The following is a 72,089-nucleotide window of genomic DNA, read 5'->3' on the forward strand; positions in this document are numbered from 1 at the left end:
TAAACCTTGTGGTCCTCAACATGATATTGGCTTCCCTTTGCAGAGTGTGTGAACTTATTGGATCAGAGTCTTGTGTATTTGATTCAAACACCTCTAATGAAATCTTCGACCACGCCGCTCAAATCACCTCCCATGGGTCCACCCAAAAACGATACATACAGGGACCTTCTTGAGGAAAACTGCTTTCATATGTTCTGTATGCTGTTGGGGGGTTGCTGGCACTAATTGTAATCTGAAAACTGCTCTGATGCCTCATATCAAAGTGTTGCCAGACCTATGGACCCTACTTGACCATGGCTCCTATCTCCTTCACATCCTGAAATCCAGACTCCCCAAACATCTGGGAGGTCAAAATTGTGAGAGACTTTTTTGATATAAAACTTGTTGAATTTAGTCAGGTTGCATGTGCTCTCACGAAGATACCAAATAACCTTAACGTTGGCTAATGAGAGGGATGGGAGTGTCCTAGGTTGAACCACAGAAAGAGGACATAAGTGTTGAATGGGGAAGAGTGACGACCGAACAGATAAACCACTGGTACCACGTAGCTCAAGGGCACAGGAAAATAGCCCTGCAGACAGCCCACAACCATGAACAGAATATAGGAGGGAGACACCCCCCGCAGAACACCACAATATGCAACACTAGCAGGGATGCATACCACAGGCAGCTGAAGCGGAGAAGGTACGGTGGAGCACCACCACTAACCAACCCACTAAAAATCTTATCCCACTGCTTACAACTCTCAAATTCTAAACCACACGCACTTCACTACACCACAACAACGAAACAAACCACACATAGTCTTGCACAACAGCACAGGACAACTACCGACCAAAAAATCACACCTACGCTCAGCGAATGGTGTAAGCGGAACTGAAGCTGCCAACAGCACATCACAGCTCTCTTATGCTTTCTCCCACTCAGTCCTACTAACTTACCCCACCCTCTTGCCTTTGAGATCCGCCAGAGCACCAGGGGACCACTCCTGTGATGATAGTTTGCGGTATGAATACCCTTTAACATAACATAACATAACATAACATAACATGCACAGTACAGCATAAACGTAGCTCATGGACCAAATAATTCTAATAAAAAATAAATGTTATCCTGTGTCTTGTTGAATGTTCTTGTTTCCTTTTTAACAACACCCTGCAGAGAGTTTTTCAGCACCACACGATATGATCTCCTCAGTTGCGCATATAATTGACCTGAGCAGCACACCTTCACAATCTGCATACAGCTGTAACTCACAGACTACCACCAGCTTAACAAGAACATTAGTTTGAAAGAAATCTGTGGAAACCCTTCCAGTGACATCTGTTGCTAGGGGGAAAGGCTAAGAATGCCATGTACAGCCTATACACATCTTTAAAGAAGCCTTTGTGGTAGATGTGCCTTCAACATGGGATGGACGTTTACAAGGTGGTGCAGAAGCTATGTGTTTTCTAAGGAATGGGGCCTACGCTGCCCTGGAGACCTGGTAAGTTCTAGCAACCCTTCTGAATGAGAGAAGCAACCAAGGACTAAAAAAAACCCCCAAAAAACAGAGGTCGGCAGACAAATGGAACAATTCAAACAATTGAAGCATGGAGTCAATCACTTTGAAACTGCAGAGGGTCCTTCAAAATAGAACTCCTTATTCTGATAAGATGGCAACTCTGAGAAATCCGAGAGGGCCATTCAGTGTGGCCAGTTGTAAGTAAATTGCATTTTCAAGAGACATTTAATGATCAGAACATTGCAGGATGACTGAACAGAGAATGCTGATTGGACGTCTTTTTAAATACTGTCACTTTAATGTTTTGAGGAACTTGATATGAAGACAAAGTTGTGATAATTAAAGAACAGAAGATCACAGTTTGTTGTAGAAACAGGTATCTGCTTGCAACATTAACATACGTAAGTCATTGTTTTATCTAGTTGCAGTTTGGATGTGTGATGCATGTTTAATTTCAATTATGTCTGATTTTGTGAACTAACAAATTAGTACTAGGTTATCTTTCAATAGAGTTGACTGATATCTATTTCAGCATCTAGAATTACGTCATGAGGTAGGAGAAAGTAGTCTGTGAAGTGTAAGATCTTTATTTTTTTGGCTGAAAAGATCCTTAAAGAAAATATATAAATGTAATGCAAAGCAATAATAAGGGGTTTAAACATAAGAACAAACCATTAGATTTAAAACCCCCACCGATCTATTGGTGGCCCACAAGTGAACTCCAGCAAAGAGAAATACAGGTGTGTGAATTCATAAAAACACAATTAGAACACTTTATAAAACATTTTCCAAAGTGAATAGTTCATTAAATAATTAATTGAGAAGTGTGCAATTGATATTTGCTTCCAGGATGCTGCAGTGTGATATGTTGAAATGTTTTTAAAATGATGTTCTTCTATTACAGCAGATATTGACAACACACATTTTAAAGATGTTCAGATTTGTTTTTCTCTTCTTCTTGCCTGTGAGCAGCATATGCTGCAAGTTTTATTATTGCCTGAAATTAGGTTCAAGAAATTAAGTGGGCATTCACAGCATGTGAAAAAGGTTGACAAATGCATACTAACATCCTCTTTTGCCCTAACCACCATAATGTAATTAATTCATTATAATATATTTTAGACCTATAAATAAACCTTTTTGAGAGGTTTTGGACAGTTTAAATAGACCAAAAGTGGCAAGAAAAATATTAAATAACTTTTAGAACTGCAATTAATATAATTGAGCGACAGAGAATGAATAAAACATGTATTGTTATTTTATTTGCATTTTCTTTGGTGGCATTTTTTTGAAAAAGTCCTAAAACATTTGCAGATCCCAAATGAGGGGATACACACACAATATCAATCTCCAAATGTAATTATTTTAATTATGAATCAGGGAATCAATGCACAATAATTACAATGATAAAAATAAATAATAATAATAATAAAATAGATTCCTGTTTTATCTGTCTATTACTTTTATTTTAATGTTTAAATAGGTCAAATGCATCGCATCTCAAAATATCCCAACTAAGGTAATAAAAGTGCCATATTAAACAATAAAACGAATAATAATAACAATAACAATGATTTAATTTCTCAATATACTAATGTTTCATTTTTACTGAAAAAGTGCTAAAACTGTTTCACATACTATAAATACAAGACTACAATTATTAAATTAATTCTGGATTTATAATTATTTTAATTAGATGCCAGCAAATAAATTAGAAGATAATTTTTACATTTTAACTGTGGTTTTATTTGTATTTTTCTATTTTTAAATCAGGAGGTGCCAATATATTTGTAAATGCCCCGAACAAGAATATACAATAATTACATTTCTTCTGGAAATTGCATACCAGTGAATTGATAAAACACACACAAATTAAATACATAATACAATAATAATCACTTTTTTATTTCTTATTTTTCCGTTTCCTACAATGTTAATTTCACTACAAAATGACAGAGACAGGAATTTCAGTATTAAGGAAATACTTGGAGAGAAAGTTTAAAAGGTTAAGTGAATTATACAGATATTGATGATGTTTGGGGCAGTGGTACAATACTGAAAGATTGCCTTGTGAATTTATTTATATCATCAGATCGCAAGACTCAGAAAATGTACCTAATTAAATTGCAGCAAAAATATATTTCATCCCAGACTGGTTTGTTTAGGACTGAGTGCAATTGCGAGATAAAGTCACTGGTTAAAAACAAACCAAGATAGTCACCTAAACATTTTGATAGACCAATGAATATAATGTCAGGGTGAAAGGATATCAGAATGTTCGCAGCTAGTTTACTTGCAAAAATAATTGGCACAGATTGTGGCAAAATTAAATGCCCTCAAACGAGAGCATGAAGAGTGAACTCCAGAGAACAGTGGATCAGCAGCGATCCAAAATAGAGTCTTATTTACATCATATTATGGAATTTTACATAACCCAAATCAATTGTACCTTAAGGAAAGTGATTTCCAAACAGAAAGTAATGATTGGTCAAAGAAATACCAAGGGCCTCATTACGACCCAGGCGGACTTCGCGGTGCTAAATGCACCGCGAAGCATGGCGGAAAGCCGCCGATAGCGCCATGGGGGTTGGCGGATTTACCGCCCCATTCCGACCTCGGCGGAGCGGTAAATCCCCAATCCCCATTCTGCCCTTCCCCATTCCCATTTTCGCCCCATAGGGTATAATGGGAGTGGGGAAGGAGTTAATTACGCCACCGTAAAATACGGTGGCGTAATTAACAACGAGGTCCCGTAGCGCCATGGTTTTCTCCGGCTGGTAAAACCAGGCGGAGAAAACCTCCATGGCGCTACGGGAACTCGTAGTATGGCGGAGAGGTACGCCATGCACTACGCTGGCGTAACACCCTCTCCGCCAGGGTCCTAATGAGGCCCCAAGAGTTGTTGAGTAATCGGCAACAAAATTATACTAGTTTTATTCAGCTATCATTAGAAGTGAACAGCACGAGACATAAATTGATCAATTGAAATCTCGCATTAGAAAGGTGAAAGATGACAATAATCACCTTGCTAAAAGGTTTCAGATATGCAAAACGGAATGCAACTAATTTCAAGCACATTATACAGAAATAATTTGAGCAAATGAACAACTCAACTTATAGACTTTACAGGACAAGATGGAGAGAATTCCTACTGTGCAACCACAATATTCAAATGACAAAATAGAGTCTTAAAGAAGTTTGAGAGTCACTATACCTAGTGAAATCTCCTCTTCAGAGGATGAGGGCATATATACTGAAGAACCGAGAGAAGGAATAGACGGGGTGTTTGGGAAAACATCACAGATTTAACATCAGGTACAGAATGGTGTGATAGAGCTCCCATTTGCAGACACACATAACCAACCTGTGGACAAAAGTGGAACCAAAATTGACATCTGGTGTCAAAGTGAAAAGATGGGTAGTCATTATTTATGTTGAAATAAAGGTGCTACTCATAGGACCACCCGCAGGATCCTCAGAGATACCAATGACTATATCAAAGCAAATAGGCCTGACTTTAAATTAGAAACAAATTACAAAAAGCCCCATAGTGTTAGAAATATTAGTACTAGCAGGGATGATGAGGACCACTACAATACTGACCAGAAATTAGTTAAAAGACATAAAGACAGAAATAGAGGCCTGTGCTATACAGTATCAGAGGAAGAAGATGATGAGAGGCATAAGGTAAAACACAACAATAAAAATCATAATCAAAACATGGATCCCACGAAAATCATTAAATCTGTAAGAAACTTGGTAAAGATGTTTTCAAAATCAGATAAGGATGCAAGCATTGAACAGCATGTAGAATCTGTAGAGTGTGCATATAGAACTCTAGATATTGATGGTTATGATAACTACATCAAGTATTTCAGTTAAGACTATTGAAGAGAGCAAAGCCACATTTGTCTTTATTCTATAAAAACAAAACATCAGAAATTGGAATGCTTTTAACAATGAATTGCACAGACATTTCAATCCATACTGGTCAGTTCAAGAGGCAAAACATATTGCTTACACTATGGTTTGTGAACCAAATTCATTCACTCATGATTCTTACAAAGACTTTGGCACATGTTTTTGCACATACATTCCAACCTTGACATTGAATTGTTTAATTTCTGTGATTCCTACCTCTACTCTCTCAGAGCTGAAGTCATAGCACAACCCACTAGAGATGACCATGATAACCTTCCAATAATATGGATAACTGGGCAGGTGACTCAAGTATTGAAGGTGATTGCAAAACCTCAAACTGCAAGTAACAATTCATATAAAAGCCAGGAAATGACACAGAATGTCTTGAGGTAGAAACCAGTAAAAACCTAGCTTTAGAAGCAGCCAAGAGCAAAAGCATTACTCAGGAAGGTCAACAGAACGAGATTCCTTGTGAGAAGGTGATTATTGAAAATATTGGGTCTTTCATAACTAAATTTCAGAGCATTGACTCAATGCAACCTAATTATATCAGTCCCGGATATATAGGCTCAAAACCCATTGTTGGATTTCATTATAGCCCATTGAAAAATTGAACTATCAAATGTAGGCTTCATTTAATGAAGCAAAATCATTAGGAGGAAGACCTAGATCGGAGGCAATTCCAATGGGCCTCATTATGAGATTTGTGGTAAAAACGAATCCTTACCGGTGTGGAGGCAATACCGCGTCTGAGTAGCCCTGATGCCGCTAACAGCGGCCGATTATGAGAATGCGTGCATGCGCGTACCGACATACTGGTAACATCGGTACTGGCATGCCGTTATTGACCCTCAAGCCCCCGTTAGCGGGATCATGTAATGTGCTGACACCTCCTCCGCCTATGTCCATCTCCAAATAAAGTGCACCAGCAATACCGGAACCGGAAGTAACGTCATCGTGCCGGAACAGGAAATGCAATGGCGGCCATCTTGAAAAACACAATCCATTGCAATCCTCCACATACAGGACCTGGACCCCCAAACCACCACATGCATCTCTACCAGAATACCAAAAGCTATCAAGAAAGTTGCCTCCGTCAGCGCAAGGTGCACTTTTCTGAAGACTAATTGAACATGTTGGCCGAAATATTGGTCGAGAATGCTGATGTGGTTTTTGCTGCAAACCTCAGGTGACCTGCACAAATCAGAAAAAAGGAGATATGGGAGGAAGTGGCCAGAAAGGTCAGTGCGGTCGGTACCACCGCCCGCATGGTTGAAGGCATTAAGAAGCAGTGGGATGACCTACGCCTCCGTGTGAGGAATATAATGTGAACCAATCGGAGCCAGGGTCTAGCAACAGGCGGCAGGGCCCACTCCCCTATCAAGCTCACCAGATGGGAGGACACATGCGCCAGTACCATCGTCATGGAGGGCTTCGAGGGAGTCAGAGAGTGGAGTGTGGAGTACCGTCATCGGCAGATGGAGGTGAGTGTCCACACAAACCATCGGAAACCAAAGCATGATGATGGCCTAAAAATGTGATAGTGACATAAGGCAATGCATGGGCCATCACACACACATGGACACATCCCTGTCCAGATGCTGTCCCCAGCACTGTCACATCAACATGCATGCTGCATGCCAATGCCATACCTGAAACACACCCCACAAACAGCAAAACAGCATGTGTCACACTGCACTCAGTCCACAACACAAAGGCATGTCACACAGCATACACCACCACAAACATGTGAAACCTGACATATGCCTGAATAACCCCCCCATTAGCAAGCAACCTGTATGCTACAACTCCAATATAGCGATGCATCACATGGGTACAACTGCACCAATACCAATGTATGCATAATGTACGTACAGCCATCACTGATGCTGTGCCTCTCTCGGTCCCCCACAGGCACAGATGCCGACAGCGATGGTGAGGATACTGCGGCACAGGCCAGGACACCAGCAAAAAAGGCCAGGGATGACGGCACCAGGCAATCGACATCAAAGGCCTCTACCAACCAACAACTGCCACCCAAACCATCACCAATAGAACATGCCAAGGCACAGGGGTGGCAAACAACTGGCGGAAAACCACAAGAAGGAACACAGGGCGTATCCACTGATCTGGAGGCAGTGGCAGAGGGGACCCAGTCAGCCGCAAACAGCTCCATAGGGAAGGCAGCTGCCTCAGCGCCACAGAGTGGAGACGAGGGAGAGGGCCAGGTTGAGGAATGCTTACGTGAGGACGGCAACCTGTCCAGGGATGGTGCACGCACACCAAGCCCACAGCAAACTCCCCAGCACACCCCACAGAGCACCCCAGATAGCACCCCTCTGCACCAGTCAGGAGGAATGTCGATCCAAGAGGCCTGGAGCCCCCCAGAGGACAGACCTGCATTGGGCCCCTCGGCAGTTGTCCCTTCCACCTCCAGAGCCATCCGGGATGTAGAGGGGTGCATGGCCCGAATGGAGGGGCAGCAGCAGGAGCTCACAGGGCTTGTCAAGCAATATGTTGCTGATGGTGCCTTGACAAGGCAGGAGGCACGTGACAACACTGCAGCCATGACAGGGGCCATGGAGACGAATACTAGGCTGATATGCGAGGGGCTATCAGCAGTGATCCAGGTCCTGGCCAGGATCGCACAGACCTTGGAGGTGCAGCGTCCTGCACCAACAGTGGAACATGCAAGCACAGCGTCATTTACCAGCTCAACTCAAAAGAGCTCTGTGTGTAGATCTACACGCACCATGCAGTGCTCTGATATGCAGCCCCCGGAGGCCGAGAGAGGCTGCCAGTAGCAGGGGTAGCCTGCATGTGCTGACTCATATCGCATAGAATGACTTGCATTGCACATCATGTGTGGGGTGTTGTGGGGGAGGGGGAAGGGGTGTGTGGGGTGTTGTGGGGGAGGGGGAGGAAGGAGGGGGTCTGTGGGGTGTTGTGTGGGGAGTGGGAGACGGTGTGTGGGGTGTTGTGGGGGAAGGTGGGTGTGGGAGAGTTGTGGGTGAGGGGGGGCGGTGGAGGGCCAATTCACTATCCTGAAATATACTGTTCAATACAACCGTTGTGTTTAAAAAAGATTTCACGAGTGGACATTGGTTATTTGGCGTGTGTTTATTCAATGCATTACAGTGTACAGTGTCCATCTACCACCACACCCTCAGGGGCCCTCATTACGATACCGGCGCTAAACCATGGCACTATTAGCACCATGGTTGGTGCCGGAATCGTAAAGTGTCCGCCATGGTGAAATGGGGAAATACCGCCCCATTCCAAGGTTGGCGGGGCGGTATTTCCCCATTTCCCCATAGCCCTTCCCCATTCCCATTTTTGCCCCATATGGCATAATGGGAATGGGAAGGCGCTAATTACGGTACCACAAATTGCGGTACCGTAATTAGCACCAAGGTCCCTTTGCGGGTCCCTACTTTAACGGCTGGTCTACACCAGCCGTTAAGGTCGGGTCCCGCAAAGGAACCTCGTAATTAGGAGCTAAGTGGTTAACGGCACCGCAGCCTTTTACGGCGCCGTTAACCACTTAGCGCCGGGGTCGTAATGACCCCCCGGTGTCCATATGCACATGATCCCAGTGCCCAGAGTACAGCCACTATTCCACCCTTTGCATCCCTGTCTCTCATGAGAAATTGTCAAGCACTGATTTGCGCACTGCATGTCCATCTGGTGCATGGTGCCGTGGCCATCGTGCAACATCTACTCCCTCCTCATCCTCATCCACACCCGGTGCTTGCTGGTCAATGTCAGGTGACAGAGGTACATTCCGCCGGATGCACATGTTGTGCAGAATGGCGCAGACCATGATGATCTCATCCAGCCTCTCAGGCCCACAGAGGAGTGCGCCAACAGGCCTGCTGAGGCAGCGGAGCCGTGCCTTCAACAGGTCAATGGTCTGCTCGATCACAACACGGGTACGGGAATGAGCCCGATTGTAGTTCTCTTTGTGCCTGTCCTGCGGATTCCTGACAGGGGTGAGGAGCCACGGATTAAGGGTATAGCCAGCATCACCTGCATGGCAGCACAATAATGTATGAGTGGGGGTATCTCCTCCATGACATATGTACTAAGGCTGTACATTGTTAATGTTGGTACTCAGGATATCACCGTTGTTAGTCACTGGCTACACATATGCGCAACTATCTGGCCTGTTCACTACTTGGCGACAACATGGTGTAGGGCAAGTGTGACATACAGGATTGAGGGGCCTTGATATCGGACTCACCACACAACCAGATGGAGTGAGAGGGACCATGATGTGGTCACATGTGGGGGTTGTGTGGCAGGTGATGTCACAATATTCTGGTCACACAATGTTTGTAGCTTTAGGATCATGTGTACCATGTCACATGTACTTTGAACTCTCATGCCTGCAGCCCTTTGATGACACTATGCACATGTCCCGTGACATATGCATACATTTTGTTGTGCCACTATGTGTTTGGTGTAATGCTCCACAGGTGTAGGTTGCATTCCCCTGATGATGTAGGGTGGCCACTTGCATGCTGGTACTCATGTACTGTGGATGGCTACCACTGCAATTGCACTCATTTGGGTGATGTTGACTACTATGTAGGTGTGTTTACGTGCAGTGGTGGCACAAGTTTGTATTTCATTTTGCATGCGCCGGTTCACTTTGCCATGTTGGCATGCAGTGCTACTGTGGAGGAGGGCCAAGGACAATCAGTAGATTCCCTGGTTAGAATGTATTCATGCACACTCATGGATGCATTACCGGTGTGGTGCTATGATGCGGTAATGGACATTATGCTTACTCAATGCATGTTGCTGCATTGTGTTGCAGGGGGTACGGTCTGATGATGTTCAGTGGACATGTTGAGGGGTGTGTGCTGCTTGCAAGCCTGACATATTGGCATTGTTGTGCTGCAAGGGTGAGTGGGTTGAAATTTTCAGTGTCATGTTTAGGCTGGGATGTTTAGGGGAGAGTGGTTTGCAGTATGGGCAGTGTCCAGTCACCATCCCATTCACAGCCAGGTGGAGTATGCATCTCACCCCCTCCAAAGCTGCGGTGGGCCTGCGTGCAGACTCACCCAGCAGCCAGGCACGTCATGCAGCCTGTTGCTCCATGTGGCGGGGTAGCGAGTAGTTCCACAGCACCTTGACATCATGTGTTCATCCCGGAAATCGTGCACAGCAATGTGTGATGAAATTGCTGGAGTCACATGCCATCTGCACTTTCATGGTGTGGTATGGCTTACGTATGCGGTACATAACCTTCATGGCATGAGGGGCCACCAATTCCACATGGGTGCAGTCGAGGGCACCGATACGATGTGACATGCCTGCCAGTGCATGGAAGCCCATTTTTTGTAATTCACCTCCTGGCTAGTGCGTGCTAAGGATATGTAGTCCCTTGCGTGCCTCAGGAGGGCATCCAGCACTTGGTTCAGCATGCATGTTATACAGGGTTGTGATATGCCATGCAGCTGCCCCACTGTGTGCTGGTAGGTGCCCATGGCCAGGAAATGGAGCACAGTTACTACCTTCAGTAGAGGGGGGATGGCGGTGCGGATTTCAATCAGGCTGACTATGTCGTTGTGTATCATGTCTACAATGGAGGTGATGGTGTCCCGGTCCTGGCGGGACTGGGTGTGGATCTGACAGGGGTTAGGTTGTAAGGACTAGCCCTGATGTGAGGAATTGGTGGATGCCTACATGGAACCAGTGGCTGCACTGGTGGAACTTGCTGGGCCTGTCTCACTCTCTTTCTCCTCCTGCGTCTCCTCTGATGTGCCGGTTGTAGTTGTTTGTCATGGAGTGGCAATGCAGGCATGTCCTCCAGCCACAAATTTGCACCAGCAAGTGTGATCATTTTGGTATAAGAAGGGGTGTGGTGTGTGGGTGTGCTCCTTTTGTGCTGGGCCAGGCTCAATTGCCTCCACCTGTGCTGAATGTGTGCACCTGTGGCAGTTGGGAACACAGAAATGTGCTTTTAATGTGTGCTCCACGATGCTGGCATCGTGGTATCCCTAATTACTGCCTTCTAGATGCCAGTATGTGCACGTCCGCGTGACTTGTAATGTCCCCCTGTTAGCGACATCCCGGTTTGCCGGCCCGAAGGGGCGCGTGCCCGTGCACATGCCGGTACGGAGGGGCACGGTCTCAGCAGTGGCGCTGATACCAGGATGTCTACTCGTAATAGGCCGGAGCAGTAATCGGTGCTGGTACTCCCTTACCGGCATTGTTTTTCCATTACTGCGAATCTCGTAATGAGGCCCAATGTCTACTGAGTGATTAGGTTACCCTCACATGAGATGCCTAAACAGTTTGCCAGATATAAATATACCACAACGAGGAGACAATTCAAGAAATGTCAATGCTGAGCACAATACAGGCTCTCAGACTTATGCTGGAGCAGTTGCACAGAATCAGATTGATATTGAGTTTTCAGTGATTATAAATGATCAACTCTTCCATGAGCAAAATCGGCGAGATCCAAATAGCAATTTCAGCCAATATAGAGCCATATTTCAGAGATATGAACTTAGGTAAGATCAGAGATGCCAAAATTTGGAAAACCAGGTGAGGGTGCTGACCGAACTAAATGGGAATCTCTTTGACAGCACACAATACAATGCACCAACTGCATAACCAAGTGAATATATGTTGAACGCTACTCAGAATTCAAGTACGTTACTTCTTAAATAAGCCCTTGATCTAGACCAAATGATTCTCATTGATGCATTTAGAGTTGACTTTGCTGAGAGTCATGACTAAAGGGTGGTGGCCCTGCGCAAAACAATAATAAAGTAAAAATAGAGCGACAAAAAAAAAAGGTAAAATTTGATCTAGAATGCCACCAAGTGAATTAATTCATATCAGAAATATAATCTTTTGAAAAACAGGAACCAGAAAGGGCCAAAACGGTGTCACTATCAGTATGTCTCAGTGAAGAACCAAACGAACCAAGAATAAGGCCTAATCCCAAATGGAGTAAGATTACCCATGACAGCACAGAACAATGCTGTGAGAGTGTTGTAGAACCTGAAAGAACAGCAGCAAATAGCATCAAAGTGAGAGAGGTACACAGTGTAGCCACATCAGTGGTTCAAATAATGAAGATACATTGTTATCTAGTGGTACATTTTAATTTAAAGAAATCAGGACTATCATCTTCAGCTCAGATATCTCAACACCAAATTGCAGATCAGGAGGTAAAAAATGTAAGTAAACCATCGCTGAATAATAAAAGGGAACAGGACAAGGAATGACAGGGGGTCGACATATCAGAAGAGAGAAATGAGATCCAAAGACAAAAGACCCCTACTGATAAGGGAAGGATAGTTACTTCATTCTCTGATGTATCTAAACATATGTCAGATCCAAATAGTCCCAGTAATAATAAAAACACTTTAACCATTGAATTAGCCTCAGAGCATTGTTTCAATCTGGAATGCTCCAATGATATAGAGGTAACAGGTATAGTAGCTGAATCTGATGCTATCTATTCTCCCAAAATATCTTATATGCTGGTTGAAGTAAATGTTCAGGGATGGGAAGGAATGGGAGAACACATTGATGTTCATGATCCAGAGGCCTGAGGTGAGTATGTATATAAGAACACTAAAGGGTCTGAAAATAAAGGAGCACCATCAGGGTCTAGAATACATGTAAGTACATACATTGTTCTTGCCAGTGCAGGAAATGAAGAGGAGAAAAAATGAAACCTATTCAAGAAAATTTGAAAGGCTTTGTTCCATATACCACTGTGTCTCGCAAGGAGCAGGGCAGGATTGAGGAAAGTTAGTCCTGAATTTAGCAATAACTCTTTTTTCCTGTGCACATTGGTAATTGTTGAAGACCGCTATAATGCACCGGTTCCTATTCAGGGACAAAGTGAGGCCTTTGCAATAGTTGATAGAGGAGCAAAAGCAACAATTATGACAAAGAAAATTCAAGAATCAATAAATGAAGAGAAGGAAAAGGAGCATCATCTGCAAATGCAGCAAGTACAAGATCCAGTGTACAAACTTTATGGAGAAGATATCCCGATATAGGGAATTGTTGAAGTTGATATCAAGATAGGAAAGCACAAACTCAAACATTCAGTCTTGGTAACACCTATCCAGGAGACAGTGGTATGGATGGGGAATTATGTAAGACTGTCACCATTAATTGACAGAGTAAATGTAGAGTTGTGTTCGCTAGCACATAGACATTGGAAGCTGCAGAAAGTGAAATACAAGTTCACGGGAGTGCCACACAGTGTCAAGATGAAATGATGCTGTTGAGATATATCCTCAGAATGGACAGGTCTCAGTCATCACAATTACATCAATATGCAAATCAGAAACAGGATAACAGATTATCCTTTTAAGGTCCATCTGGACCCAACACAATTAGATGAGAACAGTGCAAAGTTTTATCCTCAAAATGCGGGTTCAGATATCATTGAGGCGTGCACAACAGGATGGAAGGGATCTACATCCATTGTAGTGCAGATTGAAATGCAAGATGGACACCCTTGCACTCTTGTGAGAATGAATGACTCCAAAGAGGAAGTCAAGTCAGAATTGACACTAGAATAGGAACAAAGTTTCATCAATTAATCATTCTTTCAACAATTGAAGAATAAGGAAGAAATATCCCACTTCATAATGATTCATTTATTTATTGTGATATAGTTTTGGAAAAAACCTTACACATAACAAAATAAAATATATTTCTAGAAATACACATAAAATAATACATACTCATTTTGATTCAGAATTCATACTGAAATAAACAAAATAAAAATACAATGATTTAAAACGAGAGTGCATAGAACCATACTCTCCAATGCATTAAAGATATACTAACAAACCGATTCAAGTGATCAAAAAAACTATTAACAAACACTACAGACAGCAAAAAAGAACTTAAAAGGAAAAAAATAATAGATGAGAATCGTACATATTATTTCATTTAATTTGCGTTTCCATATCCATATTTCCATAATTTAAGATTCTCCTAATATTTATTTATGGGAGGACCCCTACCATTGATGTTATTCGCATAGAAGGACCACATTTAACAACAAACTCATACATCAGATATCAATACCGATAGTGTAAATATGCATATTTCAATAAGGAGAGAACCCTATAGCGACCTGATGATAAACAAAGAATGACAGGGGAGGTATAGATAAAAAAATATAATAGAATCTGAAACCATGAGATTCATTCCTATTATCCCTAAACCGGGTTATTTCAGTTGTGATGTCCCCAAGATGTCCTACAAGAGAATGATTAGAGTAAATGTCTGGAACAATCAGAAAAGCATGATTATAGGTTTATCACAACCCACATACTCACATGGTGCAGATTATATACTATTGCAATCAAATGCTTTTCTACTACCTTCCATATCCTATAAAATGACATAAGAAGACCTAGATTGTTTGTATTAATACATTTTTTCCAGAATGAATGATCTTTAATAGTTTCAAGCTGATGTACAAATCTACCTAGATGAACTATATAGACTTTCCCCATAGAGGGGCATTCGGTCAGGACATGTTTCGCCGTCTCAGGCTGATCTTGATTGAGGCATATTCAGCATAAGCGTTCCTGTTCCACAACTGAGCCGGCCTCACCAACCACGGCCAGGACTGGTAAATGATTCATTTGCATAAATCTTCTGAGACTGGGAGATGGGCCTAAATTGAAATAAGGTTGGGCTTTCTTGAATGTGTACAAAACATCTGATACAAATGTATAACTTTTCAATCAGCCCAAATGCAATATGTTTTCATTCCAGTCCCAGAAATCAATACATTTCCCCAAGGAAAACTTCATGCTGGTATAATCAGCTCCCCAATTGGGGGTCCAAGCTATGAAGAGGGATTTCTCCTGCTGTCTAAGTTATTCTTTGCCCATGCTTATCAGAAGCGGGTTTGAGGGTGCATTTAGCATCTTAACATATAGTTGTGCTATATTTTTTAAAACCAAAGATTTCAGCGACATAATGCCCAGTTCCAGCCTAATTATTGTGATGGGCACACAAGTGAGCAGCCCCAGTAACTTCCTCCAAAACCTTCCCTCAACTTGTTGTAACCATTTCAACTCAATCTCAATCAGGAATTCAAGCCTGTATATCACAGTAGGTAAAAGGCATTGCGTATAGAGTTGTCTGGTGCCAAACAGTGTATACCCACTTCTTCTTTTGGAGAATTGGCACAATAATGCAGTCAACTGCTCCACCCTCCTAATTACACATCTGAATACAGGTGCTATAGCCTCCACAAGAATCAAATTCAACACCTAGATATTCATAATGCAGGGTGTGTGAAATCCCAGCGGCCTGAATATAAAGACGAGGTCTAGCAATCTTATTACCAGCGAATAGCATCAATAGGGTTTTATCCTGATTGATAATCAGGCCATTGGTATCTACATAAGCCCACAGTGCCTCAGCCAATCTCTGTATGCTACTAAACGTGTGATCCAAGATCACTAAATCATCAGTATATGCCAGTACTGTTCCATGCATGGTGCTAATTTTTGGAGGACAATTCTGGACTGATGCTAAGGAAGCAGGGAGGTCTGATACTGTTAGGCAGAATTATATGCAGTACCCTTTGGGAACACCACACACAATTAAGACTACAAGTGACAGTATAAATTCACCTTCGGTACAAGCCTCTCCTGCACAGTAAAGTGGTAGCGATGGCTGAGCAGCCAGACTTATCTCAAGAGTAAGTGAGCAGTATCAAATAGTTACACAAAGGACAGCAATTACTATGATTCAAACAAACACTGACTCAAGGTTTTTAATTAAAAGAATATACATTTATTTTACTCTTCAGTTGTATAACATTCCACTATTATTAAAGCAGTTTACAAATCACGCTCTTAATACACCACACCACTCCCAATAAGTTCCAGACAAGTTAAGCTCACAAAATGAAGTGGGAGCAAAATGGCACTCCAGCAATTTAAAAGGGAGGGAAAGACAAAGTTAATAAAAATTGAACCACACCAACAGGTAAGTACTTAGGGCAATTGAGCAAGAGGAACTACAATGATAAAATCAGGTAGAAAAGACTTAGGGCCAAAGTCACTAGGTCAAAAGTCTTTTGCTCAAGATCACACGTTCAGGGTATTTTGTTGTAAAGTTTGTGCCACGGGTTCCGGACGAGGTTGGTTGGTAAAAAAGTTAGTTCAAAGAGAAGAGAAGGACAAGCTCTTGGTTTGGAGAAAGATTTTAAACACTTTCACCTCGGCTGAACGAAACGAACAACCGGATTTGCAGAGTACCTTAAAATGGAGAGGAAGCTGTAGCTGAGGGGGACGTTCCTGGTAGTTCTTGCAGGCTCACGGTTCCTGAAGCGACTGTCAGACTGACAAGAAGTACGAAGATTGGAGGGTCCTGCACTACCCAGGGAAGAAACCAGCAGAAGAGCAAAGCAACGAATAAAAGGTGCGCTCCTTAAAACCCAAGCAGGGTCCGACCTTCCTGGCTATCCGGCCCACAGTAGCTCTGTACAGCGAATTCGACCAGAGGAGGGGTCCTGGCTTGCAGTTTGGGTGAACTGGTTGGTCCCACCAGCTCAAGGGAAGAAGTTTTCTGGAGGATCTTCTCTGTCATCGGATTCTGAAGATTCAGACCTGCAGCAGGGCTTCACCTGGCGGTTCAGTCGTTGTAGGGGTCCTCTTCTGTCAGCTCTTCGTTGGTTATTTCGTTCCAGTGGCGACTCTGCCTTTCCAGTCCCAGAGACCTGTTTTTTTATGCAGTTTTCCCCCATTCATACAGCCTGGCTGTCAATCACACAGCAGGGTGGCTGCCCTGGCAAGGACAGTCCCCCAGCCAATCAAACAGGAGTGCGACTTGGGTTACTAAGGGAACCGATGGCAGGGGTCCTAAGACCCCTCCCTCACATCCTGACTACCCAGAATTTCAGGCACCTTAAGGAGGGCTTCTGTGTAGAAGCCTGTAAAAAGACGGCAAACAAAGGGACCAAACCTGGTTTGGCGCGCAGAGTAAAACACGAGAAAGACTTTAAGAAAAAGAAATGGCGAATAAACCCAGTCAGAGCCGAAATAAAATATATTTGGTCAAGTGGGTTTATGTTCGAAGATAATATAATAGCCTAAAACAATATCATGGTTATTTAAGAACTGCCACCAGCCAAGTCTCAAAAGGGAGTGAAACAGTGCTCCAAGAGAAACAGACAAAAAGGGATAAGAATTAACCCTTCCCAATACTCCATGTAAGATGGGGTGTACTGGGTCTCTGGTTTAAAGTTAATGGCAACTTTACATGTTTCTGGTAGACAGTAGTCAGTCCCAGAAAAATTGAGTCAGTGGGAAGTCTAAAAGACAACCCTGTGTCACTGCACTGAAGGTGCTGTGTAACACACACACAGGATGCACATGGAGAAGGTGAGGCTCCAGAGGCCAAGATCACACAAATTGAAAAAATACACACAGCAAAACACATGTAAGAGTGGGAAAAAGGTTCCCACTCTTACCAGGTGAAAAGAATAAACCCTTGAAATCCAGCAAAGCTGCTGAGGGACTCATTAGGTAAGGGAATTCAGTCATTTATGAGAATTCTCCCTAACAGATACAAATAGATTATACAGTAAAGGTACTGTTACTCATCCCTGTTTTACCCGACAATTCAGACTAATAGATTCCGTCATAGTTCCCTGTGCATCTAGTCTTAGGCGCACTGTGGTGTTCTTATGCAACAGCTTCAAGTAATACAGAATTCCTGGAGGACAGCCCATGAGATCTAATTTATTCCAGAAGCGCTGCCTACACACTGTATCAAAAGCTTCTTTAAAATCTATAAATAAAGCATAGAGTGGAGGACTATTGGAACATCGCGCTCTGGTTACCAAAACATATAGTGATAATAGATTATGGGCTGTAGCGTAGTCTGCCCGAAATCCACACTGGAACCTGTCAAGTATACCCTCCTTGTCCATCCATACCTGTAGTTCAAGTAGGACTAGTGAAGCAAAGAGTTTCCCAGAACAGTCCAGCATGGAGAGGAAACGATAATTCCCAGGCTCAACCTTGTTGCCCTTTTTTAACACCGGAACTAAGATTGCTGTTTTCCATGAACCTGGAATGTTCCCCTCAAGGAGCACTTTGTGAAAAAGAATTTTAAGTAAACAGAACCAAAAACGGGGATTGTTCCTAAGAACCGCATTGGCCAGCCCATTCGGCCCGGGAGCCCTAGAAGATTTAAGATTCTTAATTGCTAAATCTTCGCATTTTCTATGAAAGGAGAACAAGCATGCTTAGGTTCAATCAAGGCGGACCGGTGGGAATCCTCAGGGATGTTACATTTAATCAAGAATGGCGTCCATGTATACGCACTGATGGGATTAATGATGGACTGCTCCCTACTTCCCTTTGCCTCTCCTAGTAGAGACCAAATACTACCGGAATTGCCACTACAAAGTGTCATTATCATCTGCTGCCATAAGGCATCTTTACCAGAGCATCTCCACTGTTTAAGCCATTTATGATGCTGATTTTTTAACTCTCTTGCTTCCTGGGAGAAGGACGCTTAAAATGGAGTTGTTGATTTCGCTTTCCGGAGATCACCCCTTAATTTATGTTTGGCATCCCTAATTGTTTTATCATAGACTTTCCCTACCTTGTGTTCTCTCGATGCCATTCTGGCCTTCGATGTAGCATGCAAGCCCAAATAAGATGTTATTCACCTCTCAATATCATCTGAAGACATTTCCTCAAAGATCTTAAAGTTTAAGGCAATCAGATGATGAGTGGCTCTATTAGCATTAAGGATGTTTCTCTCGTACCAAATTATTGGGTTGGCTGAATGGCTGGTCGCTAAGTCACCTAATGGTTTAATAAAGGGACTTATTGTGGAGACGCTAAGGATAAGGGCCTCATGATTGCTCCAGAAATTTTGACTAATAGCCACGTCCTCCACGTTCGAAGCTACTTCCCAGCTTACAAATATATAATCTAAAGTGGTTAGAGTAATGCCCCTTCTGCAAGTGAAATTGTCCAGGGTATCACTTTTTGTGCGTCCATTTAAAATATCAAGTTCTCAGCTGTTAGAGAATGTAACCATTTGGATCCCTCCAAATCCATAGTACTTTGTTTCATGGTACTTTTAGAAAGCAGAACGGGGTTAGTAGTTATTACCCACCGCTTCCACCATATAACAGTTAAAATCCCCACCAATTGAAAGGTTTTTGTTAGTTACACCATCAGCCCAATTGACAAACATACTTCCCGAGTAGTAACAATCTTACTAGTCTTCAAGGAATGGATAGCCCCTGTAGAAAAGGGTCTACCCAAGGAGCCCTTTTTACCCAAAGATTGGTGAATAGCAAAACCATCTATTATAGTAGGCAGAGTTAACCATGTTTCCTGAAGGAAGAAGAACGTGTGGTTAGTGATATATTGCAATGATCCAGTAGATGAAAGGAAATGAGTAAAGCCCTTAGTATTCCAGGACAACAGCCTCCAATCTCATTGTTTATGTATACTGCTGGTAAAGATTCATCCAGCCACTTTAACATAGACTGTATGTCTGACATATGGACTGCGTCTTTAACCGGCAGAAGTGGCTTTCTTATTTTATTGTCACCCGAACCACTGATCTTGATTGGTAATGATAAATCCATCCGCTCAGGGTTCACATCTAGCTCCACCTCTACTGACAGCATTGAGTCACGATGTTTGCGGAGCAATTGTGCCATCGCCAAGTACATGTAATGAATTGCTCGGACATTAGGATTGTTACCTTTGAAAGGTTTGATGAACACAAAATCCTCAGTGAGCAGGACACGTAATTGGGGAATTGAATGCAGTTGGGCTAGAAAGAAATATATTGCTAACCATTTCTTTTGATATTTTTGGTTTAGGTTTTTTATTATACAAATCTTGCTTTCAGGGTTGCTATTAGGAAGAGAAACAGCTCCTAACAGAGTATTTATGTGTACATGAGTGCTAAGTGCTGTTCTCTTCAGTCTCCTCTTAGGAGTAGAATAATTAGCCATCCACTGCCCCAAATATTGTGACAAATTAGATTCATGATGGTCTGTGCAAACATTAGAAATTTCTCTGATTTTATCAGGGATTATCCAGCTTGTTAGACTGCCAATCCTTTTGCTTTAGCGTTTTTTTGGTGCGGACTGCTCTTTTCGTGCTTTTTTAGATTTCTTCCCAGGAGGGATGGTATTTGGGAGCGATGAAGCCACTTGGCAAGGAATATCCTGTAAGGTAGCATGTCTTGCCAAATTACACTGTTTCCTCGAAAAATATGTTGCTGATATCGGGATTGGCTTCATTAATTTCCATGAAGGGAGAAGCAACCGATGGATTCTGATTAAGTAGAATAGATACATTTCCGGCCGGTTCTTGTTCCTTCAGAGGAGAAGGATTAACTACATTAGAGGACAGTTGGATGTTCTCATGAATGGGCCCACATAATTTAAGTAGAATCCTCATTGCAAACGGGATTGATGCCCTAGATGATTGTAGTTCGGCAAATATCGCTTGAATTATTGAGGAAAGCTTTTATAGAAATTGATTCCTCAATTTGCACCGCTCTCTCTGAATCAATCACTAAATTAGAAGACGCAGATAATCATCCCGAGGACGTTATGGGTACAGAACTCTCTTCGGCGCGTAATACATATGCACACACAATATCTTGATCTCCTTTACACACTGGAAGACTTCCAACAGCAGGTACCATAGACTTTGAATAGATATGCATAGATCGTAGTAGCAAATTGTTATCAATATTGACAAAGTTAAGGGAGCCCTGTGATATGCCCACATCCTGATGAGAACATTCTGCCACCTTATGGGTGGGCCTTTTGCAGTAACTTTCTCAGAAATAAAAAATTCCGGTATCATACCCTTTTGCCCTGATGAAGCCTCTTTGTTGTTAATTTTAGGTTCATTAAAACCTTCAGATCTCACCTTAGGAGGGGTTCTTGTTCACCCCCCCCCTTCCTTAGGTTATAATGCAGCTTCTGTACTTTACTGTAGAACAGCATCAGGTAATTGAATAAATGTCTGGATTAAGAAATTGCGTACCAGCAGCCTAATCAGCAGGGCTATGGTGCAGGAAATCCAAGCGTCACACTACCTGGTGACTAAGTAAGGCTGCAAATGTCATCAGGCTATGGCCAATTAGCTGTCACACTCCTGACATTATGCAGACAAATAGCAGAGTATTTAGAACACAAGATAGAACTCAAACTGTTTACAGAAGCGTAACTGCAGCAATTCAAATGACGATACCTTATAAGCCGCTGTAGCAGGCGTAGGAGTTGGATGCAGATAGTCCTGAATTCATGGTCTACTCCAACGAGCCCAGCATCTTGTCACACCAGAGCATGGGAACATGAGAACACACTCTCGCTGCACTCGCTCCGCTACTCGCTCCAGGCAGAGTGATTTCAGTGCTTTGCACAGTTGAAGGACCGCCTCCTCAGTAAATGAATAGCAAGGACAGACTTCGGACAGTATCCTCACACGAGTATACACTATCGCTCCACTTCTTAATTAGCGATCAGATGCTATCTGGATTGGATTAGTCAAATTCTGAGCACAGAATAGTAGGAAGGTGCATGTTGATGATTAGGATCCAAGAAATCAATCATAATATATGGATTGTGAGAAATGCAAAAAAGCATTTTACTTAGGTAATGACATCCTACATTGAATGTGCACAGTGATTGACTTCTTACATCAGAAGATCTTGTCTAGATTTGGTGGGGATCCTAAAGATTTTGATAATAGAGAAAGCAAATGTATTCGCGCTCAAATAGTATCATATGCAACTGAGATACAGTTGAAGAAGGAGGCGTGTATTCCAGCATTTATAAAATAATTCACATTGACCTTAAAAAATGAAAGGGTCAGAAATGGAAAGACCTAGTCCATTTGTGAGCATTCATGACAAAATCTGATGACAAGGATTGGCTTGTGAGTACACACCATTAATAGAGATTCCAGAGGAACCCATCATATTGAAAAAGGGAGTTCCAATTGAATGGCCATCAGTGAGTACTAGTACACCGCAGAACTGAGCAATTCAATAATTGGGGCCATACCTAAAGTGTGCACTAATGAAGAAGGAGAAAGATCTACATTGGTAGACACAAGTCTAGAATGAATTTCTTCAGTTACTTCGGTATATCAACATGAAGTTGAGGAGGTAATATGTCATCCTCATGATGAGTATATACTTTTCCAGTTAAACAGTGATGACCAAGGACACGATAATAATGAAAATGCATGCTGAGTTTGGTTAAATAAAAATATATCTGTTGTACAAAAAGATACTGCTACTCAGTTAGAAGAGAACAGAGAAATCCCTTCATTAGACGATTTTCCAGAATTTGAGAAACCGGTGGAAGAACAAATTCAATTGCCAGATGCATGTTCTAATAATAAAGAAAGAGAGCAACTTACACTGATATTAATGTCTTTCAAAGATGTATTCTCTTGAAATGCAAATTACTGTGGATCTACACATCTGCATATGACTACATTACCCAAAGATAACAAGGTCAAGAATGTTTTTGTTCATCAATATCGACTTCCATTGGCATGCCTTGAGTCATTATCTGAAATTATATACACTTCAATTCAAAGGAATCGTATGTCCTTTACGTAGTACTTTCAACACTGAGATACTAGGAGTATTCAAACCTTAGATCAGTGGAGATTGTGTGCAGATGTGCGAGAATTGAACAAGAGAGTTCTAGTTTCAATGTGACTGTTACCATGTATTGACCAAGAATTGGCACAGGTCCAAGGTTCCAAGGTATTTACTACTCGGGACTTAACTGCTGGGTATTGGACATCAACCAATAATGCTAACTTGATATATATCTTCAAATTATTGAACAACGTGATGATTAAGATTTTGGACCATGATTAGTATGATTAGTCACTCCCAACCTAAAATAGATAAAATTTCCATTAGTATGGATAATAGGACTCATGCAGTAAGCAAGCTGTATAGCTTGCAGGGCTTCATAGCAAATAATGTCCATCCCTATACACCATCTAACAGTTTTTTTAGAAGGATTTGACGTTGACGACATTATGGCTGTGTTAAGTTCAATTAATAGCTCACAAGCTCCTGGTCCCGACATGATGCCTAACAAAATATTTAAGGACAGTCCTCATTTTTGTGCATCAATATTACAAAAACTATTTAAGAAAATATTAAGAGAAGGCACCATTCCTTCTAGTTGGCAGAAATCTATCATGGTCCCGGTCTTCAAAGGTGGGGACTATACTAAAACCGCCAATTATAGATTTCTGGCTATGGTTGATTGCAACCAAAAGTACTTGGTGCTTTGCTTCTTAAAAGGTAAATACATGGATTAAGGCTATATATATGCTTGATTGACTTTAGCAAAGCCTTTGACAAGGTATCTAGACCATGCCTATGGGAAATGGGGGATTGATCCCACTGTACTGCATTTTATTACTGATCTGTGCTCCGAGACCACAGTAAGGATCAAAGTCAATAGAGAAGGTGCTCTTACACCAGATATTGACACCAATATTTGTATTAAGCAGTGATGTTTACTAGCCCCTACATTATATAATATATATGTTTCGGATATGGACCAAGTATACAAGTTGTCCGTAATGTTCCTCCGATTATTGGGACTACAGCTGTACCATGGATCAGTTATGCTGATGATACTATCATCATGGATTGCAACTCAATAGGGCTACACAGATCACTTAATGCATTAGTTGAATATGCCCAATAAAATCATCTCCATATTAATGGCTCAAAAACCAAAATACTAATATTTGAGCATAAAAGGGACATTGCCATACCTGCTTGGTATATCAATGGCACTAAATTGGAGGTGGTAGACACGTACAATTATTTGGGTGTGCCCATTAAGAATGCCCCTTCCAAAGAATTGTATTGCACTCATTTACGATGAAAGGTTTTGAAAAAATGGCTACTCCTTAGGAGCATTATGTACAAGAGATGAGGTAATAATATTGAGAGACTTATAAAGGTCTATACTAGCAGTATTGTTCCAAGTATTATTTATGGTCTGTCGACTATCCCAGAAAGTAAGCTAGAGGACATTGATGACCTTGAGGCAAAAATCAGGCACACTATATTGAGAGTTTCACAGACCCTCCCTGTGGCGGCACTCCGAATGGAGCTCAGTATCACATTGATAAGATCTACACCATTGATACAAAAATGCGCTTTGTTTTTTACTATCATGTTGACCCCGAAAGATGATACATCAATTCATGGACTTTTGCTGGGACAATATAATAAAAACAGTAATTATTTATTTCTTGTGAACTAGAAAGAAACCGCCAACGAGTACCTGGAGCACCTCAATCTGGATCTGGATGAGATACTTCTCAATCCCAATAGAATGAAAAAGTTAAAGAGTATGATCGCTATATGAACATTGATTATCTGTCTAAATGGTTTTAGATTGGGGCTCCTTGTTCATATCTTACAAAAATCTGCTCTAATGAGATCAGAAGCTTTATTATCTATCTTTGATACAATATTTTACCGACATTTGAGCATACAGGGTGCTGGGAATGTATCCCGAGAGAAGAAATGCTTTGTCGCTTATGTGGGAGTAAAATAGAAACCCTGCAACATATTCTCACCCAATGTAAACAATTATAAAGGGAATATACCCACGTTTATGGCAATTTTATATCCAACATTATACATATTGAAAAAAATCAGTTCTGGGCTGAAATTATTATGGCGGAATCGATTGTCATCTCAGGTGCTGCCTTCTATGTCTGAAAGAAGTCCAATTCTCGCATAATTCCCCAGTAACTGAATCATGTTGATGGATATTATCTAATTCACACTCCCCTCTCTTACCTTTCAATTTTGAAGTATATAAGGAATGAGTGGACATTTTACTTCAATGGGAAAATATACACCCTCATTTTTTGTGATGATTTTATCTAATACTATTAATTGTTTTTATCTGTTTTGTGATACAATGTGAACTTGTCTACTTAATTGTATTTCTTTTCTGTTTTAATCCTTTGCATATCTAGACTGTATGAATATGTATCAATGAAATGTATTTGTATTTTAACCTGTGTAAAGGTTTGCATAAACCATAAAAACAAATAAATAAATGACAAATAAATTGACATCTGGATGAAAATAAAATGTACACATGTAAAAAAAAGAAATTGCATTGAATTACTTATATTTAACAGGAAATATTGCTTTTTTGTCAGTGTTGTTCTGACAGAATGCCATCTCTGCGGGTAGGCAAAATGATACTGATAATGATGTTTGTTAAACCGCTCTGTATCTTGGACTCAGTTGACCCGCTCATGTACCTGATGCCAAATAGCTGCCTCAGAAAGGTCCCAGACTCTTGGATCGATGTTCTTAAGAGCAAAGAGCAAGGCTAACTTATCTGTAGTGCTTCTGTACCAGTGGCCTGGTTTTAAGGGGCTTTGTGACATTTAAGACCTTCTCGTCACCTTCCTTAAAGACATAGGCCCTCATTACGACCCTGGCGGATTTTTTCCGCCAGCGACGGACTTTCCGGCCATGGCGCAAAGTCCCTTTACGCCATGGCGGATGGCGGACTTACCGCCCCATTCCGAGGTCGGCGGGGCGGTAAGTCCCCATTGACCCATTTACCCTTCCCCATTCCCATTTCGGCCCCATAGGGCTCAATGGGAGTGGGGAAGGAGTTAATTACGCCACCGTAAAATACGGTGGCGTAATTAACACCAAGGTCCCAGAGCGCCATGGATTTTTCCGCCCGCAAAAAGCGGGCGGAAAAATGACCATGGCGCTCCTGGAACTCGTAGTTGGCGGTAAGGGGTCCGCGCAGCTAACGCTGGCGCAGACCCCTTAGCGCCAGGGTCGTAATGAGGCCCATATACTTTAATTTTGAACATGACTACAGATAATGTTGCCTGTCTGCCCCTGTGATCAATCCCAGAGCATACGTTTTATCAAGCGTCTCCATACTCTGTCTTCATTTACAGAGGTGAGCTATTAGTATTTTTTGTATTTTTTGTTTACATATAGACTCATCTTCTTCATAGAACCTTGATTGAACATTATATTTTTGGGGTATCACAGTACCTTTGTTGTTTGGATGTTTCTATGTTAGCTCACATCCCCATTGGCGAGTAGTGCATGCCTTCGAAGTGCGCTAGCACCATCCTTGTTCTGCCTATTTAACCAGTGTGGTTGAGATCAATGCTGGTTTAGTAGTAGTGTGGGGGCTGAGTACAAGTTTAGAAACCACTACTAATCACAGTACTCCAGCACTGGTGGCCAGCAGTTGGAACTTAGTCCCAACTGTAGCTACTGCAAAATAAAAGAACTGCACAGGCAGATTTAGAGACACAGTCAAGTAATTTATGTAGTTATGGAACTGGGTATGGATTATGGGATGGGCTTGACATCTAGCGCCCTTCACTATCTGTGTCAGAAAAGGGGCCACTGCCATGACAATAAGGTTACTAAGCTTGAAAAGCTGAATAGCCTCCAGGCATCTGAGGAAGCAAAGGTGGCAGAGGAGACCCAAGGGGTGGGTAGTGGGCCTGAGCCCCAAAGCCAAGTAGCCATTTTAGTGAAGGCCATGGCAGTGGATATGGCCAGTGACAGTGTTCCTGACATTCTTCCCAAAAGAGTTGGGGCTATTGTTGTTTCCCAAAGATTCAAAGTTTCAGTTAGTTCCTGTGAATCTTAGCCAGGCCCCAGGGTAGTCTAATTGGGGTCAATATGGCTGATAGAAAGCTCCTTCTAGGAGAAAGGAAAGCAGCCCCAGCAGAGCAAAAGCAGAAAGATGAGGCTCAGACACAGAGAGATTTAGTGACACTGGGGCTGCACAAATTACAGCTCGAGGAACAGAGGGAGACCTACAGACAAGCATCTGGGAGGGAAGGGATTCAAGTCAAGGAACCCGACACCAGCCCAAGAGCCACATCCTCAAGGTCTTTCCCCTGTCAAATGAGGTGGGGAAGGTACATTTTGAGTGGTCTCCGGAACTTGAGTTACCCTTCTAGCTCCAGAATTTGGATGAGGGTTAGTGGGGTGCAGCCATTATGATCCAATTACCAGCACAAGGCACTAATGTCATCATTCAATTGACTCCTAATGGGAAGCCCATTTATTCTAAAATAAAAGCAGTCATCCTGAGGAAGTTCTATGAGACCCCAGAGCAATACCTCAGACGTTTTAGACAACTCATCAACAGGGGAAATCTTTCCACATCCTTCCACCAACTCCCCTATCCCTCTGGCCAACTAGGAAAAAAACCACAGTTGAATCCCCAGAGCAGTTCTAAACACTCTGTGAACTCCCTCTCCTTTGTCGCGGTCTATCTCGGATGCTTATCCAGTGCTAGACTGCACTGGCAGCCCTATTTACTGTCACATCATCCGCCAAGCATGATATTAAGTAAGTTACTGTGAGGAATTACCCTGCAAACATGGCCCAGTTGGAGCTCAATACCTCTTTTCTGCATCATGCCAATGTAAGACAGCTCCTGGGTGCTCAGGCTATCATTTTATAGAAATCCCTTAATGCAACATGGATGGTTGTATGTACGTATGACCCGCAAGGGATGCAGCATACTGAGCTCTTTTAAAATGTGACTTCTTTTGAATAATACACCCATAACTCAGGTGAGATTGTAAAAGTCTTAAACTTAAAACCAAACAAGGGAGTGACGCATCGTTAATAAGGTGGTATCTGCATTAGGGAGATAAATACGTAGGGGCGGGCCTAGGATTTTTGAGTCCTTGTGCAGCAAAGGTTATCTGTGTCCCCTGCTTAGCATAAGTACTGGCATTACCGGAGTGATGTCACAGATAATGCCAGTTCAGGGAGGGACATCAATCTTTGATACTCAGGGGTTTCATGGGACATTGAATTACAAGAGGTTTTCTTGAGTAAGCCAATAGAACACTAGTATTCACACTTGTTTATTCTGAGCCCCCCCCGAACTTTTATTGTTGCCGAGCCACCCGCCCCCTTTGAGAAAACATATTGCTGTTGGGCACACATGCCAACCCTCCCAATGTAAGCGGGAGATTCCTGATTGTTCACTTAGAAATATTGCTATTTTTCACTTTCTGCCACCTTAATAAGTCTACCCCAATGCAATCCTTTGTGAAAAATACCTTCTCCTGCTTTCTGTGATGAAATCTCCCTCCCAAGTGCTTCATAATGTTGGCATGTATGACTGCCCCCCCCCCAGATGCCATATCTGCATCTGCTTATATTTTCTATTAAAAGCAGTCACCATACTCACTTTTTGAAGAGCCTTGCATCCCCCCAAAGATATCCTTTGGGCCCCTGCAGAGGAGGACCAGCATCACAGTTTGAAGACCACTGCAATAGAGAAATAGGTTTGCCAAGTGAAAAATATGAATCGTTAATGTATTTATGCATAGAAGGCAAAATGTTTTATTTATGTATCTGCATGTATTTAATTATTTTACATTTATGACAATGCCCAGACCCGTGGGTATCACAGTGTTCATACAGAATCAAAATGAGAAAGCAGTTACAGGCAGGCCATGACAGAAGCAACTGCATAGGACAAGGTGTCACTCATTTTTGTCTGACAGCCAGGTTTTGGTCCGTTTTTTAAAAGCAGGGAATGACGGTTCATTGTGAATGTGGGCAGATCGAACGTTCCAGAGAGTGGGAGCCATTACACAGAAGCTGATTCCACCAGCCCTTTTCCTCTTGAAGCAAGGTGTTACCAGTGAGATGCTAGTGTTAGATCTGAGTGTGCATGCAGGGGAGATGTGGGTGATGGAGTTGATAAGGTACTGGGGGCAACCTTGTGCACACAGTGGTGTGTGACGGAAAATGTTTTAAATTCAATCTGGGCATTGACAGGGAGCGAGTGGGCGTTCCATCTGGCCGTGGACATATGATCAAATCGTTTCATGCGAAGGGCAGCACAGAGTACTTTGTTTTGGAGTAGTTGTAATTTAGTCAGATTGGTCTTGCAGGTGCCCATGAGGAGAGCATTACAGTAGTCAAGTTTGGAAAGGATGAGGGCTCGGGCCAGTGTGATGCAGTTACTCTGCGACAGGAGCTGCCTCCTAAGAGAGACGAGTCTGGCGGTATAAGCAGTGGAGGATGCAAGGGTGTTAATATGTCTGCTCATACTAAGGTCAGCATCGAGGTAGAGCACTATGGTTTTTATATGCTTAGAGACCAGAATTGAGGAACTGACTATGTTGAAGGATGCGTAGGTTGTGTTCAGATGTTTGATCCGAAGAGGGGAGTCGATAAGGAGGAGCTCTGTTTTTTCATCAATGAGGTATAGGTTGTGGGTAGCCATCCAGTTTTGGATAGTGCTGTCAAGGGTGTCGGTAAATGGAGTCTTACAATCAGCAAATTGAGTCTCACAAACAGCAAATGGAACCTTACAATCAGCAAATGCAACATCACGATAAGCATATGGAACCTTGGAATCAGTAAATGGAGCTTAACAATCAGAAAATGGAGCATCACAATCAGCAAATGGAACTTTGCAATCGGCAAATGCAACATCACAATCAGCAAATGGAACTTTGCAATCGGTAAATGGAGCCTTACAATCAGCAACAGGAATATCACAAACAGCAAATGGAGCAACATAGGCGGCAACAAAGCTTGTGTTTAAGTTGTAGCGTTAGGGTATGAAAAGTCCATTGTGATTAATGCTCAAATCATCAAGTGGGTACCGGGGTATGGAGTGTAATGAAACGGCATTAGTCTCTTGAGGTCCCCGAGATGGTAATGATTGTTGTCGTTCAACTATAGCAGTGAATGGCATGAGCCCCACATTCAACGGGTCAGGCCACATTTGGGGATCCACACGAGGTGCGTTATAAGAGGATGTATGGTCGGGAAGTGAGGACACATTGTCTTGATGAGGCCTCGAGCAGGGCTGGAAGGAATCTAGAAGGAGGTGGTAAGGGGGCCATAGCCCCGATAGGATTGTACAGCATGAGCGGGGAGAACTTGCTAATGGCCAAGATCCCAACAAAGTGGTGGCCCAGAGATGGGAATCGAGTGGGATTGCCGGGGTAGGGATGGTACTCGCATTGGTGAGAAACATTGGATGTGAAGGTGTACCCAATGCAACTCTTACTTGTCAACAAACAATCAAAGAGACTGTGTAATACGGTAAGCTCCTTGAAGTTATTGTTTGACACAGGCATGCAGTTTGCTATTATTTTGTAATTCTATTTAGTGTGTTGCGGGTGCCTAAAAGTCTTCTCGTCTGAAGTGTACGTACTCTGGTCTTGTGCTGCCTTACTGGTGTACTGGGACCTGTAAAGTGCCTTGGACTCCCCTTTGGAGACTTCATTTCTCCTTGAATCTTGTTACAATGTGGTATGGTACATCAACACACCTGAGCCAGCAGGTAAGTTACTGTGGGTTTATTAAGTACTAACAGCATAAACACCAGCACATCCTGGCTAGACAGCTCTCCTTCTCCAACTGCCCCCCATGGAACATCCATTCAGATCACAACACTCCATACACAGTGACATCACACTGTAGCTTGCATTCCACACTGACATCAGCGCCGCACTAAGGGATGTGGAGGGAGACATAAATGATAACAAATGTCTTCAGATTCATTGAACTCCCTTTGAGCTGTATGGCTTGCAAAGATATTTGTGTGGACTCAAGGGCAATCCTACAACCCCCTAAAACTTCCTCGAATCTTCAGAAGTAACTTTGAGGAGGTGATAAAACGAGTTTTGGGATGTTCCCCCTCGCTATGAATCTGGGCATCGAAAGGAGCAAACAAACTTTAAGTATTTATTGATGATACCTATTAGAGGGGCATTGTTTGTTTGCATTGTTTTTCAGACACTCAACGTCTTGCTAGTTGGTCGTATTATGTGAACGTTGGACATGCTGCCAGTGCTAGAGGATAGGCCTCCCTCCAGCCATCTGCAAATAGTGTAATAAGAGGTCAAGCACTTCAGTAACAGCTGATGCACAATATTGGAAGCAGTCAGTCTTTTCGCATTGTATTTCAATGCTGCAGGTCGATGGGTAGCTAACAACAGAGGTTTAGGAGAGGGGGCATGCTATTTTTAACAACTCTGTATGTCAACAGAGAGAAATAGGTTCAGTATATTTTTCAGAACGATTCGATAAAGCCATTATAAACAACATCAAAAAGTGGGCATGTACTTTACATGCGTATTTCACGGTGCCAAGCTCTGTCAGTCAATTAAGTGACATCTTCTGTCCAGAGAGTACCAGGAAACATATGAATGAACCTTTCCATAAGGCGCTGCAGATGGAGCATGGTGGTTATGGAGGGACCTGAGGTGCACTGGAGAGCCTAGATCTCAAGGTATTGTCTGCAATTATCATGAGAGGTTGGAGAGTTGTCTCTTGCTCTCATCCTTAATGATGCATGAACCTAAGCCAGTGCTGCTTATGTTGGCAGCTGAGACGGCGGCTGATTATCGAGATTTCCCCATTGCCACGCAACAGTGAATGTACGTCCATGATCCTTAATTACTGTCAATCTTTACTTCATTAACGAGTTGGCAGAAAAGCCAGTCCTGTCTTCAGATGATCACCTGCCCAGCAGCTGTTCAAGATTTAAGATGTGTTTTTGCTCAGGCAGCCGAGATAAAGAAACTGTAAGACTCATTGGGCCAGAATCTCAAATAGCAGAGATCTAATGAAAGGAGTTTAGAAAAAGCGCTTCTTTCATTTGCGCTACTTTCTGAAATGCTCAAGTCACCTTATTCTCAAAGGAGACCTGAGTATTTCAGGAAGGACTGGACAGAGGTACAAAAATGCCCTGTCCATCCCCCCTGCATACATTAGTGTCGAATTGCACTCTATGCAATTATTTATTTTTCAGTACATAGTCTGATATAGACTTCGTACAATCTTCATAAAAACATGAATAAATAATATCCCACACGATTTACCCAACTCCATGGATCATGAGCTCGTAAGATCAATTCAAATGCTCAATAAATCATCACAACATTGAACACCATAACACATTATATTAAAATCATTGCCACTCATAAAATGATCCCGTAGCACTTGTGGGGGTAGATCATTAACATCCTTCCTATAGTTCATAAAATACTGCCCGCTAGTGGTCTTCAGACTCTCACAGTCTGTAAGAAGATGCCTTATGCTTCTAGCACGTGTTCTCCACATCACCTGCATCTCGGTTCATTATGTGGGATCGCCTATATACTCCCATTGTCCCAGCCAGTATAAACAATCCTCAAAAATGGCCCACAAATACTTATATCAAGACAGAATGTCCATATTCTGCTCATTAGTGGATCAACGAAGCACACTCCTTTTGCTCTTGAAATGCTTGAATTCCATAATCTTTGTCTCTCCAGCATGGATTTTTAGGCCATTGGTTTTCACATAATCCCCTAATGCATTATTTTATTTTGCAAACCCTTTGGTGTGCAGTCCAGTATAGCAGTATCATCAATATAATCCATCCATGATATACTGATCCCACCGTATTTAAAAGCATAAGCTTCTGGTATGTAAAGAGCCGCTTGTAGGCCCTTTAGATAAATGTTAAATAAAGAGGCATTCCTGCTTTGACCCCTCTACGGATAGGGAGCCATTCAGTACACAATCTGTGACATCTAGTCAGACTAAGATTCTTGTCTTCGTATGCAGCATTATAATCATCGATAAAAGACCTTTAGGTATCCCCAGTGAGTCTAATTTATAACATAATCGGCCATTTGGACAGTATTGAATACTGCACTAAAGGACACATAGACCGTCAATTGCCACCTGTCCCAAGAATACTCAATCAAGGAAGTCAGGGTAATTAGATTGTGCACGGTACTTTTTCCTTCCCTGAAACCCGTTTGATTCTGGGGGATAATGTTGTTATCATGTATCCATGTAATTAGTTCATCTAGAAGCACCTTATCAAAACATTGTGATGGAATATCTAGCATAACTAACAAATGATAATTATTCAGGGAACTTCTACTGCATTTCTTAAAGACAGGCACAATTATCACTATCTTTCCATGAACAAGGGATAGTATTGATCACACTGATAAATGCAAGTAAATCATAAAAAAACCTGCGCCCACAGTCCCGGATTGATTATAATTAAAGCACTCTAAGTCCCATCGGGACCAAATGCTGGCCCAGTAGAATTACCGTCCTTGAAAACTCTCCAGAAACCCATAGAATCTCCACTCCCAGCATATCCTGCAACCAACACTCTCTATTCTTTTCTTTAAAATATCAGTGCAACCATTTTTTAATAAGAGTTTTTCTGCTTATTTATGACTGTTTTTACATGTGTAGTGAACGAGTTCCCACCTCTATCTCATAGTCCTGAATCAAAGATTTGATATCGGCTCTCAACTTTTGCTTTTCCTCTTGCACTTTCATATCAAATTGGTGTCTGTGCTTAGTGCTCAGATTACAAGCATTCATCTTCCACTTCTGGGTGCGATCACCATGTACATGCTGTTATTTATTTTTTTTTTTTAGAAGTCCAGATCTCGTTCTTTATTAAATGAAAATAGGAGCATGGAAGTGCAAGAGGAAAGCAAGAGGAAACAGAATAAGAGGAAGCCAAAAAGCACTGCAATATGGGGGAATTAGGGGAATCATTATAGGCATCAACTCAGGAAGGGAAAATACATATTTATATTTTGTAGAAATTCTTTCAAAATTGGAAACGCAGGTATATTTCAGGGATTGGTTGCTCTCTGAAACGCGAGTAAAGAAAGCTGACAGCGTATACCCAAAATATTCAGGACGTCGCGCCCATCAAAGACAAATCACCCAAACCAGTTAAACATAACATATAGTAGATTAAATATTGAAAGACATTATTGTGCACCCAAGTGATTTCAAGAAAATTATAAAATAATTATTCCTTCTTGGGTTACAGTCAATATAAGTTGGAATTAGAAGGAGTTCATACAAGGTCACCTTCACAATTGGAACAGACCTATTGGGTCCACCTAGAATGTTGCCTTAGAACTTTGTGTCTCTGACGATTGTCCATAACCTTTGACTCCAGCTGTTTTGGGCTATGACTATGCCATGATCCCTTACTATATGCTGGGTAAGCCTAATGGGAGTTGTAGTCCACAACATGGAGAGCCAAAGGGTGCAGAGTGCAGACCCCTGGTAGATCACCTGAGCCTTAATACTGACATCCAAGAGCTGAAGCCTGACAAAGCTGTTCAGTGTGATTCAAACATGTATATCAACCGAGCCGCTGAATGTTGAGCGGAATTGGGATTTAATGTGACAATGTACATGCTCATTTATAGTACACCAGATCTGCTCAAACTTTGCCATCAGATTCTCATTATTGGTATCGGGATACACATTGTCTTGGATAAAACATTTGAATACAATATTGGCGATATCATTGCCCTGACCTTATTTGGGCTGGCTCCTTGAATGCGATTGCAGCCATTATTGATGGACATTAGACCACACTCTCCATAACATCCACTTTGGCTATCCATATCAAGAAGCACACAGAGTTAAATTATCACTCTTCTCACAAATTACAATACCCATATCATTTAAAAGGGATAATGCAGCCTGATTAACAAGTGTATAGTCTATGATGGATGCACTTCCACCATCAACTCTAGTGCACCCACCATGACTATGCCCATAGTGATACCTATTTAACCGTCCAAATCCATATTTATATCACAAGACTGACCACAGCATAGCTTTCCTATTAAGCTATCAGTCTTAACAGGAGCAGAAGAAACATTGGTGCCACCAAAGGCAGCGTTGGATGGGACGATTTTAGCATTAAAATTATCCCCAAAAATAATAGGATTGCAATGTCCACCATATCAGGAATATCCTTGACAATGCTACGGGTTTTTCTGTGTAGAAGAAGGGCAGGGGGATCATGTATATATGTAACAAGTATTTTGCTATCTTCCAATAAGGCATTTTTAATTTTACCAGCCATAACATTATCACACCTTACTCCCAGGCTACATAAACTCCAATTATTACTGACCGTAGTAAGTAATCCACCGTTAAGCCTCCCCTTAGATCCTTTTACTGAAGGTTCTTAGATAGATACATAGCCATCTAAAGCAAAGGAATCTATGCACCAGTGCAACATTAGAAGCACAAAGATCTGCATGTTTTCAATAAGACCACCTTCCAAGTTATAGTGCAAGTGTCCCCTCATATTCCATGAACGAACCAGGATACCTTGGTTAGGGTTTTTTGTTAAAGTGTGATTGAAATGCCTTTTGGAGCCATTGCCAACAGCCATGAGTTTTCATACCTCTATCATACTTTTATCTATTGCACTTTTATCACTGTGGTCCTTAGGATATGACACCCTATATATCTCTCTGATGTCATTCCTAGCTCCATCATGGCTCTTTGTTAAGGTAGTATCAGGTAAATGCATGAAGATGTCATATCCCCATTAATAATATTTTGTCCTGGCTATTTTTACAACTTTGCATGTATATCCTATTTTAAGGAGATCATTCTCATATAGCAGAACATAATATAGCAATTCCTCCGAATCAAACATAATAGTTGAACTTTCTCTACCCTTGTCTTCGACATGATCAGCCAACAGAATATCATCACTCTTAATCACCCTTAATGGGGTGATACAATGGAAAATATTTACCACAATTGCCCGATTAATTGGAGGATGGTTCTCCAATCAGGACACACTAGACAAACCTAGGGCTGTGTAATCAGCATCACCCCTTTGCTGCACCGTCATGGTACCCACAGTAGTACATTTGGAGTTGTGTAGAGGCTCATACTCACTTACCGTTTGTGCACCTGCAGTGGATAACCTCATGTGATGCATCACAAAATAGAACATCAATCCCGTCCAACATTTCAGTCTCATCCTGTACCCGCCTAGTTTTTTCATTAGTCTCTAGAATGTATTAATTCAATTTGAGTGTCATCCCCAACCTCCCTTGATCAATGTTTACCATTCTGCTCTGTTAAGAATGATCGAGTGCCACTTTCCTTTGTTCGAGCCTGTTCCTTATTGTGGGTTTATTTATTAATTGTGGATAATTATATTGCCAAAAGTATTAGACCCTCCAGTCCTATCCTTATCCTTTCTATTGATATTCTTGATATTCTTTTCAGAGTATAACAAGTCATAAATCCCATGTTCATTTTCTGTTAAGTCTACCGTCACCATTCTGAAATTATAAAACACCTATTCCTCTTTTTAGACATATTATTCTTGTATAGCACCAGTTGTATGTATATATAGTTCTTTTTTTCCTGCTTCCTCCTTCCCCCCACATGTTATTTTCCTTCACGATTGACTCACTATTGAAAGTGAGAGCCTCCCAAAATGCAATCAAAACTCCCCAATGAGAGTAAATAATGGACACACCACAGTAGGGAATGAGACCAAGACCAACTGCGGGTGAAAGTAAAAGTAAAGTTTATCTAAAACCAAAATAGGGCAAGCAGAGAACTCGGCAAACTCCGAGAGCACTCTGCCCAACATCACTCTAACAGTATGTTAAAAAGGGTTACAGCATCATAAATGACTTTGCTACATAGGTTACATTTATTACATTCTCATTGGTGAAGTCCAAAATATAATATAGTTGTGTAGGAGCCGCCTCCAGATGATTGGATAGTTGCTTGGTGGGAAGGCAGACATCACATGCTTCAGCCGGGATGCTCAGTGTGAGGTGAAGGTTATGGAGCCCAGGATAGGGTGATTAATACCAACCCTCAAATCTAGACACCACTTCAAAGTATGCAATAAAAAGACACTCATAAAAACATCATTGGCATCCTGACAGTGGGGGAGAATCATATATTTCACACTTATCTATACATACATTTATCTTGTTCACCTGAAAGGGGGGACAGGTATGGGGGTCATCATGTGGCAGGGGACAGGGGGGTGGACATTCGGTGCGGGCTCAGCAGAAGGGTGAGAGGCTACATTTGTTGCATTAAGGCATCAGTGAGACATGGGCCGCTGGCAGCAGCACTGTCAGAAGGAAGGTGGAAACGGGTGGGGGCTGTACGCCCTTCACGCGCGGCGCTGCTGGAGAGGAGAGAAAATTCCCTGTGGCTCGTCAAGTTTGGCCCAGTTCGATGAGTGGGATTATACGTAAACCATTGGAATAGGGTCAAAACATGTTTGCTGTCACTTCATTTACAACAAGTATTAAGCAAGTTCTGATTATATTGTGGGCTATGTCTTTGCATTTACCATGGTCACCGTGCTACAGAATGGCTCAATTTACATTAGCCTCATGGCCTCACCATTTATATTTTATGCATGAGAATCTTATGCCATTTGAATACATTTGCGAGCATACACACCAGTGAGCATGTGTACCATACATTCTCCATCATAACAAACAAGTCATCTAGCACCTCATACATTTGTGGGGATCTTTGGTAGTGAGCGATATGTGACCAACATTATAGGACACCGACGTGTGAATCATGATATCGTACTTATTGCAATTGATTTGGATAGTTTAATTATTTATCGTTATGTATCATCTCATAGAGACAGCCCCCTTATACACAAACACAGGAGGGGATTTATAACCTTACAAAGGGGATTAGCATTGTGGGTGAAACAGGGTGGCACACAGTCATGGGGCATGCATCTGCTATATCAAAAGAGGTGTGAGGTTGGGGCGTTATACACAGTATATATCTTAAGGGTAGAGTCTGCAAGTGATGAGACATGTTTGTGGAGATGAATTGTTTTTTCCAGGCCCAAGCTCTTGCCTGGTCATTCACAGGTCAGTGATGGAAGGAGGAAGACGAGAGATACAGTTTTTGACTTGTAACTGTTTGAGCCCATTCTCCCGTGAGAACAGGGCTGCTGCAAGGACACAGAGGGGAGAAGGTGGGGGGAGTAGCTGGCTATCTGTGCGCGGCGCCAGGGGAGAGCTGCAGGCCTGCAGGATGGCTTTGCTGTGAGGTCTGCTTTGGCATGTACAAAATGGAGTTGGGGTTCTGTCAAAATGGAGTCGGTAATCGGCCCTCTACAGCCCTCTTATGAACGTTGCACCCGTATGTATCACTCCGTGGCTGACCGGCACCTCTGGCCACAGGCGCATGAGCAGCCGTGGGACGAGTATCATGTGCAAGTGGACAGGAATGGAGGGGAGGGGGCCAAAAAGCCCTTTCCTCCCTTACACTATCTTCAACATTAGTAACAGGTCTGCTTGAAGCAATATCACCAGAACATATAGCATCATTATTGAGATCCTTAACAATTAGTAGCTCATCACTTATTTCGCTCTGTGAAAAAGATGGCAGGTTCACTCGGTGTATCCCCACCATCAACACAGATATCCAAATCAGTTCTTATTGCAGTCCTATTGCAGTTCACAACAGGTTTCAAAAATGCTTCCCCAAAAGCACAAGCCCCCTGCATACATCAGTGGCAGGAGTGCACTCTCAACACAAATGTATGACAGGCTCCCAGCAACCATGTGCTTTCTTGGAGCGCATTTCCCAGAGATGGACCCTTACAGGGGCCGTCTCGGTGAAATGCTTGAAAAAAACAAAACTTTTCCATCACTGTTTGGGGCATGGAAATGCATGTGTGACATCTGCAGTTTAGACTGCGTCTATCACAATTAATTCAGAAATGATTTACGCCTCCTCTTGTGCCTGTGGAAAAAGGTGCAGGGCGATGTCCCTCCTTTCTGCGCATTTAAGCGCTACCTGTTTGTGAATTCAAGATGCACTTTTAAATGCCCAGTAACATCCCCTTATTTGCACAAATGCACAAAGGGCAGGACAATGGGCTGCTCCTTTTTTTGCTCCAAAAAGTATCAAGAATGTGGCCCAGGATTTGTGACCCATCAAATGGTTAGTCAACACATGATATGTGATTTCTACCTGATCTACTGGAACAGTAATCTCGAAAGAAGATCTCAACTGGAACAGGCAATATCGTTTTACTAATTCTGGCATTTGGAGAGACTCAGACTGGTCTGGATGGTCGGACCAACATGTGAAAAGGGCGCTGGTTCCAAATCGGACTTGGTAAGCTTGAAGAAAACTGTCTAGTAAGAAGCTCCAATACGGGTCAAGTGATTGACTGGTAGTTGCAATAGTGCAGCAAGAGTTAGAAATTAATGGGGCAAAATCTGCAATAGTGCAGCAAGAGTTAGAAATTAATGGGGCAAAATCTAGCAGTAATGGCAGAGATGGATTGTATGCAATATTGGCTGGAGTCAAGGATGTAGACAATTGCTGTGCAGTTCATTAGAATTCTCCTTGTCACAGACAGAAGCGAGAGGCTGATGCATGAAAGACACACTGGGTGGCGGTCTTCGGGTGTCTTCCTTTATCTTTCCTTTTAATTTCATATTTGATTCATAGGAGTTAGGTCTGCATGAAGTTTCAGGACTTTTCCATCCAACACTTTGTGAAGTTGACAACACAACCTACAAATTCGGCAAGCATTTAAGTATCCATATGTGATTATTAAAGTCCCCCATGAGTCCAGTTAACTACCCAAAAGAATCAATTTGAGGGCAAAACCATTTTAAAACTGTGCAGCTTATTTCTGTCAGAGTTACTAGGATTACTGTCAACATACACAGGATTATAGGGGCTGACATTCTAGGCCACACCACTGCACTCATTATGCCTGGGAGGGTCCTTGGGCATTTATGTAGTGCCAGGCATCAGAGGACAGAAATGCAAGGGAAATCCACTGATGATCTATGAAGCAGAAAGTAATGTGTGAACTGCAATTACCTACATGACTAAGCGACGGCCATCTTGGAGGCATGGGCTGCTTAAGCCCCTCTACACCCAAGGCATAGCACCACTGGTGGAAAAACAGAGTGAGAGAGGAATCCCAAGCAGTTGCAGAAGATATGACTCTCCTAACTCCACAGACATGCAAAAGTCTCAGCGGGGAGAACTATGCCTGTACTCCTGTAGTCTCACATGGCAAAGAGCAGAGTAAATGTATTCAGTAGAGGATGGTTAGTGCAGGGGACGTCATGCTGAACACGCCCACCAATGCTTAGCATAGCACCCAACTGAGATGCTATCTGAACTAATTTGGGGACAGCATGCATAGATTCCCAAGTAAAAAATGTCTTGTACTTAACCCCAGGGACCAATGTTCCCTCTAATTAGTTTTCTCTATCTGCAGAACCGGTTGGCTGTTGGGCGCACATTATTTTCCAGGCACTTTGTGAGCTGCAGTCGCAGAAGAGCATTTGGAAAGGAACTTCCTCTTCCCAACACTGTAATTCTTTAAAAATCTTACAACACTTTTTCCAAACACATGTGCTAAAATAAAAGATGTCATATGTGATTATACAGAAAACTCAACCATTCCAATACTTCAATATCTGGCACAGTACCTTGCAAACATACTTCTGCGCAGAGAAAAATGTCGGCCTCATTGCCAGTTTGGCGGTAAGTGGTAAAGTTGGCGGTAACTCCATTACCGCCAACTTTACCACTGTGCCAAATTATGATTTTCGGGCCTGTAGTGAAAGATTTACCTCCAGGAAAACCCTGGAGGTAAATCCTCCAACTCAATGCCGAAATCATCAGAATTTCCACTGTGGTATTTCCGCCAAAAAGCCAATGGACTCAATATGAATGGGGAATGACTGTAATTAGTTTGAGCGGTATTCTGGCGGATTTATGTCCGGATACCGCCCCAAGTCATAATGAAGCCCTGTATGTTTTATGCCACTCGAAAATCACTCATTTGTATCACAAAACACAAATATCTCTTAGTTGTTTTCCCAGATATCTCGTGCAAACAATATTTATTCTTGAAGTAATGTTTCTTTGTATTCTGAGTTTTCAAAAAAAGGGAATTTTATTCTTGATGCGATAATCTTGTGGTCAGCCGACACATGTTTCGACCCAAGGGCTCTTTATCAAGGCTGGTGCGTTATTGCTCATTGGCCGTTAGGTAGGTTGGCTCTTGGTGGTGGATTGGGGTAAGTGGGTTCCACTCCTTGAATAGGCTGGCTTGTCAGCCTGTTACTGTTGCGAACAACCTCCCTGGCATTTGTGGCCCTCAAATATCTCTTGTCATAACTGATGTGGCCGTCAAGAAACAGAATACATTTTCCGATGGATTAATGCCAATTAAAAGCAATGTATCAAAAACATGTTGAAAGGAGTTCAAGTGCCACTTTAATGAAGTAATTCAAGGGCAGGTGAACAAGCTTCTAATAATTTGTGGAAGGATGATAATTGCATCAGAATAAATGCACTTTAGAATATAATGATCCTAAATTCCTGTGCCTCTGCTTACCATCCACATTACGTTCTCCTGTGAGTATTGATAACACCAGCCTTAGAGCTAAGAGACATATACTCCATGCATTTTTATTCCCTAAAAAAGGAAAATGTGCCTAACAAAAACGAGAAACAGTGAACATTGCTTCAACCCACAAAGCTCCACTGATATTTTTTCAAATTAGTGACCAGTAGAGCAGTGGCATTAATGCCCGATCACAAAATGAATTTTATGGGGAAAGAACATATTTTAATAAGCAGAAAGTATCCCTATTGGCAAAGCTAATTACTTTCTTACTCCCTTTTTTACTCCCTGAAACATCATTTGACTCCAAGTAGGGAGAAACATCTGATTAGAGCCTTGCTTGTACCCCTGACATAGGAAGTGAAATGACAGGGCACATAATAAGGTGTATAATTTTGCCCACCCTTCCGCACCACAGCCTAGATAAAATTAAACAAGAGCTTTACTGAGGTTTATTATGGAGCCCTGTTGAAGAAAATCACACATATATGCTGTTTAAGTTAATTGCATCAATTCATCAGAGATACAAGTGATTTAGTGCCTTCTTCTATAACTATGGATCCCTCTTCGGTAATTCTTTGTGATCAGTTAAATAAGATGCAGGGAGATTTTAGAGATTACACACACATAACACATGCTATATTGATAAGCCCTCAGCAGTCGAGCATAGAAAAAAGGTGCTGTTGTCTAGATGGGTACTAGAAATTCCTATCCTTTAGCAAACACGTAACACATTTCCTTCAGTGTACTGCTGAAATGTGTGACTAGGACTTTAAAATGTGCTGCTTTGTTCATCACCCGCTTCCACCCATACCCTTCCCCGGCCCCTGTGCTAGCCTCCAATACTAGTTGATAGAGCACTGTAAAAAGTGAGGGATTGTAGCAGCAAACACTCACTGGGATATTTGCAGACCCACAATGCTTTGCAAGCAAGGCATATTTAACATATGATGAGCGTTTTAAGAATGTCATGAGTCTGCATGTGCATAATTCTTTTGCAGTGCATACAAGTTTGTTTGCAACATACCCCACCCTTATGTCATTGTGTAGGATTACACAAGTGCTCAGTGAAACTGTTTTTGTATAGAAACGAGTTATCATATAATGTGTGAAGGTCTATGCCCAAAGGAAACAATGCAAATTGTGTGAAAAGCATTCTCCTGTCTGAATATCCGGTGCCTTGATACTATGGACGATTAATCCCAGGCATAGTCCATACCCATTATCCCTTGTAGGCTAAGTAAATGATATTGCAATGTTGATCTCTACTTATAGGGTAATGTAGGATAATGTTAGTAATACAAAAGTAGGAGAAGCTGAGCATCACATTTGTCTTTTCAACATATTTAGAGGGCAAATTAATATTTGAGTTTCATAATGTGTTAACTTACAAGGGGGCTGCTTCAAAGCACTTGCGTGACATATGTACAAAGAAGAGGAAGTATGGGATTTGATTACACATCCAAGTAGCCTGCTTACTTACAGTCAGTGTCCGATATTTGAGCTGCTAGTTAGATTATATAGGGTGGGTGACGCTTTTGGTAACGCACAATGAGTAACAGAAATTCTGGCGCGTGAACGTTATTCATGTTACAACAAACATAAAACAAGTGGATGTGGGTACAAGTCTGCTAACCTTTTGCAGAGCCAAGAGGGGAAGAGTCGAGGTTGTCCGGTAGTATCTTAATGTACACTCGGGTAGAAGTTAGAGTCATAAGGTAAAATTGTGGTAGAGTCAGGTTTAGGAGTTGATGGGTGGGGAGGAACATTTTTGGTTAATGTGTGCAGGCATATCTTGGTTAGATTCTTCTGCTCCTGGAACCAGTTTTTCATATTCGTTTTTAACCTCTTGTGTTGTATTTTGCTGTTAGGGATTTTAGGTGCATAGTAGTGTAATGCAAATTAGCAGGATATCAAGACTAGTTGCTTATTTTAAGAGAAAGAAAATTTCAGGTAATTGCTGTGGCTTGTGCCCTATTAAATCTTTTTGAATAGGTGAGAATTGTCTGTGTGCGCTGCTAAAAATCTTCTGAGCGGCACCCAGAAGGAAGCTGGGCAAGCGCACATGCGCACAGTTTAGAGGGAACATTGCCAGGGACATAGGCCGAACAATGATATGGCTTACTCACTGACTGGAAATCGATCCGACTTGTTAATGTAATGTGCATATTACATGTGTGGTGAGGACTTAAAGGTCTAAGGCCTGATTCACAGAAGTGTTTTATAATGGTGCAGTCCCATTGGAAAACGATCTGTGAATCCTGCCCAAAGTGTGATCATTGCATATACAAACAGGCTGCCTAATCTGGACAGCACCAACGTTTCCAAACCTGCCCCCAGCATCAAATAACAGTTTCACATAGGACAAAATCTAAGCATTTATGATGATCACTCTAATGTTTCATGTTTTATCAATATGTACTGTGTGGATTTAATGCCTTTAATAACATGCTATGTTGCAAAACATAACACCAGTGAATAGATGTAAACGTGCTATTGGGTAGCAAGTTGAAACTCTATTAAGAAGAATGCTGGAACTGCAAAGAAAGCATGAATGAATGTGGGGTGAATTTGGGTTATAGCAATACAAAATCAGATTTGGAGTAACAAGAAGCCAATACGGGCAATGAACGAACCATGCAGCATTCTTTCATTTGACCCCCACATAACCATATTGTGACAAATCGGATTCCAGGGTACCAGTGGTCCAAGGGTGAATATCGGTTTCTAAACCATCAATCAGCCCCACACTTCTAATATACCAAAATGGATCTGAACAGATTGGAATAAACAAACACAATTAAAATTATAAACCTCCTTGTCCAATTTTGGTAATATGGACAGAACGGCAGGCTTATCTCCTCTGAACGTCAAGGATCGTTGGTTAGTTGCAACACAGTGAAAATACAATAATTACCCATTGATAAAAGGAATGTCCAGACAAGGATGCATGAAATATCTACTTTATTATTATAACAGTCTACCAACACTACAAAATACAACCACCCTGTAAAGGACTGCAGAGGACAGACAGTTACAAAGAAGGAAAAGGGATGCACTCTGTATACTGACAGGAGGGTTGTCAGTATGGTTAATAACCACAACAGTTTGTTAAGGTTTCTTGGCTTTAGCACAATGGTGGAAAAAGGGTCTTACAATGTTTCTAGGGGACTTCTGGGAAGGATCAGGGGCACAGAACGACAATGTGCCTTGTGCTGCAGGTGTTCTTGGTGCTCGATAGGGTCGAGTCAGCTTCAGGGTGCTTTGCAGGCTTCTGTGACAGAGTTCGAGATGGGAAACAGCTGCGGGCAATTGGGCGACAAGGTGGTTTGGCAAGCAAAGCTAGACGAATGGCTGCAGGCTGGCCTACACAGTGACTCAGGGTCCTGAATCGTTGTCTCAGTGCTGATCGGTGGTTTTGAACACTGGTTGAGATGTCTCAGATGTCTTTAAGCCACTGCAGCTTGACAAATGACAGCATTGCAGTCGGTTGTGGATCAAGGAACTTGACTGGCTCAAAAATGTCCTTGAAGGTGGATGGCTGTAGATGCTCATGGAGGCACTTCTCCTAGCTTCTTCAATGGGCTTGTGTTGTCCTTTATGGTGGACGACCCACAGCTGTGGAGTGTGTTGCAGGCAGCTGCCTTGTCCTTGGTTGTAGGGTCTGAGACCTTTTGTCACGCCCTATCCAGGAAGCCTTCTGCAGAGCCTAGTAGGGCAGGTTGTGTTCTGACTGGGTACCAGTTCAGTTCTGGAGTGGCTTTGAGAGTCCGCTGAGTTATTTTCTCCCTCTGTTCCCTGGGAAAAGTTTAGGGGAGGGATCTTGCTTCACTCCTTGGATATCCTGGCCTCCCTTCAAGGTAGCACACTGTACCTTCAGCCAGGGTCCATGGTTGAGTTCTTCTTTCTTACTTCTTGTGAAGTCTTCAGATGATTTGCCAAAAGAGGGTTCAGCCCTCTTTTAAACCCAAGTGGGCCACAGTGATTCGTGTAGGCCAAAGCTACCTTAATGAACCAATCCTGGGGTCCCTACCAGCAATCTCCTGTATGTGTGAGTTCGTAACTAGGGTTCTTTGCAACAGGAAAAGTAAAGGGGTGAAAACAGTAACAAGGTGTGGCCCAGAACTAATATGGCAGAACCCGTCTCTCATCGGAAAGAGCTCTGGGCTCACTCCCTTGTGCTAGTAAGCCCCACCCATTTGCTGTTTGTTGTGTTCAAAGATTCTCTCTGGTTAATGGTCCTCCCTGGGTGGTCCCTGTTAAAGCAGCAGGTCTCCCTTGAAGCTGTGGCGAGACCAGACTATCTGGCTTTTTGCAAACCACATTCTTGTAGCTTATGAAGGGGGTTCCGCTAGTGGGGTGGCCTACTGTCAACAACAGACCCAGACATGATAGTTCCCTGCCATCGATACTGAGAAGCAGGAACTGGCTTCAGGTTGACACAGTTGAAATATGAAAGGTTGTTGGATTTCCTGCCTCCTTTGTTATTCTCTGCAGCCAGGCTCCGTGTGGGTCTAGTTGAAGTACCCCCTGTTGGTATAATCGCTGCCACCAACTGCAGAAGAGCAGGGCCGATCCATGGAGCTATTGTCAGTTAATCAGGTTGACCAGAGCAGAGGGATGGTTGGTCTTGCCCCTTCCTGGAGATGAAATGGTGCACTCCTCGGGTGTCACATTCCATCTAAATATGAGAGGGGAGGACAGTGCCTTTCAGTCTTGTCTAGCCCGGACAACATGGGTCTATGCTTTTGTCACAGGAAAATGTGTTTGGATTAGCACACATTTTCCTGAGGTTGGTTTACCATCATTCCATGTAATTTAAAATGTCCAAAAAGTCCAGGCAGGTGCATGCCCACCCTCCAGGTGGTCGAATTCCTCATACATATCCTCTCATTAATGCTCTACTTGGTGAACCTCAATCCTCCTACCTATCCAGTCAATGCCTCTAATTCTCTATCCCACCACAGCACACAGGCAATGCTGTGTTCTGTATTCTGTAATGTATGTGAACTCTTGGTGGGGTGGGTCTCTTGGGTTATATGCATTCTTTTTCTGCATATTTTCTGACATTTCCCATGGCTGCTTTTGTGCTACACTTAAAAAGGGTTTACTTTTTTTCTTTTTCTCTTCACATCTTGCCTAATCCGAAGTTGCCTGCACGTGTCAAACAATGTCTTTAGTGTTTTTCGTTGTGCACCATTTTAGCTTTTCAAGAACAGTTGCTAAACCCAGAGGACATTTATTTGTTCTGGAGGCAGACATTAGAGTTTACCAGGGCCACCAAAAATGATTTACCACCCCACTTTCTCGCCCAGGCCCCTGTCTGTGGCTGGGCTGGCAGGAGCAGGTAGTGACAGAGAGGGAGCAAGGCTGGTGTGGTGATACATTGGGTATGCCATTCAGTTCCTGTACCCCATACTCTGGCTGTCACAGGCAATGGTGCAGATGTGTCTGGGCCTAGTGTACCTGAGTTCATGGAGCAATGAGCGAGTTCCAATGCTCCTGCTGCTGCGTGGACTGCTGTGAAGGATACCTTACAGGGATGGGGCTGAGTGGGGTAATAGTGAAAGGTGCGCTACTGGAAACTGACGGAAGGACTGGCGATCAAGTCCAAAGAGAGCTCTGATCAGAGAGTCAAATGGATGTCTGCATTGCTGCAGAAACTCGAAGTGGGGCAATCCCCAGGGGATAGGTACGCACACCAATGAAGACTTCTAACGGAGGTCGTGAAGTCCTCACAGGATGCTGAGAAATGCCAGCAGGGTGCCTGGTGTGTAGAGAATCAAACACTACAGGCTCACAGCTCCAGCTGTTCGCATCCCTCGTTAACATCTTCTCTAAGTCCCAGGCTTGGCCTTGGAGGGTTGCAAGCAAATATGCCCACACATCACCCACTTTCTCATACAAGCAAGATGATACCCTTTCCTGGTTCAATATTAAACTTGTCTTTGCAATCTTTCCCCCAACTCAGGTGCGTTCCCTTCAGTGTATAAATATGCTACTCTCATCACAATATTAATGAACATCTCTCGTGATAAAGAACTTATCTTTAATTTGCACCTACCAATATTGCCATTTCTTTCTAAAATCCTTAAACAAGCAATTTATTCTCAGCTAACACGCTTTCTTGAGACAGGTTCTCGTGTTCCTCCTGAGCACCACACACCGTGGGTAATAATAAGCAGTGCTCACATGCCTGAGGCCCTGTAGCGCTATATAAATGCTAAATTATTTTGATTACTATCTGCTTCCCATCGCTTCCGCTCTACTGACGCAACTCTTTGTCATTTCTCCAGCGTTCCCCTTTCTACTCCCCCTGCCCAACACTCATCTTTGCTTCTTTGGTAGATCTCTCTGCCGCGTTCATACCGTGGCCCACACACTGCTGTCATCCATTAGTTCTTCCTCTGCTTTTTCAAGCACTGGTGTTCACTGGCTATCGTCTTGCCTTTCTAATCAGAAGGGCTCTGTACCTCGGGCTGGTAAGCACCCTTGTTCTTGTCTACAATACAGTGTTCACAGGGCTAAACTCTTGCTCCTTTACTTTCCTCTCTCTGTACGGCAACTCTTTCCTGCCCAGAAACACTGAGAAGGTCAGGTGCATTGATGTCCACCTGCCACAGTCATAATGAGTGTTGTTTTACATTAACATTTTGTCCACCTTGGAAATTCCAATCAAGCCAGTATGAGTGGCTTATTAGTACCCGGCGAGGGCTCAATCAGAATGAAACAAGCATTCTGATTGGCCATCGCCAGGGCATTACCCGGCCGGGAATCCCTCGGCCGGGATTCCACGGCCATTGTTCCCATCAGGGGGGCGTGGCAGCCCCTCAGCCAATGAGAAGGCTCAAAGCAGGGCCATCCCCGCTCCGAGCCTCCACATGGCTGAGAAGCTGCCTTCGCCCCCCGCCGGGGACTCAGGTATGTGGTTTTTCTCCCCTTTCCTCCCACCTCCCTACCCCACTTACCTTCTGCCTCCTTTGACCACGGTGGGCGGCCTGGCAGCCTCCAGCTGTGTGGCGGCTCAAAGTGGGGCCTTCTTCCACCTTCCTACTTCCACCTCCCAAGCCCACTTACCTTCTTCTCTGTCGTCTTTCGGGAGTGGACGCGCTGGGAACAATTCTGTTCCCAGCGCGTCCGCTCCTGATGGCCGCCATGGAAAGGGAAAACGGACTCCATTTTCCCTTTCCCGGCTGCTATTATCTTGGTTTTTTTTCTGTCCTCTAACGCTGCAGCGTTTCGGGACAGAAAAAGGTGCTTTTAGTGCCCCGGTCACATAGATCTTGCAGGTCGGGGTACTAATAGAATATGCCCATTGTGACGGGGGCATTAACGAGTCGGGTAATGCCCCAGGCTATTACCTCACTCGGTAAGGCCCCCGTCGCGAGGGGCATATTGCTTAAATATATGGTGGCTTCATAATAGGAAACTGGCCATTTTTTTTACTTAAATCGAGGCCATTTAAGAACTACACAGTGAAGGAGGGGTTAGAAGGGAGCAGGTTACAGTGACTGGCACATTCAGCTTTTTGGGGACTAAAAGGGAGCTAAGGAGAGGCTAAAGTGGCCATAACGAGCCTGGAAGGGGGTATTGGAACTAAATTGGACCTAAAAGGAAACTAAGGCAAAGGTCCTTAGGAGAGGCTAAGCGGTTCTATGAGAAGTTTGAGTGGCTGCTGAGCATTGAGGGTGCGTGTGTGTATCACTGACTCTTAGGAAGCTGGGGGCATTGCATCATTATTGACCAATCCTTTCCGGGTCCTGCAAGGGGAAGAGGGAGGTAATAACGGGCCATTTGTAAAGTGCCCGTTATTACCTGCCTCCCCCATTCCCATTGAGCCCTATGGGGGCTCAAATGGGAATGAGGAATGGTTCCTTCAAGGAGGAATAACCGGGTCCTCCAATGTTGGAATGACCCCGTTATTCCTCATTGAAGGAACCCTGTAATGGAGCCTGGTTTGGAGGCAGCCATGGTGCTAGCAGCACCAACTGAGTTTAGGTGATTGAAGAATGTGCCTTACTTCCCCACACAATTCGGATCCGCTTAGAATTCAAAATGGCTACCTCTAGGCCACTGGTAAGCCCCTGAGATGCTATCACGGCAGTGGGAATGCAGCTCAGTGTCCATGTAAACCAGAGAATGGAGCAGTGTGTCGTTGTGCACCTTCTGTGAACACGCTTCTATTGAGTGCAACAATGTTTAGTCTTAAATGTACTCTTATCTTATAATGCAATAGTACTCATGGTACCGAGGTGGCTTATTCTGCTTCCAAATTCTGTAATGTCACTGCCATTGATCATCAATTACATTTCTTGTGATGTCACTCTTCCGATGTCACTTCCCGTAGTGCCATTCCATGTGCGTATTTAGTGACCTTGCAGGCCCTTTGTCAACATGACCTCACTAATCTAGGACCGGCCCTGATTAGTTGATGGGCTCACAACATTGCATGTCAGACCTGGCACTATGGTGAGCAACACTTCGCCAAATAAATGACAAAGGAGAGGAATCTGTTTCCTGCTAGAGGGTGAACCCTGGAAACACAGAACCCCAGAAGTTAAAAAGAGAAAACATGTCTAGAAACAACTGCAACGTTTATCCATAAACTACACAATGCTTGCATCTAAGACAACCCTAAACTCTACCGACCCAAGGCCCACCAGCATGACCCACCCACCCACTCTGGGGCCTTCTCATGCCTTCATGTCCATGGGGCAGTTTGTCTTAAATATGCCACTGTTTAGAAAACCAATCATTTAGATTCTGTTGCTGGTGGTCTTCTGTTGAGGACCGGGAAAATAAAGCTAAGGAAATACTCTGTTTGCATTACATGTTTCTTCAAAGAGTTGAATATTTATGAAATTATTGTTTTATGTGCGCTGCCTGATTGCAGTGTAATTTATTAAAAAAGCTTCACTGATGTTTTAATATACTATAGTGTTGCGTACATGATTAACAATTATGACCATTCATCTGCTCTAAATTAAAGTTATTTACTGCATGTCTTATGGCGGTCAGCTTATTGAAATATCACTTCCAATTATTCCCTTAGCATCAAAGAAGGCCTCTGACGTCATGTCCTGAGACACCATTTTGTTGATTTAAATACATGTACAAATTAGAGGGACTACACATGTTGTGTCTCACATTGCTACTCAGGTTCTATGTTCTTTAGCTAACGGTAGTTTTTTAGATGTAAATTTTTATGAAAAACTTAATACGAATAAAACGTATTGATTTTCTTTTTCTTTTATTTGGGGGACCTCCCATCCCAATATTTATTATCCCTCCGCCTCCCCTTTCCTTCTCCCTTTCATCCCCTGACTCCCTTTATTTTTCGATTCGCTTTTTTTCGATATACATTTTTCATTAAAAAATACATTGAAAAAAGTCCCGTCGGCAAATCAACTCTCTACCGCTTCACAAATCTTACAAGCAGCTCCTATCCCATGCACTGAGACTCAACACTGAGCTCCACTGAAGAATACCATTTGCCTTTCATCTCCAGCTCCTTGAGCAGTGCTAGATCCCATGATACGCTTTGTTGTCAGCATCCAGAAAAGGTGCACCCCCTTTATTGCCAGTTCCCAGACCATTTCCCCGTGCCCCAGACAAGTATCATCCCAAAACCACACAGGTGTCACCACCTCCCACTTGAGTCCACAGAAATACCCTCTGCCACCAGCCTCACCTTTCTGATTCCACAGGGATCCAGCGCTCTTTTACTGACTCCAAGGCAAAAGGCAGTGTAAGCCCATAGTAGGCCTTCTGTCACTTATCACCAGGACGTAAGACCAGCAGATGCTGTCTGCCACTAGCCCACAGAGAGGCACCTGAGCTCACAAAATGGCATGGGTCTCCAGCTCTCGACGTAGAATCTGAGAATTCGGGAGTCTTCTGTCACCAGTCGCCTCGGGTCTCAGCTTGTGGGAGCTGGGAAGTCAGGGTGCCAGATATGTGGTTTGTGCTGTGGAGGTGAGGTGGCAGTGAATGTTGCGTGATGGTAGGCTGGACATCAAGTATAGGTATTTAGCCAAATTGGCTCGTGTTTGTGTCTGAGGCCCAAGCCGGCCCCAATGGCCTCTGGATCCGCTCCACACATACATTCTCTGATCCCCCACCTGGAGCGATGCTTGGTCCTTTAACATTCAGCATTCGACATGGCTCCAATCATTTACATCTCTGCATAAGATTATTGTCCAGGTTTGAAGATGTCAGCTCTACTTCTTTTCGCCTGAGAGCTTACCCCCCCTTCCCGCTCAAAGCCCCCACCATGACCCATTCGCAGCCGCTACGCCGCTGCAGTGTGCACGGCACTTCCAGCGCAGCCACCCTGTAATGCACGAGCAATGCAATTAGAAGTGATGCATGCCATTTTGCCAGCTCTAAATAAGCGAGATTCAATGAGCGCATTTCCCGCATCTCTCTGCCCCATGCTGATGTAATTGGAGCAGTCTTTGCTGTTCAAAGTATCAATCAAGCTGCCATTAAATGATTTACTTAACATTACTGTCTCTATTAGGAGAGTGAGGTCATACAAAAAATAGACCAGCCTGCAATGGGCTCAAGAGAAACCTGCACGAGGAAGCAAGGCGAGCAATCTAAAAAGTGTCAACAGTGTTGGAGCCAAGCATTGATTTTGAGGTAACAGGCCTCATTATGACTCTGGTGGTGCGGTACATCTCTGGCCGCCATTTTATTACCACTACTTTTACCGCACCACTGCATTCTGACTTTGGAGATAAAGTGGAGGATTTACCTCCAATATATTGCTGGAGGTAACTCCTCAACTTTACCCACAGAAAATGATTCACTATATCAGAATTGCCGCTCATGGTTAATGCTGCAAAATCCCGATGGAGTCCTAATACTACTGTTACTCCACTCGTAATTGTGCAGTGAGCCCTAGGGAGCACGTAGTGCTGCTGAAATGTATTTTGATACAGTAGACTTGTAATTACATCTAAAGCAAGCCAGTGTAGTTATGAAGGTGTTAGTTCCCTAACTCTATACCACGGCAAGTTTCATGCATGAGAAATTATACGAGTGTTATCCGATGCGCCATAGTGGGTGCTGTGTGAATGTGGTCCTGCAGACTGTCCTTTTCTGCACCCAATATTAGGATATGCTGACAACGGTTGGCCACTAGTTATTCACATTCATTTGGCTTGCAGCTTGTCAGAAACTGTGTATCTATGAGGCAGTGCTGCAAGGTCATTCGTCAAATATCCTTAACTTCTAGGAAGAGTAGATTGATAAGTTATTTATAATGCGCTTAATACCCAGAGGTTTCTAAGCGCAAACCCGGTGATCGAACCTGTGTTGCTCCGTGTTGTCTTGCTTCCAAGGCAAGCACGTTGCTGCTGAGCTATCCTCCCGAGAAGATTGAACAATATTATCAATGTTATCAAAAGTGTGCAGACTCATTGGTTGGCCAAATATCACCAAAGTGCCAGAATAGCTTTGCTTTAATCATTTTCTCCAATGTGAAGTCGTCATAGAAATTGTGTCTTTGAAATGGAAGCAAATTGCAGAATGTTGCGGTTTGGAATGAGAAGAAAGCAACTTGCCCAATCAACATTTCAAGAAATTGGGAATTCATACCGATTAAGATTTTCTAGCCACCAATTTCACTTGGTGCCAGATAACATTTAAGACGAATTAAGAATGGGGAGGGGAAATGTTATCTCCCTTCCCTCAAATCACCCATGCTCCTCTTTGCCTGCCACCACTCACCTATGGTCCTTTGGCCTCAGTCAGCGTGCATCGACTTTCCTCACTGCCCTAGCACTCCTCCTACACAAGTATCACAGAATCATGGTGTTTACCTTTTGCAACATTGCTGGCGTGTTTCCTCTGTATTTTGATCATTTCGAGAAGACATTTCTGAACCGTCTATGGCCCCCCTGCCACCACCACCACCACCCCCGTATTCTCCTCTCGCACTGATACTCACGCTGAATACTCTGCAGCTGATGATACATTTCCAGCATGTAATACGCTGGTGGGATAATGCCATCCTCTAAGAAGGCTGGCAAAATAATCACCTGACAAGCCTATCACATCAGTTGGAAATAGGTACACTAGATTAAATTGTAATGCCTCCCTCACAAAAATGTTGACTCTCCAACTGCGACACATACAGCATGTAAGCTTTCAGAATGCAGCCCTGCAAACCTCACTGGTCAAAACCAATATGCCATGTTCACAACAACATTCTCCTGTAACCACACCGACCTGTATAACATTATCTCTGTGTTAGCAACCGAGTTTGTCCATTGTTCTTTATTCCTCCTCATCATGGCACTGTGAATGCAGCATGCTTAGTGCAATATAAAGGAGCCAACTGCTGACCCCCACATGTGGTGTCCTGATCCTGAGAGGCAACTGCTGACCCCCACATGAGGTCTCCTGATACTGAGAGGCAACTGTTGACCCCCACATGTGGTGTCCTGATACTGAGAGGCAACTGCTGACCCCACATGGGGTGTCCTGATACTGAGAGGCAACTGCTGACCCCCACATGTGGTGTCTTGATACCGAGAGGCAACTGCTGACCCCACATGTGGTGTCCTGATACTGAGAGGCAACTGCTGACCCCCACATGTGGTGTCCTGATACTGAGAGGCAACTGCTGACCCCCACATGAGGTCTCCTGATACTGAGAGGCAACTGTTGACCCCCACATGTGGTGTCCTGATACTGACCCCCACATGTGGTATCCTGATACTGAGAGGCAACTGCTGACCCCCACATGTGGTGTCTTGATACTGAGAGGCAACTGCTGACCCCACATGTGGTGTCCTGATACTGAGAGGCAACTGCTGACCCCACATGTGGTGTCCTGATACTGAGAGGCAACTGCTGACCCCCGCATGTGGTGTCTTGATACTGAGAGGCAACTGTTGAACCCACATGGTGCATCTGGACCCGGTGGAGAAGGAAAATACGTGTGCATTCAATTACACCGTTAACATCGGAATTCTATGTTAATGGTGCATCCATCTTTATTATATAATGCACCACCGTGGAAGTGCCCAGCCCCCTGCCAGTGAAGAAAAACCAAAATAATAATACACTTTAATAATGAACCGGTCTGCGGGGACGGGGAAAGGTATGAAATAAGGATGTGGAACCTGGGGTGCTTATTGGTGCATTACAAGGGAAGATATTATTTTAACAGCCTTTGGCAAATCTACAGTATTTGTCCCTTTTCCCTAAGGGGTAGACACCCCATTTGAGGCTAGGGAGGTGAGTCTGCTCCAGACAAGCAAAGACCGGCTTGCCCCAGAGGCACCAGCGCAGAAGCGCCAGGAGATAGACAAATACTGCCCAGAGAGATCTGGGTAATGTAGTTCAAAAGGACTACAAAAATGAAAGTTACAACAACAGAAATAATGAGTGTTTTTGCTCGCTGCTCCCTTCTTAGGTCCGTGTCAATTTACAGGTCACAGTGTGTGTCTCACATTAAAGCATTCAAACAATCAACTTCCATTTACATCAAGCAGAAAAGTGCTCCACCAAAAGCAATTACTTATCTGTCCAGGACAACACTTTAGAAAAGGATTCTAAAATGCTAGAAAACAATCTCCACCCATATCCCTCAATTCCCAAAAAGGTGCAATGTCATAATGCTCGTGTCATCACTCCAGAGGTGATCATTTGCCCTTAGTTAAAAAAGCTATTGAATGTGTCTGTTTGTTAGATCACCGAGCAACCACACCTTTATTTTGATGAGGCTGTATCGCCCACTAGGAATATTAGTCTGTAGCTTGACAGTGTCTTATTGAACAACACCTTTAACCACAGTCACTCTGCTTACCACCAGTCATTCTCCACCAAGCACTTCCTTAGCCAAGCTAATACTCACACTCAACACCCGCAATCAGCATGAACATGTCTTCATTCAAACCTCTACGATTCACAAAGAGTTCTGTAAATATGCTTTATGGCGAATTTAGTAAGAACGTTTTATACAACAGAACACCCCTTTGCCAGTTGCTGAAGTGTTGAACTTTGCCAGTTGCTGAAGTGTTGAACTCTGCAGTTTCACTGTGGTTATTGTACAAGTGCATTTAAACCCTACTCTGACACTGGGATTGAGACACTGGAGATGGCCCCATTTACACAACTTTTATCTCTTGCCGCCAAAGTAAAGAGATGCTTGAGCACAACTCCTTCACGTACAGGCAGAAAAATGTTGAAAGTTCACAATGGGAAACCTTAATGTGTATATTATAAATATGTCCATGTAGATGGCCGTTTTCCCTCTTGTGCAATTGCGTACATTTGGGTGGGAAGGATGTGGTTCCTATAGATGGAAACTGCTTGTGTTTACACAGGTGCTAGGAGATGCACAAGGCTCAAAAGGGTAATTTATTTGCACTTGCTATGCCCACAAACATCTGTCCCGGCAGCTATGGAAGTGCTAGATGAGCAAGCTGCATTGGGTTTAAGGTTAACACACAGACATCTGTCTTCTTTCCTTCTAATGGGGACGTTGGTAGGGATCTGGAGGCCATCCAGAACATGGGGATGGAAGTGAGTGTGGAGAATATCCGATATCTGGGGAATATGTCAATGTTGAGTAGAGAAACATTCTCATGGATGGGGCGACTAAACTGCCTCAAGCTACATTTTTCCCCAGAGCATTATACTTGTTTCAAATGCCACCAATAATGATGCAGGACTCAATATTCACAGAAGCAAAATGTTTTATACTTCGATTCCTATCACATGAGAAGGAGAAGAAGCCTTGTGTGGCTTATAAAACAATAGTATTGCCCAAAGATCGTGGAAGGGTGGGTTTGCCAGGCCTTAGCCTCTACTATAAGACAGCGCAATTGAGGGTGTAAAATCTGCATCTACATGAAGATAATGAGAGGCAATGAGTTTACCTAGAGAATTATCATATGAGACTAGCAACAGTGGGGAAATGGTTATGGGTGCCACTGGAGTGAGTACCAAGGATGATTAGAGTACCCAGAATAATTAGGGAACAGCTGAGACTGGGAGCAATCTGGAATATTGGTGGCGAGGTTCAGGAATGAAGGGGGTCACCACATGGCCCTTGACGGTCATTTGTGGGCACCAGAGATAAGCGATGACATATCGGACCCTGACAGGTATCAGAGTTGGTTTGAGCGGGACTGGCAAGAGTGAGCAGAGTGTGCGTTTATTACCATCCAGGAATTGGAAGCCTCTTTCCAGATTGGTACATTGTCAGTGTTCTCTTACCTGCAGTTGAGAGGGAGTTTTCTGGGGTGAGTTCATATTGTTGGTATATTTGTGAGGCACGTGGCACATATTGGCATTTGTGGTGGTCTTGTTTAAAGGTACAACTATACTGGTCTGAGGTGATGGGGGTGGATTAAAGAGGTTGAGGAGACTCAGCAGTAAATAGACTCCATGTTAGTTCTTTTTAGACGAGATGTGGTGGGGGAGGAGTCGATGACATGGCTATTTTTTGTTGTTATTGGCCAGGGCCTGCCTAGCCACGTACTGGAAGCGGGAGCAAATGCCAATGGGTAGAAGAATGATCCATTAAAGACAGAGAAACATTTCTTATGGAAAGAATCACAGCAGCTCTCAATAGAAGGAGTGCAGGATTGGAAATGGAATGGTCTGGGTTCCTGAGCAAATTTATGGATGTTCTTTCCCTTGGTTCTTTCCCTAAATGGGAGCTTGTCTCAGTCTCTCTCCCCACTATGAGCTTCCTTGGTGCATTCTCATATTGGGTTTGTCTCAGTCTCTCTCCCCACTCTGGGACTCTTGATTCTTTCAGCCACACCACGCTTCTCTCTGGCTCCTTTTCCCACTCCTGGAATTCTTGATGATTATTTCCACACTCTGGGGTGTCTTGGCTCTTTCACCACACTGGGAATTTTTCTTCTGGTCTTGTCGCCATCTTCCGTTCCTTGGAAGCCACCATGTACCTGTTTCCGATGAGTCTTGCTCCCTGGGAGGGCTTTGTATACTGACTGCTTCTCATCTCGCCACAGGGCCATTTATGTGACTTTGCAACTGGACTCTGCAGTGGTGGCCCTCCTCCTGGTTCCTGCTTACTCGGTGCAGGAGCTTGTGAGCAGTTTTTCTCCGGCTTCTGCCATAGTCTAAGTCATTCTCACACAAACCAAGACTCTAATGTCTCACCTGCCGGGGCGTGTTGCACTCACCTAGGGCAAACCTCCAGGCATGATGCCACCTCTTGCAATCTGCCTCTCCAAGTGTCTCCCCTCCCAATGAGCACTGGGGCAAAAATAAACTCTGCAAGCTACATGGATACTCATTCCTGATTAGTTCCCCTCCTGATGTGACATCAGGAAGCTGATTTTCTGCTGTTTTTCCTAAAGAGGATCAAATGATGTTCCGGTCAGAAGCCAACCATCCATTGTGAAGGTGTTCTCACACATCTTAGTTCCTGCATACCCCATAAAGGTGTTGGTCTCTTGGGGAGAGGAATGATGACTTCTGGAGTTTCTCTGACCTCTAAGGGGAGTCACCACCAGATGGATCTGCTTACCCTCTGCAGGCTCACCTACCTAGTCCCAGAAGGGTTGGCTGCCCATTGGGGAGAGGTGCAAAACTCCTTGGTTGTCTCACATACCCCCACCACTTGATTCAACCACTCCTCTTGTCGGTCCATAGGCTAACAGCTGAGGTAATCTGCTTTCTCTTGGGCTTTGTCCTTTCTATGCTCCATCCTGTCCTCTCTCTCTTCTTCTTCTCCTCCTCCTCCCTCTAATCCCTGCTCTTCCTCTGGCCCTTCTTCGGCCACCTCTACTCCCTCCTTCTCTGTCTTTCCCCTGTTCTCCCTAGACAAGGTTTCTAGACAAGTCTGATCTATGAAAGTCTCGTCAAAACAGGTTCACCTCTGTACCTCCAAAACCATCGAGGATCACTTTGACACCCTGGCTCCTGCACTGGCTGACTCTGCAAGCACTCCTTCACCACTGGAGTCTTCCCTTCCCCCCTGAAGCACTCCCTTGTGCACACTTCTCTTAAGAAACCCTCTACCGACCCATCCTGCCTCATTAACCATTGCCCAATCTCCTTCACCCCTTTCCTGGGCAAACTCCTAGAAAAGCTGGCCATCTCCCAGCTTAATCTTCACATTGAATCTGTTAGTATTCTCCATGACCATCAATCTGGCTTCAGAGCTGCCAGAAGCACGGAAACTGCTCTCCTGAACATTCGTTAAGACCTGCTCTCTAACCTTGATTCCAACACCCCCTCTGACCTCATCTTACTTGATTCCTCTTCTGCCTTTGCTGCCTTTGACACGGTCAACCATGCCATCCTGCTCAACCATCTCTGTGATAACCTGGGTATCACCAATCAGGCCTTAGCTTGGCTGACTTCTTTCCTCTCTGATCGACCATCCCAGGTCCAACTTGGGACCTTCCTCTCCTCTATCTCTATCTGTGGAGTTCCACAGGGGTCTAACCTCTCTCCCTGGCTGTTCAACCAATACCTGGCACTTCTTGCCCACTGCATTGCCGCTTTCTGTCCCAACTTTCAGTGCTATGCGGATGGCAATTTTCAGGATCCCTTCAGCCACCTCTTCTCCTTCTCTCATCTCTGACTGTCTGCCTGCTATCCAGGATTGGTATGCCACTAATGATCTCTGCCTTAATGCCAGTAAGCCTGAGATTCTTCTCATTGACACACCGGCTGCCTCCTTTCCTGTCACTTTCTGGCCGGCCTCTCTTGGCCCTCTTCCTGCTCCCACCTGTGAGGCACCACACTCTCCTTCTCTCCTCACATTTCTGAAGTCTCTAAGAAGTCACAATACCAGCTGCACCTCCTTAGAGGTATTCTTACTTTCCTCTCCTTTCCCCAGAAGCTCACCGTCTCCAGAGCTCTGGTTCTCTCTAGGCTGGACTACTGCAACAGCCTCTTTCTAAATCTTCCTGCCTCTACTCTCCCCCCTCTGCAACTAATCCAAAACAGGACTGCAAGACTTGTCCTTGGCCTCAAGCCCAGGGATTGTATCTCTCCAGGACTGAAATCTCTGCACTGGCTGTGAGTGGCTGCGAGGATTAAGTTCAAAACCCTCTGCATTGTTCACAAGGGCTTCTGGGGCCTGGTGTCTCAATACCTTCAACTCTCTCTTCCTAAATATTTTCCTTCTCAAACCCTTCACTCTCCCCCCTCCAACTCCCTCAGGGTCAGTCACTTCTCCAAGCAACAAGTTGGTGGTAGATCTCTTTCTTCGGCTGGCGCCTCCCTCTGGAACAGCCTCCCTGCCTCCCTGAAACTTGAGGCAAACCATCTCCAGTTCTGGAAGCACCTCAGGACCTTCCTCTTTGCTTCTGCTTTCTCTCCACTGCCCTGCTGAACTCCTGGCTGAAACTGAAATTGCACTGGTCCTACATGGCGACCCTCTGTTCTCGTGCCCAGGTACCCTCCCTGCCAGTTGCACACCTGCACTGCCCCCCTGGCAATCCCCTGCACTCAGGGGAAGTTTATGTATCCCTACAAACCCCCTACCAGCACCTGGCACCTGATGTCTGCACTTGCCCCTACACTTACCACCACGTGGCTGCACTTCTTATTTATTGTATTTATTTATTTATTTATTTATTTAGTATTTATTTTTGTATTTATCTTTTGTTATCCTATGTATTGGACTGCCCCCTCCCCTTTCCCCTTGCACTTTTCCCTTCTCCCCTGCACTTGCGCGATCTCAATGTCACCAGCCTAGTAAGATCGTTGTCTGTCTTCCCTCTGTCCCCCCTGCCTCGTCACTCCTTAAAACACTTGTGTATAGGCACGTTATAAATGCCATATCATATCATTACCATGAAGCAGAAAGGCTGCACGTCTAAAAACCACCTCATTACCCTGGTATTCATTGTTGTCTTTTCAGATACATCCAGGATAAGGGAAAGTGGTTGGTGATGAGCTGGAACTTTCTGCCAGTTAAGTAATACCCTCAAACTTATGATGGCCCATTTGATGGGTAGGTGTTCCAGCGACACTGTTGCATAATTACGTTCCCAAGGAAATAATTTCTGACTGATGAACAAAAAACAAGTGTTCTTGATCATTGTTCAGTTGGGACCGGACAACACCTAAGTCTACCTTGGATGCGTCTGTCTGGAGTATAAACCCAATATTGAAGTCTGGCATTTTAAGTACAGGTTCACTTCTAAGGACCTTCTTTAGGGTGATCAGGCTATTTCGGTTTTGCCAAGTCCAGATAAGTTTGTTGGGTTGTGTATTCTTAAGTTTGTCAGACTAGCTGCAAGGGTTGACAAGAATGCCGATAATAGCCAATTAGACATGGGAAGTCTCTAAGCTCCTGCTTGGTTATTGGGGCTAGTGTTTGGGCCACTTATTTTCCATGTTCCCTTTCGGGCTGTATTAACCTATTGGTGATAAAGTAACGTAGGCATTGTGTGGCACTTTCGCCAGACAACACTTTTTTGGGTTAGCAGTGGGCCTGATCCTTCTCAAGTCTCAGTGACTTCATAGATGTTGCATAGAAGTTCATCCCAACTTGCACTGTGGATCACCATATCATCTAAATAGGCACCGGCAAAGGATGAGTAGGGGCATAAGACTCTGTCCATGAGCCTTTGGATGGTGTCCGTGGCTTCATGTAGTCTGAGTGAAAGGACGGTTAACTGTTACATACCATGGGGGGTGCAAAACACTGTCTTTTCTCTATCTGCTGGGTTAGAGGGACTTACCAATAGCTTTTGGTCAATTACGAGATGGTGATGAACTTGACATGCCCGAGATGTTCTATCAACTCATCAATTCTGAACATAGGATAATTATGGAAGACCGAGGTAGAGTTTAGTCTGTGAAAATCTATGCAGTCTCCATGAGTTGTCTGATTTTGCAACAAGAATGAAAGGGGAAGACTAGGGACTTTCTGACTGTTCTATAGCCACAGGTTCCAGCATTTTCTCTGTCTTCGGGACTCAGGGATTGATTTGACTGTAGTTTTAACAACTCCCCAGGATGTGTCCTAATCGAATAGAAGGCATTTTTAACTCTCCCTGGTTACCCTGAAAAGATGTCAGGGAACTGCACCAATAAGTACTGGATGTCCCCCTGTTGCTTTCTACTCAGATTGTCAGAATTAGGTTAGACTTTTCCCCAACATCTACCGGGAGCATAGCCACAATTACGGTGCTTTGCTCATCTGTGTCAGTTCACCAGGGCTTTAAGAGGTTGATATGATGAATCCAGATTTTTAATCTTCCTTCGGGCTGTGAGGCAAGATTATTAAGGGCATCATTGCACTGCAGGTTCTTATATGGGCATCAAATCTTATTCTCTGAAGTGTGTAGTAAGACTAACACCTGGGTCACAAACATAAAAGAATCTGGCAATCGCCCTGTGGTCATAATTCTTTTTCTGGTGCTCTTGGTCCTTGCACAGGTGAGTGTTAATGATATCCCTCACTGCTTTCTTAGGAGACTTCAGTTTGTCAGTGGCCTGGTATTTGGGTAAAGGAGTATTCGCTGTCTCTTCCCGTGTTTCTCAAAGCACATCGAGCCCATGCAAGAGTTTCCTATGATGTAACAACTCAAAGGGGAGTATCCCAATGAGTACTTAGGGCTTTTTCTTACTCTTAATAATTCTCAAGGTATCATCAGGTCTCAGGTTCTAAGTCTCAAGGTATCATCAAGTCACAGGTTCTCAGTTTCATCTGTCTCTAACAGCTTCCTCAGGATATGCTTTAGAGTGTGATTAAAGTGTTACATTAGGCTGTTCATTTGTGAATGGGACACAGGGTATGTAGTGTCTTAATGTTAAGCATTTTCTTCACTTCCTGCATAAGGCAGAACATGAAGATTGTGCCTTGATCAATTAGTATTATCTTATGAAAATCTACCGTGGACAGGAAGGGAATAAGGTTTGCTGATTAGTGTTATTACTCATGGGGAAAGCTTTGGGGTATTGGGTTACATAATCTTGGATCACTGGGATGTATGTGTTACCCAATTTGGAGGGTTCTAGCAGTACCACAATGTCCGTGGCTAATAGAGAAAAGGGGAGTTCAAGCTGTGCTCTGGGGCAGATGGTAGCGAAGGTCTCCCCCTCAAATTCACCAGATCAGTAGCAGCCATCAACCTTTCCCCCTTAACCCACACCCACACCTCCCACATGGACACGAACCGTGGCAGCCATCAACCTTCCCCTTGTAACAAACCCATGTTTTACCACGTGGCAGCCATCACATTTCCTCCCCGAGGACTGACTGTTCCTTCACCTTGCCCTACTTCATTTACACATTGTAGGCAACGCTTTCCTTTTTCTGAACAGTTTTTTATACTATGCTACGCTTTTGTTCTTACTCTAGCAATACAACATTTGACAAACATTCTTGCGTGCCCCTTTGTTCTACTGTATTTATGTAAAGGGTCACAAGTGCAGTTCAAAGGCTGAGTAGCTGAGTAACATAACATAATGGTGTGAGCATTCAGAGGGGGCATACAGTACTTTCACATGCTGCTTGCATACCCACTGTACTCCATGACCACAGGGAATACCTTCCTAATGTGGTTTATTTACGTCCCACGGGTATCTGAGGGTGAGGACTTGCCACCAAAAACTGGATAAGCCCACCAAGAGTTCTGCCTTGATGGTGGTCTTATACTCATAATTGTGGTTCCCCTTAATTTTTAACCAGATCAGTTTGATAGCGTTAATGTCAGGAGATGATTGTGTGGCAGCTCAAGCCAAGTGAGACGCTGTCCTGCCATAAAGGCAACTGCAGAGAATTATTTAAGGTCATTGTCCTGCACAATTGTGGGTATGTATGGGTGTCTGCTGCAGATACAGATGCACCCCCTGCATAATTATGATCCATGTATTTAAAGAAGGCTATGTCAAGTATGCCCTTAAAAGATATGGAGCCTCATTACAAGTAGGGCGTTAAGGGATACCGGGCACCGGTATGGAGACCGGTGCCGGTAATCCCTTACCGCCCTACTACGAGTTCCCTTAGCGTGTCCTTCCTTTAACGCCTGGTCTGACCAGGTGTTATGGACGGGACCCGTTAAGGGAAATCAGAGCCAATAACGGTACCGCAATTTGTGGTACCGTTATTGGTGCCTTCCCCATTCCCATTGAGCCCTATGGGGACTCAAATGGGAATGGGGAATGGCTTTTTTCAATGGGGACTTACCGGTCCCGCAAAGGTCGGTCTACACCGGTAAGTCCCCATTGAACCATACCGGTGCCGGAACCGTTATTGGAGGCAGTCATGGCGCAAATTGCGCTATGACTACCTCCAATCTCGGAATGAGGCCCATTGTCTCCATCCAGATCTTTACATGGACCAAGGCTGGGTGGATGAGTGGGGAGTTGTACAGTGGCGTTTGTGGGTAAGTGGGGCACAGTAGGGCGGGCGAGTGGGATGTTGTACAGTGGGTTTATTTAGGGTTATATGTAGCAAGCCCATGTGGAAGGATGATTGATTCACAGTGTGTGAGCCCACATATCTTAACAACAGAATAGGCTGGCTGACTCCCGAAGCTAGACAAGCAAGTGCATTAGTCCACTGGAAAACATTCTTTTTTTAACTAGGAAGATGCAATGCAATTTAAGATTTCTGGAGTGCTGGAGAAAGAGTAACAGGCGAGCAGGGTGAAGTAGATTTCATGAGTGGGCGCGGTGAGGTGGGTGTGTAGAGTGAGCGAGTGTGGATAAGTTAGCATAGGTGGGTGAGGTAGAACGGGTAAGTTGGGCAAGGTAGAGTGACTTAGTGGGGTGATTTAGAGTGGGTTTATTAAACCAATGCGACTGCATGAGCACGGGAGCCAGAATATCTTAACAACGTAAGAAAGGGTGCAACTACAGAACCTGGTTCAGCAAGACCTTAAAACCACTGGAAAACTAGATATTTTTAAATGGGAAGAGGCAGTGCCACTTAAGATTGCTGGCATGCTGGAGAAAGAGTAAGATAATAACAGGAAAGATGCCTGGGATCTAGGTGGTTTGGTGGGCAAAATAATGCTGCCCATACCTGCACTGGCATTATCCAGGTGACAGAGGCAGGCCCTTCTCTCCCTTTTTTGTCACTGTACGGATTTGTCTCTGTGATGCCAACTTGTTTTTCCTGCTTTGCTGTCTTACAGGGGCACCACCAAAACACTAGTGCTTCTCCTGCCCAACCACCTCTTTTTCTCCCTCCTAAACACAACGGCCCTCATTACGACCCTGGCGGAAAGGGGTTTACGCCGGCGTAAACCATGGCGTACCTTTCCGCCCGACTACGAGTTCCCGTAGCGCCATGGTGATTTTTACGCCTGCTTTTTGCAGGCGGAAAAATCCATGGCGCTACGGGACTTGTCGTTAATTACGCCACCGTAATTTTACGGTGGCGTAATTAACGCCTTCCCCACTCCCATTATACCCTATGGGGCAAAAATGGGAATGGGGAAGGGTAAATGGGGATTGGGGACTTACCGCCCCGCCAAGGTCGGAATGGGGCGGTAAGTCCGCCAACCGCCATGGCGGAGTTGGCAGCTTTGCGCCATGGACCATGGTGCAAATTGCACCATGGTTCTCCGCCAGGGTCGTAATGAGGCCCAACGTGTTTCTCCCCCTGTAGCCCTGTTCTGCGTCCTGAGCTCACGCGCCCAGTCTTGCCCATCCAACTCACCTTTCCATGCAATGCCACAGTTTTCCTCGGTCCACCACACGCCCTGACACATGCTGACCGAAGCGAGCATTTCAGTCAGGGTGACATGCCTGGAACAGCTATTACAAATGAACATTACAAGCACGATGGAAGGTGGGGCATGAGGGTACATCCCCCTTAGCAGAGATAACACAAATTGAGACAGGACTAATACAATCCTAACACGAGTATCATAAAATCCCAGAAAGATAATGTCTAGCGTCAGTATCAATCAATGTGGCCTTCGGTGAGTCATTACATGTTTGGTGCTATCTGGCCGGTAAAGGGGCTTTTCGGCAGAATTACTGCAGCTGTAATTCTGCTGTAGTATTTCCACCTAACATGGGCAGAAAGTCAGCAGATTTACCTCCAGCTCATAACTTGAACTGAATCCTCCAACTTTTTGCCTACCTCATAGTTGGCCAGTGAAGTAATGTGGCGGTATATATGTTAATACGGCTGCATTATACCCTCTCCACCCAAGGCATAATGAGGCCCACACGCCCTCATTACGGGTTTCCCGGTAACCAGCCGGTATTACCGGCGGGATACCGGGAAGCTGCCTGTACCATCTCTGCCGCCCGATATCCTGGTATTACCGGGATATTACAGGCAGCGGAGATGGCGGTAAATTCCCATTCCATGGAGTTCCAATGGACTCCATGGGATGCATTGCCTGAATCACCGGCACCGGGGGTGCCGGTGATTCAGGCATTTATCTGCCTATAGGGGCCTGATCTACCGGAAGGTCAGGCCTGCCGAGAGATACATGGCCCCCACCTTCAGACTTGTAGTGTGCTGGTCTGGAAAATATGTCTGAGTCGGAATTACGGGCATTTTTTTCCAGACCGGCACACTTACAATGAGGACCATATTCTTTTAGCAATCGAGTTTTATTGGCACACCCGTTCTCTAACCATGTGCAGGTTGAAATTAGAAGCTAAACCTAGAATGTAAAACAAAAACGTTATATGGGTATCATGGGAAACAAGTCTTAGAGATGCATGCAAGTATGCAACTAGCATCGTCAACATGTAAGGAGGCCAGCCATGCACATAAGGGATAACAGATCAATGCTTAATAATGCACCATACTGTGGGCATGTTCCATTTGTAGAACTTCACTCTTCATCAAGGGGCTGCATTTATGGTATTCCATAAGGCAAGGCACGAATCCCATGACTCTGAGCCTACCTTGGCTTTGCCCTATTGTATTTCCCATGACTCTGAGCCTACCTTGGCTTTGCCCTATTGTATTCCCTGAAGAATTTCAAAGAGTAACATGCAATCCTGGATTAGCCTGTGTACTCATCCCCTATGCATTTGTCCCGTGGTCCTGTCCTTCTGGATTTCCTCATTTTCTCTCAGCAACTCCAGGTACACTCCCAGGGTTTAAATGCTACCCTTTTCTCTGCCTCGAGCTCTGTTTATCGTCTAGGCATACACTGACAGCCAAACCAAATATTCTTCCCACCTATCTGATATGGGAGCGTTTGCCTGAACCAGCCATCTCAAAATAGCATGTTGCCCGCCAAGAGCGCGCCCAAAAGGCACCTTGCAACTGAAAAGCTGCGTCAGCAGGTTGCTACTCAGAAGCTGTGACAGCACGTGATCATGCTGGAGGCATGCTCGCTGTGGCTCTCGGCGCTGCGACTTCCCATACTGCCTTCTTTGGGGCCAAGACAGTTTCTGTAGGTTTTCAAAAATTAAAAAAAGGATGGAAAAGTATGCGAGAGTGTTTCACAATGCAAATGGCCTGTGGAAAAAGATGCATAGAAGGGTCATTTTTGGCACTTTTATGCAATACAGCTTCCCAGGTGCCTGCTCCAAAAGTCACAGCGAAATGCCTGCGACCTGCATCCCACTTGTGAATGTCAGATGAACATTTCAATGCCTGGAAATTCACGTTTTCTTCTGGATATGCATTTAAAGTGGATTTACTTATTCACAAAATGACACTTTTGACTATTTATTTATTTATTCACATGTATAAAGCGCACAGCAGCCCGGACTAAAATTAAAACTATCTCAGGAATGCTATGTTTCATATATAGAACATTAGAAATAAAGTGACGCCATTGTGACTGCATATCTGAGTTTGCAGAGTAATCGCATTGTTTTGGATTGCAGACCGGAACACCACAGAGTTACAGCAAGCAGGCTCGGCTGCCATTATATGGCTAGTCAAGCGGGAATACCTAACAGCTACAAAAGAAGGCCCATTTTAATAGTGTGTCGACCGTCCCTGCATGTTTCATGAGTGCTAGCTACATGCCGCCTACAAGGTTGTTCTGGGCAAACATGAACGAACGCACCCTCCATTGTTAAAAGCAACCATGTGTGGCACTGAACATCCCGTTTTTTATGTCCAGCAGGTGTTTGAAGTCCTTGTGGAACACTGAGTTATTGTTCATTTAAAAACAAAAATATTGAGGCCATGCCTCATTGATCTGGTCTTCTTTCAAATCACACACGTACCGTGTTGGAACATTTAATTAGTTTGCACCGCTTGAATTAAACACGATTGTATCAGAACATATTGATCCATTTCAGCAAAAGGTTGTAATTCTCCCCTTTGTTACATAGGTTTTTAATATATTCCTTTCACATAGCCCTGTAAATGTTACATTGCAAAATCATTAAAAGAGCCAGTGTTGGGCCGAATATGCAGTGCAGGAGAAGGCCTCCAAGTTCATTCTCCTTTCCACCAGCCATATTCTGAAAGAGAATTGTGCTCCCTGCAGCCTTGCATGACATTTCTCTTAAGTACTTGAAGAGGCCTGTATTATTCGCTTGTATTTGAAAAGCATAATGTCTACCTCTTGCTGACAGGTGATGGAGGATTGTTCGAACTTCCTGTGGGTTATGCTGGTGCTCATATCTGTGCTCACTTGTTCACGTGTCAGTCAGTCTCAGTTTCTGAATAATGTAGGTTGCATTTGGGAAAACACCACCCTCCAAATATTAGTCCTTTGTGGAAAGATTACATTTGAAGCAATGTGTCAATTGCTAAAAAATGCTATCTGGCAAGGGTGTGAAAGCACTTGCTTTTTTTGGTATTTTTTAAATAATGCAGGTAATGCTGTTTCTGAAAGTGAGGCCTTCTAAACAGAACCCCTTTCATAAAAAGCTTCATGCAAACAAAATGGTGCATCCATGAATGTTTGCTGCACCAGTCTCCTGATAATTGCAGCACCTGCTCTTCAGTTGCACCGGACAGGTCCATAGGTCGTATGTTCATTCCTGACAGACAGCTGCTGTGACCCAAAGTCACTGCAAGCAGAGGTGGCATTGTAGCCCTGGTACCTCTGATGTACAATGTAATTGTTGTTTCCTTGTCAGTCTGGTGGCAGGGGAATCTCTAAAATAAGCCATACCCGGGTTACTGATAAGATCCCACAATTAGCAATGCCACAACAATGTGATATCATACTACTATCCACCCTGTGAGCCCAGGCCAGTGATATCAAGGTGATGTATATTCATGATTAGCCTGGCTGGCTCTGTTGCTCTCAGTTAGATAATAACTAGGATGTTCTTTTCCTTTCATTCCCAAGAGGGAAGACAACACCTGTGCTAAGGCACCTGAGCTCCCATCATACACTCTTCTGGGAAACCTAGTTGAAAGGGGCACTCACATAACAAAGGGCAATTTCTCAACAGGGTACTGCACAACAGAGAGTTAGAGCAGCCAGAGATGGGAAGGCGGATGTGAGAAAGGGTTACACCATCTCTTTCCCTTCCTGTCCCCTCCATTTTCTGCAGGGCAAGGTACGCATGGTTTGATGTAATAAGGAAATGGTCAATTGTTAGAGCAACAGTGATCAGAACCAGGGGCGTTGCTAGGGGGGTGCTAAGGGGGCTATAGCCCCTGATCTTTTCGTTGTAGCCCCGGATAGAATCTCAGGAGCTACAGCCAAAAGACTAGCTAGCCCCGAGTCCCAACAGTTCCGACATCAGCGTAGCCCCAGGTCTTTTCCAGACCTAGCAACTCCCCTGATCAGAACTCTTACTGGAGATTTGCTTTTGTCCAATCCTCAGCGACAATTTGCTTTAATGAAGAAGGGGTCTTCCATCCATTCTTTTATACTTCTTTGGACTTTCAAGAAGATGTGAAGAATTCACTGGACTGCTATTGGGAGTGCAGCCCATTACAAAGACTTCTGAAAGAGGAAAAGGTAGAAGGCATCCAAGGTAGAGGATAGCTCTGTCTCCTCACCATACCCAGGACACTTTGCTGGTGAAATACTGTGGGCCAAGTCCTGCAAACCTGACAGGTGCACTCGAACCAGTTTCCTTGCTGGAGGTAAAGGAACCCCAGTACATGCCAGACAAAATCCCTGGACAGGGGGTGCAGAGCAAGAAATACACCCCTTGTTCTAGAGGCACCAGATTGGGAACCAACAGCAACCTCAGAAGTCCAAATCAGCTTTGAATCCTGTTTTGCCACTTGAAGCTGCTCTCAAACTACTTTGATCATGCTCAATGCCTTGGAGATATCACAGGACTGCATCTTCAAACTGGTTCAATGCTATTTTGCACCAGTAGAACACTCCTCATCACCTCAACTTGAAAGCAGGCTCACTGCTGCGGAGGCACCCGACTTGTCACATTCTTTAGCATTGCTTCAGTCCAGTAGGACCTGATCTTGACCCGACATGACTACCAATTCAAACTGCTAGAAGCCAATGTGTCACATGCCACCTCGACCCAGCAGAACCATTATTTAGAGCTGACACGGCCGCTGACTCGAACCTATTGGACCCATCGAAATGCATTGTCTTGAGCACCAACTCAAACTGCAAGAGCCCCATCTTGATGCCAAATCGATGATGAGTCACTACAGGATAAATGCGACTCAGGCCTCTTAAAACAAGAAAAAGGTACTGTTTAGAGGCCCTGTCCCCTTGGTCCACTTTATGGCACCATAGTGACTTGTAAGCATCTGATTCAGCTCATTACCCATCAAGAACATATCATTTTTTAACAGTGACAGTGCTGAAATTCTTTGCATAAACACCCTTATTCAAATACCCAGAGTGCCACACAGTACTATTTGTATCTTCTGTGTTCTTTCTTAGAGGAGTGGGCTTTGCTTGTGTTTTCTAAATAGTTATTTGCATGTTTATTCTTCAATTAAATGTATATATTTGTATAGAACCTTTATTTGACCTTCTTTAATTTTAGACTATTGTACTTAAGTTGTTTGAGTGGAAACAAGTATCACCTCACACCATTCCTGATAGTATAGCCTGTCCTCATCCAATGTAACCACAAAAGGTAAAGGAGGTTTACCCATCAGGCTCTGCCTGTTTTACCGTTATGAATGGGATCACTCCTGTTTTAGTAGTATTGTGAGGCTGAGTAGGTGGTTTAGCTACTAGTCATTCTTGTAATCCTGCAGAGAAGTATTCATTTTGTTACCTTAATTTATCGAGCAGACCTTTCAGAACTTGTCATTCCCTGCATGAGAAATTCCCATGCTTCCTTGGTTGGAATGATATCTTCTTGAGCCCTTCCAATACCTGTTTCTCAAATGCTGTTAAGAATGTGTTTTGCACAGGTGGGTAAAACTTGCTCTTTGGTGTCATCTCTAAGAATTCTGAATCCTCTTCAATGTCACTCTGTAGCTCCTGCCTGTCAGAAAATACTTTCAGTTTCAATTTCCTCATCAATTTGAAGAAGTCAATTTTCTCCTTCAGGAGTATGCTGCTGTGTTGTGGCACACACGATAATCCTTCCTGTATAATCCCACACACAAATTTTGATAATAAATATCTCAAAATGTACACCACTAAATACTCTTTGTTAACGCTGTTTTCCTCTGTGGATTTTTTCTTCTGTCCGTGTCGGGTACATCCCTTTCTAAAAAAGGTGGTTGTCTCGTAATCTCCGAGTTTAGGCTGTAACATCTGGGTCAACTTCTGATCTTGGGAGTGTTTATAATTCAATACTCGATGCATCTGAGGATGTCGTCTCATCAGTTCCTTCTCGGTTTGGGGGCGTTTGATTGATTACATTTTGGTACTCTATGCTGGTAATATTGCTGCCAACTGTAGTCAATATCTAATTTGTAATCCTGTGTAGCTCTCCTGAATTTCCTAGTTTTATTTGCCTCTAATTCCTTTTTTTACTTATTTATTTTTTAATTAGCTTCCTCCAGTATCAATTAAATCTGTTCTTGCGAAAGGTTAGCAGAGGGGCCCTAGACAATAACTCTTCCTATTATATTATATTTATATTGCATTTATATTTCACAAATCAATGCACCTCAGGACTCAGATTCTGCTGCCCTGAACTCACCAATATCACAGACCTTGTACCTGCCTCTACCACTAACAAGCAACCACTCATAAGGAAGCTCACCTCTACTGAGATACAAAACAGTGAAGGTAATAATGTGACTGAGTACAGAGAGAAGGGACTCAGACAGGTCGGACAGATGTTGGAAAATCAAAGAGGGACTCCCCAGAACATCAATCAAGGGCTGCTTGGGCACCCCATGCCCAGCGACTTGTACAGTCTAGTGCATCCATCATTTCATCTCTCTCTGTCTAAAAATGGAAAACCATGAAAAATATGCAGGGACAACATACATCGCTACATCTCACCAGTAAAACAAACTGTTTGGATCGGGCTACATGATCCACTGCCTGGTGGGCGAGAGCACCCAAGAGTGGCTACTGAGAGAAATGG

This window comes from Ambystoma mexicanum, chromosome 6p (genome assembly GCF_040938575.1).
Source record: "Ambystoma mexicanum isolate Mex_15411 chromosome 6p, UKY_AmexF1_1, whole genome shotgun sequence".
NCBI lineage: Eukaryota > Metazoa > Chordata > Amphibia > Caudata > Ambystomatidae > Ambystoma > Ambystoma mexicanum.